At 38.5% G+C, this 60,948-nt stretch overlaps 2 protein-coding genes across 6 annotated transcripts in view; one reads left to right on the plus strand and one right to left on the minus strand.

Moving 5' to 3' along the window:
• Positions 1-15,417, plus strand: part of CHORDC1 (cysteine and histidine rich domain containing 1) — an 18,952-nt gene extending 3,535 nt beyond the window's left edge. The window contains exons 2-11 of the mRNA XM_049823479.1: positions 2,095-2,144; positions 4,201-4,257; positions 4,735-4,895; positions 5,488-5,588; positions 6,545-6,603; positions 7,676-7,746; positions 7,975-8,080; positions 9,801-9,920; positions 10,588-10,650; positions 11,172-15,417. Of these exons, the coding sequence (XP_049679436.1) occupies positions 2,095-2,144; positions 4,201-4,257; positions 4,735-4,895; positions 5,488-5,588; positions 6,545-6,603; positions 7,676-7,746; positions 7,975-8,080; positions 9,801-9,920; positions 10,588-10,650; positions 11,172-11,315 (932 nt within the window). The 3' untranslated portion in view covers positions 11,316-15,417. The remainder of the gene's footprint in view (positions 1-2,094; positions 2,145-4,200; positions 4,258-4,734; positions 4,896-5,487; positions 5,589-6,544; positions 6,604-7,675; positions 7,747-7,974; positions 8,081-9,800; positions 9,921-10,587; positions 10,651-11,171) is intronic.
• A 6,791-nt stretch (positions 15,418-22,208) lies between these two features.
• On the minus strand, positions 22,209-59,935 carry LOC126048433 (N-acetylated-alpha-linked acidic dipeptidase 2-like). Of its 5 annotated transcripts, XM_049823451.1 has the most exons (19): positions 59,679-59,935; positions 58,051-58,162; positions 54,914-55,100; positions 53,697-53,798; positions 52,761-52,886; positions 51,840-52,026; positions 50,625-50,718; positions 50,245-50,343; positions 47,952-48,037; positions 47,236-47,355; positions 46,713-46,795; positions 43,837-43,900; positions 41,087-41,154; positions 35,370-35,461; positions 33,842-33,932; positions 32,918-33,182; positions 27,703-27,784; positions 26,691-26,783; positions 22,209-25,002 (listed from the first exon to the last, which is right to left on the minus strand). In XM_049823451.1, exons 1-19 carry the CDS (start codon positions 59,758-59,760, stop codon positions 24,813-24,815), a joined length of 2,223 nt encoding a protein of 740 aa, XP_049679408.1. In that variant the 5' UTR covers positions 59,761-59,935; the 3' UTR covers positions 22,209-24,812. The 5 variants fall into 5 exon arrangements, with proteins under 5 accessions (XP_049679408.1, XP_049679409.1, XP_049679411.1 ...); XM_049823452.1 differs by lacking the exon at positions 58,051-58,162; XM_049823454.1 differs by lacking the exons at positions 43,837-43,900; positions 46,713-46,795.
• Positions 59,936-60,948: the final 1,013 nt, after the last annotated feature.

Below are 60,948 nucleotides of genomic sequence, written 5' to 3' on the forward strand. Positions count from 1 at the left end.
ATATTAACAGCAGTAGAGAGTTAACTTGATTTTTTTGCAGAGAAAAATGTAGAATAGCAACCAAAGGCTGGAATCTGAACTTGGACAAATCAGAAATAGAACATGCTTTTAACTGCTCAGGTGACTATCAATGTATCCTAAATTCCCATTTTTCCCCACCTAGTTTGAGATGGGATACTCTTATGGATGTACACTTTACTCAGATAAGTTGTTTGACTGTGTGAGTGAAAAGGGGTTGATGTCTTACTGTCCTCTCGTATGCAAAATAGTCAGACTGCTTAGTGGGCAAGTCCCACTTCCTCTGCTTGAGGCATTGCAGAGTTCCTTGCCTCAGCATCTTCTGTTGTGGAACATGCATGGCCCTCATGAGATAGCAGCAAAGTAGGCTGTCATTTGCTCCATGATATACCTCCTGCAGAGAGGGTTTCAGGGAGCAAGGAAAAAGGATTGGCCTTGGCCAGGTGGACAAATAGACGCTTGTCTGTGTCTGACTTGTGAGCTTGAGGATAGCCGCCCCTGAGTTAATTGATCATAAGATGGTTTTAGTCTCTAAAAATGTTACCCTGATTAACAGCAACTCATTTAACCCACGTGCTTGTGAGGGATTAGAAATATTCATTTAAGTCTTCTGATTCAGAAATAAGCTTTGCTGCAAACAGAGCTTAGTTTTACTACCATGATGCTTGTGATGACATAGTTTCATACTTTTGGAAGAGAATAACCCGTATTTTTATTTGATTTAGCAGTGAAGTCCTGGGTTCTTTATGTAAAATACCAACATTTTTTAATTTTCCTCTGAGGTTTACCAGCATCAACTTTTTATCCTGAACCTGCAGGAATTGGTAGAAGTTCATGAATATGGTTCTAAGTCCTGCTAAAGGACTGAATGTTCCAAAATATGTGCCTTTTGAGTTAAGGTGGGGACTGATGTCTTTCAGAGTGTATTAGTGCCTTAGACTTAGGCACTGAACATAAAATTAAAGAAAATTATACTAAGCAATATTTCTTAAAAATCTACATATTCATAAAAAATGAAATCAAAAAAGTTTGGGTTTTTTTTACCTATTTAATATCTGGAGGCAGATTACTAAAAGTTATTTATCGCTTTTCTCTTTTGCTTCCTATCATGTGTATTGTGATATTTTTCACTTCTGTTTTTTGGAGGCTTATTATAAAATTGTTACTGTCTGTGTCACTTAATTTTAGATGTTTCTAACAACAATAAAAATTTTGCTTTAAAGGCTAAAAGACAATTAGTGTTTCCCATTGCTTTTAGAGTCTGATCATTAAAATATTATCCATACAGTACATGTTAAAGAAAAGTTACATAATCAGAGCAATTAGAATACACATGGGAAAAATACATATGTTAAGTAAAAAAGGAACAGTTGCTACACAAAAAGCTGTAATGTTGATAAACATCTATGAATGTAAACAGTTCTGTTAACGGATGTTGTGTTTCAGTGTAGTGTTTGTCCAGAACCTATTAATAATTAATAGTATTGACATGTCTAAGTTGTGTATGTGGAAGACTAGCCTTTGGGTTCAAGTCCTTAAGTGACCTAGGATACTACAAAAATTGAAAAAAAGAACAAGCTAATTATCATGGATAAAATAATGAACTCAAGATTTGTGTTAAGAGAACTTCTTAACAGTGTTTCTAGATAGGTGGCCTTGATCAGATGCAAATAGGTGTATTTGATGCTGTAAACTAGTATTTTATATCTGTCGGGTGGCCACAGGGCCACCTTTTTACTTCTGCTGAATTACCAGTAAGGACTGATTTTTTTGATGAAAACAAGGGATGGTCCATAGAAAGTTTACTTGTGCCCTATGGAAGCAGAAGTTTCTCTTAGATGCCTGCTTTCTGGTTTGTGTTATATAATACAGAAGGAAAAAAAAAATCTTGATTATTTATGTTTAATATATGATCTCAGAAAGCTTGGAGTCTGTATTTTCCTTCATAATTATGTGCACTCAGGGAAGTGGGACAGCTCACGGCATACATTAATTGCAAGTGTGAAATGGTTTCGTGATCAGATGAATAAAGATTCTTGGTATGCTTGAATAGTAATAATAGTGATTTTCTTCTAGATTCATGCACGTATCATCCAGGTGTGCCAGTCTTTCATGATGCTCTCAAAGTAAGTATGCAACTATCCTTTTAAGTCTTATCTTTTTTTTCCATACATGTAAAACAGTATGCATTTTTTCATTTTTAATTCCAAATCTTTCAGTGTTGTGGAAACTGTTGTTCAGCCTATGGTGTTTGAGCAACACCATGAAATTAGAAAAGCACATGTACTCAAACCTGAAGAAGAAATTTAAAACTGTACTTCTATGGTCTAAGTGTTATACAAGTCTGTATGATACATGTTGCCTATTGATTGACTTTAGGTGTCTCAACAGTTTAATTAGGTCCTCTGAGTAGGTCTTTGGAGGCATTGAGAGGTGTTATACTCTTGCAGTTAATTAACCTGCTTGGAATTCAAACCAGCTGCTTGTGGTCTTACGTGGCTAGAGCGCTAATGTATATGTGACATTTGCCTACTGTAAAAAATAATTGTGTTCTGTTAATTGGCCAAATAAGAATGTTGGTTAGATTGGGACTGGTCACCCATGCCTCTGATGCAGCTGTCCAGGATTCTTGGGCTACATCTTCAGTAGTGAATTAAATATACCTGTGGCTGCTCTCCAGTGTTTAGGCCAACTGCATAGCCCATATTTGTTATATTAAACTGTCTTCCTACTTCAGGATCTGCTGGATGCATCCAAACTGGCTACAGGAATTATTTGAGGCACAACTGCCAAAACAGTACTGGAAATCATTCTAACCATTTAATTGTGTATGGTCAGAAATCTGGTGTCTAGAAATGGAGCCTGGCACTGTTTACTTTGTCAGTACAGTTGTAGCCTAAGTGACCTTTCTTAGGACACCAAACTGCTATTTAACTGAGCTTTGGGGCAAGCATTTTTTTCTTGGTATTTAGGAGCTGCTTCTACTGGCAGTGCATCTCATCCCTGTCCCATAATGTGGTATCTTTTGGGCTCATGGAGGCTTGTGCATATGTGCTGGGTAGCATGCTTTCTGTGAGCTACTGCTCATACTGTAGTACATGACTAGAAGCGGCCACCGTGTGCCACTAGCAAATTGGGACAGATGCTGTTAGATCAAATATGATACAGTTACTTAGACTATGGCAGGTTGTTTTGTACAAAATTATGGTTGTACTTGTAACACAGCACGTAAAACTTCTACCTAATTATAGAGACAGAAATTATACGGTTATCTCAAAAGCTTGTGTTTACTCCCTTTCTCTTATATACACACTGTTTTTAAAATGAGTACTACTTTCCCCTCTCTCCTTATCCTATCTCTTAGCCTAATTAAAAAAAATCATTACAATTTTGTACGAGCAGTTTTCTTCCTGCTATAGATTCTAGATAATTTAAGTGGGCAGGATGAACCTTTTGTCTCCTTCACTGTGGAAATGGTTAATATTTTGAGGATACTTTAGAACCACCTACCTAAAATCCATTGTGTCACACCACTTAAGCTCTCAAAGCTGTCGTGCATTTATTAGTCAAAGTGTTGCCTTTACTAAAGTTCTTCGACTTCTAAGATACATTATTCACAGTGGCAAGATAATTTTCTCTAAAATTGGATTTCTGGTTTATGTAATAAAAAGTGCTCTGGATTGATGTAGTTGGATAGATGGCTATGCAATGCAGATACCTGGCTTTGTGCTGGGAAATAAGCAGCTGAAAGACTTGACTAGTGCTCAAGGAAGCAAAAAACCCTCATTGTTTTAGGAAGGGGGCCTGTATATTCTGCCACAGGTGAGCCTAGTCTCAGGTGTAGTATTTGTTTTGCTTACATGTTACTTTATGAGATAAAGTAATATTTCTGTTTTCTGTTGTACAAAGTTGGCACCTAACTTGTCATGGAAATATTGCCTCAAGTTTACTGAGCTTTCTGATTAAGGCAGCATGAGTGAACTAGAAATGGCAGCTGTAACAGGTTTCTCTGGCTTTTAAAAATGCAAGTGATGATAATATTGTCCAAAGAAGGGAAGAAAATAATCTCTAATCATGATGTGCCACATCTTGTAAAGGAATATAATTAGACTTTTGCTTTTATAAGCTGTTGCCAAGTAAGGTAGTCATGCTTGTTTTGTTTTTATTCCAAAATGTTTATAGGGTTGGTCGTGTTGTAAGAGAAGAACAACAGACTTTTCTGACTTCTTAAGCATTGTGGTATGTACTCATGATTATTTACAGTTTTTACACTTGTCAAATGACAGTGATAAGAACATGTACCATTTAATATTTACATGTTTAAAATTGACGTACTTTTGTTACAACTGTCTTAAATCTTGCATGCACTATTTTTCTTGATAAAATTTTAAAGTTGGGTCTCATTTTCCAGCTTTAATGGTTATAATTAGTTCTATGAAAACCTATTTAGATGCTTGTTAACAGTGAAGGAAGGTCAATATTTTTTGTTACTTTGCTTGTTTACAGGTAGTATGCATTTTTCTTTAATATATGTGCAAATGAAGATATTCTCCACTGCAGTTGTAGGATTTCCTTTGCAGCCAATGTTTAGAGCGGGCTAAAGGAGAAGATGGCGCTGAAGAAATAAATCTAGAAAACTTGTTGCAGTTCTTGATATTTTTTAATTGTAGATACTAACTACACTGCATATGTGTAAACATACGCTTTCCACAATAGGGCTGTACAAAGGGTCTCCATAACAGTGAGAAACCTCCTGAGCCTGTTAAACCAGAAGTCAAGACTACCTCTGAACGAAAGGAGCTAGCTGAACTGAAACCCAAATTTCAAGAACACATAATTCAGGCACCAAAACCATTGGAAACAATTAAAAGGCCAAGGTACAGTATATGATACTAAGTTTTGCCAAATTTGTGATCGGTTGGCCAAGTTAAAGCTAGTTTGGTTATTCAGTGTTACAGATTTCATATAGTGTAAAAATTCCCAAATTAACTTTAAAAGATCTTGTGTTTGGTAGCAGTGATGATGTTATTGTAAGCTTCAAAATGAGATAAAAGAATTCTGGTTAGGACAAGGTAGTACTGGATTTCTCAACATTTAGCTTCACAGGAAACAAAAATTGCAGTCTCAAGCCTTGTAGCTTAGAATGCCACTAGCAGTTGTGTTTAGTGTTTTAAATATTCATCAAAAATAATTTTAGAGTGTTTGTATTTAGATTCCTTGATATCTTTGATTTTTATTGTTGTAGGGTATTTAGGATTTCCTGTTGAAAGCCAAGACTGCCTTCTAAATTTCTAGTCTCTTTTTTCATAAACAGTAAGAATTGGCATTTACAAATCTAGTTTTGTTTGTTTGTTGTTGTAAGGGAAGTTGGAAAGAAAGAGACTTGTAGCAAGATTAAAAGTTACTACTTTGTCATCTTTTGTAAATTATTTTTCATGAAGCTGATGTGAATACCTGGACATTTTTTAGCCCAGATGAGCCAATGACAAATTTGCAGCTGAAAGTGTCGGCTTCCTTGAAGCAAGCACTAGATAAACTGAAACTGTCATCAGAAAACGAAGAGAAAAAAGGTAAGGGTATAGGGGGGTTAACTAGGTATATGATGCTAATTGTCACACAAATAAATGAAATACTGTTGTTTCTGAAGTGATTATTTCATGTAATTATGTTCTTGTTGTTAATAATCTGGGAAATACCTTCCAGTGTAGGGAATGATAATCAAACTTTGAATGATGTGGAGCCTTGGGTGTTAAGAGCAATACTGTTGCCATTAAAATCTTGAACTGCCTGTTTTGTAAGATTTCCTGGTTAAAATGGACATGATGGGAACGTCCATTTCTGAATATATGACCAAAAGAGTTCCCAAGAAATGAACTCTACTCCTATGTTACTGCAAACACGATGTCATATAAAGCCTTTTGTAAACGGGTGAAATTCCTCTGAAGACTAGTTGGTGCTCCCTCATCTGTTTTTCCGGTTTTTTTTCTTCCCTCAGTTTATTTGGAATTTGGTTCCAGAACTACACTGCTCCTTAAGAAACACTTTCTAATTTCAACCTACATTTGTGGCTCTTTTATACATTTATTTTATACATTCTTGTGCAGGATCTGTCATTTAGCTCTTCTTTCTACTTGATATCCAAATTCTTCTCTTGTGTGTATTTATAGACAGCAGTTGGAGCTTTTACATTCTTAGTTTTACAAAACCAAACGAGTGATAGTTCTCTTCCCCTATCATTGTAATAATCTTCTTCATGATTTTTTTTTTTCGCCCCATTTAAAACAGTGTAAAGGTATAGAACCTAGAATCTGATGCATAGGTAATACAACTTTTGGAATGTTTGTGTAATTTCTGTTTCTTTGTACCTTTCTGGCAGACTTCAGTGCCAGGCAGAAAATAGACAGCTTGAGAATTTGGTTTTTTTTCTAATCTACTTCTTAGCTCGTTTTAATTCTTAATAAAAGCAAAATGTTTAGTACATTATACAATTCAGTTGCTATTTTCTATAATATGATTCTGTTTACAGAGGAAGACAGTGATGAAATCAAGATTGGGACAGCATGTAAAAATGCAGGCTGTTCAAAAGTAAGTGGTTCCGTTCCACTCTTAAACCCAGCTGCTAAACTATAAAGTGCACAGTTTTGTTTTCCTTTCTTGGGTGTTTCTTCGTGTGCTACAGATTGATTTGGAAATGGCTCAAAGTCCACCAGGCTTAATGAATGCACATGTGATAACACACTTTAGTATGGACAAATGTGGGCTGTTTTGTACTGTGCATGCAGTAAGCCTAAGATTACCTTTTTTTTTAACCCTGGCCTGAACTTCTAAGTAGTAAGCTTGCCAAACCCATGATACTGACATGTTTCAATGTAAAATGTTAAATATAAGGTTGCTGAGAGGTGGCTTAACTGATAACATTTGAATTGCTCTTGATAACCCGTGTATAGGTCAGAAACATCTACGTATCTTACGTTTTAATGCTTCCTGCCGGAAGAATCGACACAGAAAATGTTTTAACACTTCTAGCATCAAAAGTAGTCTTTACGTTACATAGTCATTTAAACTGAAAGTTTTCTACGCTGACACCCTTGTGTTGTCCAGAATGGGACAGTAGAATTTAAATAAGTATTTCACTGGACATCTGACACATTTTGCATTTTCTACTGAAACTCTGGGGTGAGGAGAACTTAGAGCAGTCAGTTTGTGTTAGGAAGAACTGATCTGATATTCAGTGGCAGAGTTATATATTGTTTAATTTATTTCCTTTTGAGAATGTGTTTTATGAATGATAAATTTAATTTTAATTTATTTTCCAGTTAAATACTTGTTTTCTCTGAATATTCAGAGTATTTTTAAAGATGGATGTCTCTGAATATCTGAAGTGACTTTTACGAGCATAGGTGATGTCACCATTGATGTATGCCATTGAACTAATACAAAGTATAGCTTGTTAGAAGGAGTGCCAGGGAACCATCTGTCAAGGAAGGCTGAATGGTTACTTTGAAAAGCTAGGGCAAGCCATTAGATCTAGATTATTTACTGAAAAGCTTTGTAGTGCTTTGTTCAACGTTTCTGTAGTGGGTTGGGTTTTGTTTTGGTTTTTCCTTTGGTCCACATCCTGCAATAGTAATACACTTTAAATGCTTTGTTTTACTAGACCTACGAAGGACCACACAGCACAGAAGAAGTATGTATATACCATTCTGGTGTACCTATATTCCATGAAGGGTTAGTATTCAGTTAACTTTAATATTTTTTTTAATTAGTCTATTATGTGTTCCTGCTGTCTTTGTAGATGTTGCCTTGTTTTCATTCTGTATTTCTTCAGTCAAAAATAGCAATGCTTGAAGAGGGTATACTAAATTAACAGTAATATTGCATAAAGGAAAGATCTTAAGTATTCACAGTAAATAGGGTCCTAAATATTGTTTGTTAATTGCTTTGCAAACTTTCAAGGATGAAGTATTGGAGCTGTTGTAAAAGAAAAACATCTGACTTCAATACATTTTTAGCTCAAGAAGGCTGCACGACAGGAACACACGTATGGACTAAAAAAGATGCGGTAAGTAGCATTAACATTGCATTCTGTAGCTGGCCATTCTGAACTTTGAACACTGAAATGTAGTTAGTAGCTTGTTTGAGTTATTACTGTAGTTGAGCTGTTACAGATCATTACCTCTGAAATAATATAGAGGCTATTATGCACAGTATACACAGAGAAACGGAGTTTGAAGTAATCTGTGGTAGAAGTATACTTGTAAGAGAGTACAACCTTTCTTTTTAGTGATATGTATAGTATCACTATTTTATAGCAAGAGTAGTTTTGGCAAATTAAGAAAAAGAAAATAGTAGTCTTTTCTGCTTTGTTAGATAAGAAAGTCTATAGTATTTCATATAGAATATATTCCATATGTAAGACTTTAAAATAAGATCATTAGAAGTCTTTCCTTTCCCAAAGACCCTGAAGAGAGCAGCCATACATGTTCTGTAGTAAAATAACTGTACTTCCAGTTTCATTCAGAACAGTTGAGTTGTTTAGGTGGGGGATGGCAGGTCAGTGAGGTTCCATGGGAGGGGAGCGGGGATGGAAGGGTCTCTTTCTGTCTAATTTGGGTTCTGTTTACACATCTGAATATTTTTCTGGTCTGAATCTGATTGAGTGTTTTGGTTTGGCTACCAGTATAACAAATACAGAGAGAGCATCTGTTTAGTTTGTAGGTGTTTCTTTGCAATGTTGGGAACAAACTGCAGAATTACAAGGTGAAGAATACTCCCATTCAAGGTTTAGAAAGAGTCTTAGAGAATGTTACAGAATGTAATAATGGAACTGAACACTTACTTCAAAAACATTAGCTGGTCACATGTTGGATGCAGGTGAACACAAAATTCTTGTTATGAATATATTGTCTATTGCTGAGGCAAAATGAGTTTGACACTGCAAACATCAGTAACATTTAACAGAAGAAAATAAGTGTGTATTATAGGAAGTGTAGTTCTGTTACCTCATTCTACAACAATTACTTCACACGTCCTTTACTCTAAGTCACGGAGTTGCTGCTTGTGTTGAAGATTTACGTTTGTGTTTAAGAATTATTTTCAAATACAGAAAGGAGGGATTAAAAAAAAAAAAAAGCTGAAGTTGTGAGCCTAAAGCGGGAGAGTGTTCTTGTAAAGAATTCACCCAGATGTTAAGAAACTGTGTGTATATTAAATAGGTGTATATTGAGTTAATGGGCTTCTAGCTAACAGGGGTTTTTTGACTTTACCTTTTTGTTGTTATTTTGGGGTTTTTTTCACCATTTATTTTTCCTGCATCAGGGAACAGAGGGTAATATTCAATAATTTTTTGCAGTAATATGTAAGTTTCTTGGAGTCGTGGCTTCTTTTTCTTTGTTCAGTTCCTTTCTACAACCTGCTGGACAACTGTAGTCTTGGAAAGGAAGTTAATCCAACATATAACCTTCTTCTTTTGTTGTTGGTTGGTTGGGGTTGCTTTTTAGGGTTTTTTTTCTATCACAATGTCCTGGTTTCTTACTGTAGTCTCTGTCATAAGCATTGGTTTTCTTGCTTCTAATGTTTGTCGGGGACCAGTAGCTGAAATACTGCGTAAAAAGAGATGTAAGTGGAGTCTTTCAGTCTCCTGTGAACATGAAATATAGTCCTTCATTAGTTATGCTTATTGGCTGTTAAAATAGCCCTGGGCTTTTATCCTGATTAGTCTTGTAAAAATACTCCTGAATGCAATTTTAAGTCTCTGTTTTTGTACTTTTTTCCTTATATAGGGTAAGAAAGTAGTCCCATGCAGGCATGATTGGCACCAGACTGGAGGAGAAGTGACTATTTCTGTGTATGCTAAAAACTCTGTTCCTGATCTGAGCTACGTAGAAGCAAATAGCACAATGGTGAGCATCTACCTTAAGATGTAATTATTTTTTTTAATTCTTACAGCAGCTTGAAGTTAGGAAAATCTGGCTTCTACTTTATTTACAAGGCAGAGGTAGCATAAGAATCTTTTTTGGGAAACAGCTTTTTCTTGGCATTTGTGTTTGTTCAAGTATGTATAGCTTCCCCACCCCACCCCCCTTCTGTTTGGACATCTGTACTTTAAGGTTGGGGTTTTTTAAAAGCTGCAATATGATATGTCTGAAAAAAATCTTTAATTTGACTTCTGCAATTAAAACCTGAGTGTGATGGATTTGCATCACCGTGTGTAAATAATTATGGATTCATAATTTAATTGTGTTTGACTTAATGTAGTTTAATATCATTCTTCACAGTATGCAGTTTCACAGCTATTAATATTAAACAAGTGTTAAAATGCTTCTCTGATTTCTTAATCATGCATTTAGAGAAAATGAAGCAGCTTCCAGGATGTATATATGGCCACTATTGACTATGCTACTGTATCAGAATCTGTTAGAATAGATTTTCAATTCTACGTCTGAGGGACAGTTTGATCATTTTGCTCAGTGATCTGACTCCTAATGTCAAGTACATTTAAGCAAAATATATCACGTGTCAAATGTTTTTATTAGCCTGACAAAGTTTTCTGTTGTTTTTCCTGTTAAGTTAAATATCCATATTGTATTTGAAGGAGAAAAGGAATTTCATCGCAGTGTGAAATTATGGGGAGTAAGTATAAGAATTTTTCTGTTAAAAAAAAAAAAACAAACACCAAAACACAAACCCTCAGCTTCCTTTTTCAAAACAGTTTGGTTTTCCTCATTACTCTGCTTATTAAGAGAAATTCAGTTGCATATCATTCAATAATTACATTTAAATCTGATGTAATGCCCCAAGTGATCAGGTATGACATCATAGTTGACCCTACTTTGAGCAGAAGGTGCCCTTCTGGGTTCCTTTCTGATCTCAACACCATGATAGTGGTGTTGCAGAACGGCCTTGACACTATGTAGTTGCGTGCTTATGGATGTGTTAGACCCAATGTATATGTTATATATGCATAGGCATATGCATAGGCATATGTTCATAGCTTGGCAATGGGAGAGGGGTGACTTTTCTAGATAACAGGGAACTCCATCTACCTAAACATCTGCTGAAATTTAATGATAAGTTACTCTTCCTAACTTAATTCCCAAATACCTTGCAGTCTGTTTCTTAAATTGAAGTGTGAAATATGTTTTCTGTTCTAGGTAATCGATGTAAAGAGGAGTTATGTGAACATGACGGCTACAAAGATAGAGCTTACTATGAGAAAAGCAGAGCCCCTATTATGGGCAAGTCTTGAATTACCGGTATCCAACACACAGCAAAAAAAAGAGAATTCAGATCAATAATGATTCCAAGAGACAAATTATCTCCTATTATGAAGTGGTGACTTGCTACTGTAATCAAATATTTAACTTTTATATAGATTCTTTTTTTTTATGCTAGATCATATGTTCCATTCTACAAAGAAATTTGACGCACAGTAAACGGGGGTGTAAACTTGAAGGGTAATAGCTATTTCTGCTCTTGCTCCCATGAGTATATTTATTCTAGTTGGAGTGTCTCCATGGGGATTTAGAGTAAAAGAGCTGTTGCCCTTTGCTTACAACCTTACCTGCCATGCACTGACTATCCAAATAGATATGTTCTCAGTCCGCTGTGTGTGTTAATTTTTCAAGTGTTTTGTTTAGACTGGATCTACTGGGTAGCACATGTTAAACTCAGCACTGTTCATTATAAAGCATACAGTAATACAAGTACAAAAATCTGAGGTCACAAAGTGGTTAGCATGCAATTCTACATCAAGAATAAAAAGGTGCATAAACATAAATAGGAAAGAACACTTGTAGACTTGCATTTTTGTCTTCTGAAACTGAGGTTTGTTTCAATACCTGTTGGCTGCGAAGGGATGGAATAAACGGTATTTTCCTAAGGATTTCAGTACTTGCTGACTCTTTTGCTGTCTTTCATGTATAAAAGCAGGAGATCAGATTAAAATAAAAGCAAAGCTGTCAAGAGGGGATTTTTTTTAGTCATGTACCTTTTGGTATTTGAATTGTTAAATATAAAAGTGAATGGACTGTGAAACAGCTGAATAACTTAGCATACAAACAGCAGTCTATTGTAAAATTACCAAGGTGCTGTATATATTTGACTGTCTTTAGAATGTATATTCTGTCCTATTCTACAACATTCAAAATTATAAATCTTTTTTTCAGAGTAGATGGATATGTGTAGTAGGAGAAGCCAGTACACACTGTACGTGTCTCAGGAAAATTATTTCTGTGTAGATATGCATAGCTTTTGTTTCTGAGGGTGGTAATCTAAGAACTAAATTTATCTACAGGACAAATCTTAGAGGAAACAAACAACAAGAAGCTTTAAAATGTCTGTCTCAAGTCATAATTGTACCTTTTGAATTAGAATATTTTAAAAATACTACTTTTGAACAACATAAGCAAAACACTGTAATTGAAATCAGGACCTTATTTTCGTTTTCCGTTCCCCATCAGCAAATATTTGTGGCTGAATACAGGATAGTTTTAAAGATGAGACTTTTACCCAAGCAGCAATACATGCAGTAATGTTGCTTTTTCTTTCTGCTTGAAATAGTTTCTTAATTTTGGGTTGCAGCTGAAAGAAAAACAATGTTTTTGTATACAAGTCATGTAAAATGTACACCATTACTTATTGTGCCAAAACTTGTATATGTAAATAGGCAGTCCTGTGGACTGTTGAAATATGTGGATGCTCATCTACCTACCTTGGCAGACCTGGAGTAATGCCAAGAAAACACAGAACGTAGTAAAGGCATTCTGAAGTTAAATATGGATTTCTAAGAATCATACTGTTTTCCAACTGGTATAATTTGACTTGAGCTCAGAGTTCTGTCTCTAGCAGTACTTGAAATCCTACTTCATGCTTAAAGTTGTAGGAAATACATTACCAAAGAAACCATCCCTAAACACCAAGAAAGTAACAGCAGTGCTGTATATATGAAACTTGTTTTGGTGCTTTTTTACCTTCATTTCAAGATCCTGTTTCCTCATTGACTTGGAGGGAGTGTGGTTGCTTACTCCCTTGGGCCCCTATTAAAAGTTCTAGCTCTAATTTCTGCTTTAAAGATTCTGTTAACCTCTAATAATACTGCTGTTTTTTTGTGTTGGTTTAGGGGGACTGTTTGGGTTTTTGTTTTGGGTGTTTGGGGTTTGTTTTTTTCTTTTTTAGAAATTTGAACATGCCAGGCTCTGTAAGGTTATAGGGTACAAAAATGTTTGCCTGCAAATGGTCCTTTAAAAGTTGAACAGATGTTTGATGTGTACTGAACCAACAAGTGGAGTTCTTATTAGCATAATACTGAGAACAATCACTTCTAGAATGAAAAATTCTAGAGAGCTGTAGCTAGTAGCATGCCATATGTGTTTTTGTATACAGAATTCTGAACTTGGACAGCAAAATGAGCAGTGTTTAAATCCCAGGATAGAGTTCTTATTTAACAAGAAGTTCAAACATGTGTCTATCCATATGGATACATATACCCTAAATATCTTGCATCTTCCACATTTTTTTAACGTATTTTCAATTTATTTGCATCCTTACATGCAGTAGGTTTACTTCATGTAAAATCCATTTTAAAGAACTACAGGGGAAATGGAATTTTTTGGGAAAACAATTTCTGTTTTTCAGTAAGTCGTATTTTCCCTTAGTGTACTAAATGCTACATGGAGAGAAATGTGGGTGAATGGCCTTTCTGCTGTTAATGCTTCAGGCTTTGGGACCCCATAACTATTTCTTGGACTCTTTCAAACTATGTTCTGCTGGTAGCTGAGTCAACTTGGCCATGAGTAGAAGAAGGCTCCTGTAAAAGTGGCCCTCAGTTTTGCTTCTTTTTATTCATTCTTCCTACTCTTTTCTTGTTCATACTTTCAGCACAAAATTAAAGATAATTCAGGAGTTCCATAATGACTTTCCCCATCAGTGGCAATGAAACTGCTTTTAAAATTCACTTGTTTAAAAAAGCAAGCAAACAAACAAAAAAAACCCAGCCAAACTGACCTGCGTTGATCAGGCAAGAAGGCATAGGTTTTACAAATAATAGCCTAGTTTTCTATGGCCTGTGATGTTTTTCAATAAAAGGATAAACTTTCAGAGGCTGCTAGAAGTCTCTTGTTTAACTGCATTAATTCCTAGCAGCTTTTGATAACTATATACCTGCATCATCAAGCTGCAAAAGCTGTATCACCTACTGAGTTTGCGTGTTTTGAGCAGTTGCTCAGAACAGGCTTTAACACATCAATGTTTGATCCTGGTATCTCATGAAATGACATCTTGACATAGGTAGTGGTACCTGACACTTCAGTGGAATATTGGGTTGGCTGTAACTTTTATTGGTAGATGTGGAGAGAAGGTGAAACCAACTGTAGTGTACCAAACCAATCAATACTTCCTCAAAAGCAAGATCTAAGTGATTTTTGATCACATAGGCTTTCACCTGTCTCGTAATGGTGAAACTAAATTGCAAACAAGTATGTACTGGAATACTTGCTGTCAAATTGACCCTTTTTTCATGTTTTCAGAAGTTGTGCTGTATTTAACAAGTTGGTTGATACAGTCTAGCTATATTTTTATAATTGGTGAGTCTTTAAAAGCTGCAGTGTGTTTCAGTATGAGTTTACACATTACACGTGTAGACAGCATATTACATGTCTCAGAACTGACTGTCCCGGTCCATATAAAACTTGTCCTCCGCAATCCCTTTTTAATATGAAAAATTGCATGGTTATACAAGTTTGTGACAGAAATCTTAATCTTTTCCCTCATGCATAAGCCCATTTTCCTACCTAGCATTACATATTATATCTGTAACAACATTTCTTGGAGGAGTTGGAATTTATTTTTAATGTTAATATACTGTTAAGCACTGGGCTGTTCAGCTGCTCTGACTCTTAACATTTTACATGGCACTGATGGAACTTGACAAAATATCTTCCATCATATGATCTTCTGGAACATCTACGTTATCAAGTCACCATTTCAGTAGTTTAGGGATTAGTTTTACTAGGAATTTTGCCTCAAAAAAAAAAAATCTACTTATTCTATATAATGATGCATTTTTTGCTTGCATTCTTTAAACATGGCATGAGTATTGGTTAAATACTGTACCTGTTAATCATTGGTCTTTCCCAATTGCTACTAAAATTTTTTTATCTCCGTTCAGGAACGAGATCCTTTTTAAAGTAATGAGTTATGTGTCTGGAACACTTTTTAAAGGTGGTAATAATTTTGCCATTATGAGTCTTGAATTACGGTTGAAGGGGGGAGATGTCTTCGTGCATGGTTGCTTGATTCTGCACATTCATAAAACTTATATGCAGAAATTAATCTCATGTCTTCATGCTCTAGTTTTTTTCTAAATGTATTCAATAAAATTCTTATTACATGCTGGTTGCATTTGGGGTTTTTTTGACTTCTTTTGTTATGGGAGAGAACTTCCCTTTGGATTTGCAACATGGTTGTTGAAATAAAATGTAAGCAGACATTGTACACAGGTCAAGTTATATATGAGGGAAACTGTGTGGCAAAGTGGTTTTTTCCCCCAGCCCTTGGTTTCTTTTGTTGCCTGTTGCTTTCTAACACAACAGCCCAGTCAAGATACATAAGTTTTGCAGTAATTTGAGTAAGTGTGGCTACTCAGATGGGAGCCTGTCTCATTGATGGTAATTGTTCTGTCCAAGAATTTTTAGCTTTCACAAACTTACTGGAACTGGAATAATTCAAAATACAATGCTTGGGCTGTTTCTAAGAATGCTGAAGATATTATAGCTCTGCTGCTTTTTACTAGTTTCTTGGAAAAAGGAAGATACCTGTCAAAACCTCTGGCATTCTCAAAATGGGAGAGAAAAAGGATTCATTTCTTGAGGCCTGAAATTTTCTGTGGTGATAAAAATTGGGTGTTTTCTCAAAGTTTGGGTAAGTGCTTTAACCAAAGATAACCCAAATACTGCCACAGACGTTATAAACTAATCCACAGTTACTGTGCCAAATGATTGTTAGTAAAGCAAATGCAGTTTCTCCCGAGTTTGTCTGCAGAATGAAGGGTAGGTGTTAGTCGTAAGGAGGGTGGGTGTGCACAGAGTACGGTCCTTAAGACTTCTCTGTAGGCAGCACAGATTTCAACCCACGTTCATAAAGTCAATATTTTTCTGTTCCAACTTCTGAACATTTTGTTTCCTACCACAATGTTGGCATGAACAGGAACGAACTACTGAACACGGCCGCTGTCAGCTACGTGTCTGTAGTCAGTCCTATGAGCCTAGAAGGAAAGGGGCTGTAGGAACAGGTACCTGTAATCTGGAGGTACGTGAAATGCATCAACGTGTTTTTCTTTAGCTTCATTAATCAACCTATGTGATGACTGATTCTGGCTATCCAGAAAGTGTGCAGATTTGTCTGCAGCCAGTGTGCTTCTGTGTGAGAAGGAAGCATCCAATTGAATAAAACATTTTTGTTACCTACTAGAAACAAGGATTTGAAAAATTAGTTCCTAGTAAAGTATTAATAAAAGCTGCATTGCAACAAAAGGCATTCAAAGCTAGCTGGAGGCAGAGCTGTTACCTTACAACCATCTATGAAATATTTTTAGTCCAGAAACCTTGTTCTCTGAAATGTGTTTTAAATTTATGATACTGATGCTGCCATATTACTGCTGAATTCAATGCTTGGGAGGAAAACTAACCTAATGTGCTTCTAGCCTAATATGCTTGACCTAATTTGTTCTTCCTTTATTGAAAATCAGACTCATGTACAAGAGGCAGAGTTGATACTGTGCGCTTCTAGACCCCAAGGGACTTAATTTTTTTTTTTAAAGGGATGCCTTGTAATTCAAGTTACATTGTTGTATACATAAACATTAACCCAAACTTCTAATGTCTGCCTTCATCTGCGAAAGCAGTTAACATTTGAAGTGTCTACTCATGAACAAAACCTACAACAGAAGCATTCCGTTCAGAATTATTCTTTATTTGTAGCTCTGCAAATTGGAAGGCTGTCGGCACTTCAGTTACAAAATTTTTACTTCAGTGGATTTATAATTTAAATGAGATGCTTATGCTTTCCAAGAACAGTTAACAGCTGTAAAGCAGGTAAAGCTGGTAAAACGAATGGAGAATATTAAAACGTAGTTGAAAAATATTTTTTTAAGATAAAAGTTTTCACATGTTTATGGAAAAAATGAAGTAGTTCATAGAAGGCGTGCTAAGACTGAAGGTTAATACAAAGCAACAACTCTGACTGTGAATGAGCCAAAGCACTGAAACTTTTCAAATCGGTGTTCTATAATTTTTTTCCGTATCGTTCTAAAGGTTCACGTTGTTGCTACGTGCTCTGTGAGCACAGTGGCATTGTTGTTCAGCACTTCTTCTTTCACTGTTATTTCTTCTCAACAATATTTTGCTTTAGAATGCAGACAGTTAAGTTTATTGCATTCATTATTGAACCATTTTATATCGATGCACATTGCCTGAAGACTGCAGTGTGGTTGGGACTTGTACAGGGAAAAGTGGCTAAAAACTTCAGCATGGTTGAGTGGCAGTACCAAAACCTTCAGCGCACAATTCTTAAGCTAAAGCATGTGTCATTTTAATGAGTTTTTGCATTTCAGTTTTATTACACAACACACAAATGTTTTATCTGAAACTGTCCCATAGGGGTACTTAAGTAAACATAACTTTTCAGGGGTGTATTGCAATCTGTAGTGTTGTACCTCCTCATTTTCCCTCCATACGTTGTAGGTATTCACTGAAATGGTAAGTACAGTTGTCTGCAGAATGAGCAGTAGCTGTGAGAGAGCTGATAGATTTTGCCAGAGCTTCTCCATGTTCTGGTAATTATGGTTTAGCACAAAACGGAGTATAACACTGCCGGAGAGGCACGTGCCGAGTGCTGCAGTTACACTCTGAATCCTATATAAATATCTAGTCCTCGGGCACGTTATCATTTATCAGACTGCAGATGACAAGAACGATATTTGCCAAACCGAAGTCCAATCGGCCCGAATTAGGTGAACTGGGGTGGTTTGAAAATATAGAAAGAAAAGCTAGGACCGTTTCATCCATTTCTCAGATTTGCCAGGACTAGGTACGAAGTACGGATATGACTGTATGTAAGTAGCTGTCCTTAATGGTGGTTCTTTCAAAAACTTGGGAACTCCCCCAGGTAGCCCCTGCGCGCCGATCTCTGCTGACAGCTGGATAAATACAGTACTGCCACGGCTAGCAGCAGGGCACAAGCTTTGTGCCAGCCCTGCGGCGTCTCGGGACTTGCCAGGCTTGCGTTGTCCGAACTTCTCTCCGCCTGCCTGCAGCTTTGTGGTGGCTTGTTTGGCTGTTGCAGGTTTTCTCGTGACCAGGTGCCTATTGCCTCACTTGTTCCACTGTTGTTTCTCCTTTTATAGTTATAACCCTAATTTTTATACAGATACTAGTGAGAAGCAGTTTTTCTGTGTAGAACAACATATTTATGATTCTAGCCTCACGTTGCAGGGGAATACAAGCCTGATAGAAGCGGGGGCCTTGACAGCTGAGGTATGGCATGTGGTGTAGAGGACCGTGGGCATGGGACAACTAGAGCAGGGGCACAGGATGATAGTGTATCCCCAGGAAGATAAACAGCTCATAATCATTTTAACTGCTTCGTTATTGAAAGGTTTGTCTGTAATAGTATGCTTTGTTTTCCCTTTTTCTGTAATAAATAGCGACTAAATATTCTTTGATCACACAGGCATGATTTCAAGTATACTAACAGTGAACTTGTCTTTACTTACAAAGTGTGTTTCTTTCTGCCCGTAATAAGACAGGCAGGATCCTCGTGTTTTACTCCTCTGCTGTGGCGGTGGGCGACGCTACGCAAGTGCCCGCAATTGTGCGAGGCCAAGTGCCGGGATAATTCCGTCTGAGCTGGCGGTTGCAGATGGAGCTTCAAGCGCAAGCAGGAGGTGCCAGGGCATGTCGGCTGGGGTGGGAAGAGTATGGAAACATGGCTTGGGAGGCGGAGAGAGCTGGGGAAGCAAAAGCCGTGCTTCAGGAGGGGGTGTTGGTTCCAGGAATATCTGAAGGGATGAGTGATCTCAGCGGGAGCTAAATCTTTCAGTGTTCGGTGTTCGCAGCTGACCGTGTTTCCCCAGCCTGACGTCCTGCTGCTTACAGGTTACCTAAGGGTGTGTTGTCACAACAGTCGCGGTGTCCAGCAACCACGGCTTGAGTTTCCTGCTAAAAATACAGCCAAGTTTGGAGGAAAGTGGATGGCAGCATCAGGAATGCGTCAGCAGCTTACTGTCAGCAAGCTAGCAAAGCACATCTGAGGAAGGTGGCATGTAAACACAGCAAGTCTATTCTTATCTGATACCCTCCTGTGAAATGCTTTTCCCATTATCGCCTCTCTTGTTCTTTCCCTTTATGGAAGGTTGTAACGTGTTTGCACTTTACTTGAACCAGGTCCAGCCCGTCCTGCGTGAGGCGCCTAACAAACCAGTTCTCCTCCTCCTCTTCCTCCTCCTTCTCCTCCTCCTCCATGCTTTGCGCTCCCCAAGCCCATCCAGAAAATGGATGTGTCTTACAGGTTGGGTTGAAGGAGAGCTCATAGTTTTTCTTGGATGAGGAAGATGATGTTTAAAGGTGTAGGATCCATCAGGACAAAAACTGTGTTGACACTGACAGGAGCTGCCTTGACTTCACAGATTATAACTGGCACAAGCAAGTACAGAAGCAATCCGTGGGACAGACAGCTCCTAAACCATTTAGGCTTTCCAAGTTCCTCTTGCTGACAGTGATTAACAGAAGGAACTGCTGAATTTGACTAAGAGCTCACCCCTAATACGCCACAGACTAGCAGCTGAACTACAGGGTAGAACGGTAGCCAGTCGTGCTTTAGTGGAGCTACTTGTAGTCTCAGTGGTGTCATGGAAACAGTCTTTTGCCTTAAAAAAGCCTGTTCACTAAATTCAGCTCCTACTGGTTCCTCTAGGGACAATTTCTGTGTAGCAGGTGTTGCTCCGTGAGGAATGCAGCACTTTGGTTTGACTTGGAAGAGAATGGATAGCAGAAGCAAGATTTCTGTATTTCATTTAATTAGTGTTGTCTTCTTTGCTTTGCCGTAGGGAAGTCTGTGATGTTCACCATCACTCAGCTCTCTTAATGGCTCTCTTAACTGTACGTTAAAAATCCCATGAATGAAAATAGAGGAATTTAGAGTAAAAGAAAAAACAGTCCATGCTGCGTATATCCTACTCCTACCAGCTGCAGGGAGGACGTCCCCAGCTGCTTTTGATGCTGTGGACATTCCAGCTCTGCCTCCTTGGGGGTTTCTACAGCATTGCTGGGAGGTGCACAAAGTCCTCAGCGACTTTCAGACCCACTCAGGATCTCCCAGAACCTCATCCTGCTGCTGTTTTCCTAAGGAATAATGTGGGGTCACTGCAGTAGCTCTTCTCTGCAGATGCTGCACAGCACCTCTTACCCTCTGAATGACACCACTGCAGGATAAACTATTTCTGCTCTCAAGCAATTTTGGTTATTTTAAAAGACCTGTGATTGACATATTTAATCATTAGCTTGGTTTAAAGCAGAGAACAAGCAACCTCTTAAAGATATATTTATTAATTTTCATGGGTTTCAATCAAGTGCACACAAAGAGAGGACCACCAGCAGCACTTCAGGGGCTGTCTCTTCAGCGGAAAGCACTACAATGAGAGAGTGCAAAGTGCCGTCTTTCCCAATAATCTCTCCATGGCAAATGCTTAAAGCAAAGAATGAAGCAGGTAGGTTTTAATCCCTTCATGCATACCTATGCTTTAATTCGCAAGTGCTTTAGGGCCTTCTGAATGAAAAGTTGCATCTGGATCATTAGGCATGAGCACTCCTTGCATGTGTCTGATCCTTTTTCAACCCATTTCACCTTTCACAAGCTCCTGTAGCAGTGAGCTTCACCAGATAATCCCATGTAGTGTGAGTAATCCCTGTGTTTTAAACCTGCTGCCTGGTATTTCATTAGGCAGCATGGACAGGAACAGCAATAGTTCCTCCACACAAGGAAAGCGTTTTGGGTCACTGAGGGCTGCTGGCCAGGTGTTCAGGTCATCTTCTCTTGCAAACTACTGTGCAGTCTGTAGAGTTCACATTTGCTTAGCCCTTATGAACATACAGAGATTATTTTATAGGTTATCTATAAAAGAAGGACAGAATAATAGAAATCGGGTCTCTGGAAAAGTCAGCATACAGCACCAGTACTGACTGTGATCATCTGCTTAATAGGCTGATTGACTGCTTTAGGACCTTTCTCTTGCAATGTCTTTTTTAGATCAGCTGAAGCAGTTTAAAAGTTTGACCTGGACTTGACAAATTACTTTGGCTTAACAAAAAAACTAGCCAAATCCAAATGTCTTGTTCTTACACCTGAACTGTACAGTTACTGAGAAGATTTATGAAACTTCTGCAGCTGGTGTACTTGTACTTCAGTCATCAGGATACCAGGATAGGGAAATTTTCATTTCATTGGTCCACAAAGGCAGTCCCCTGATGCGTGAGTCAGCTTTGGGAAGGGTTGCTAAATTACAGGGTGTTGAGAGAAACTCTTAATCCCAAGCTCTTAATCTTCAAAGGTTTTGAATTAGTTTGAGTTTTTATTAAGCTTAAGATCTGCAGAGCTTTTTTTGAGGTGGTTCTATTTATTGATTGAAAAACACAGCAGAAACACTATCTTAAATTACTACCAATTTTGGTGCAAATGAAAGTATGTTGTAACTGGATTGTGTTTATTGCTTACTGGAGAATGGAGCATGTAGGTTATCCCCACTTTCCAGCCATCGCTAAATTGACCAAGTGTTATGGCTTCCTTTCCAAAGGCAAGCCAAAGGTATTTCAGCCATAACAGAATCTGAAATAAACTTCCCGGCACTGTCCCTTTGAGACTGATTTTCTAAAGAGACAATTGGCAAACCGAATATCCAAGTGATATTTGGTTCATCCAAGTTTTAATTTCGCCAAATTGTTTTGCAGCCCCGGTCTAGGCTGAAGGGTCTGTTTCGTCCAGCTGTATGATTCACAGATTGCTTCAGCCAGGTTGAGTGAACAAATTGTGCACATGGAATTAGAGAAGGACAGAGCAGGCGATCCAGTGTTACCCGTTTGTAAGGAGAGCCTGAAAAATCCGCCCCACGCTTTGAAATTATGGGCAGGCAGAGCTGCACAAATACAGCAGCTTTGGGCTGGGAGACAGTGGCAGTGCCTTGGTTGCCCATCTATAGAAGAGGAGATACTACTGACTGAAGCAGGGAAGGCCATCTCAGCTCTGAGTCACTGATCCTCTCAATACCAAAAAGATGGGACTTTATGGAAATCAATTAGTATAAGCCATTTATAAGTGGTTTGGTTTCCTTATTTAGAAGGGTTTGGCTGTCACTCTCCCTCAGTAGAACTTTATAGAGAGGAATGGAAATGGATTTAAACTATTTTGTATACTTCTTAGGATGTAGCGGGTCATGATGAATCGTACATTCATACAGAGTTATCAATTAAGTTGAGAAGAGGAACAAAGCAATCGATGCTGGCTGTGCATGCAGCCTAATGTGAGCTGTAATTTATTCTTACAGCTTCAAACTGCACAGGGAAACAAGAAGAGATAAAATTCTTTTGCAGCAGCAAGGTAATGGCACAGAACTTCAAAGGCTAACTACCACTGAAACGGTTGTTCACTGGTTTATACTATTAAAGAGATTGCTGTAAATGAAGGAGGGAGCACACTTTGTCAGGTATTTCCTTTTTACGTGGAAATTCCTTGTTTGCCCTATTCTCTGATGATCCTACCGCAGCGACCACTGACAGATCCAAAGCTGGCTGCTGTTCACAAGGAAGAGGCACTGGTGGCTTTGTTCCACCCTCCAGATATCCTAACCCTCCCTCGGGGGCACATTCAGTTACTGCCCACTGCAGTTAACATAAAGCTATGATGGAGCAGGAAGAGTGGGCGATTCAGAAAAAGGGAAGAAAAACTAGTGCAATTACATACCGGTCACTGTTCACAGGGTATCACTTCCTTCAGCAACACCTTAAGCTACAGATGCAGAGATGAACAACTTAATAACTGTGAGTGGCCCCAGTTAAGCAGAAGTAAAGACGACAACAAAAATGTAGTCGCTGTTCTGGTGTCCTCAGCATTGACTACTCGTGTCTCTTAAGTGCATGCCGACAAGGTCAGTTAAGCACTACTTTTGCCACCAGAAGTGGTAAAGCATGGACTGTGGAAGTGTAATTTCCTCCTCATGTGCCTAAGGCTTGATTTGTGAAAAGCAATTTAGCAGTAAATTGTGAGCACATCATCCATAGGTACACAGTCCTTCATCTTTCAGAGAGGCTTATTGGAAGTGATGCCAGTGAAAGCCTCTTTTCTTGGTGGCATATATCCCCCAAAACAACTTCCCAAAGGACTGAACTATAGTAATTTCTGGTTCCCTTGTCTGAATTCAAGGCATTTGAGATGAGAAGAACTCCTGCTATAGCCTAGTAATTGTCCTGTTTCTCTAATTCTGTCTTTTTTAGTACCACATCTGTTCTATTCCCCATAAAACAAAAAGGATTGTATTCCTACAACCTGGTGCAATTTATGGTTGTGAGAAAAACTGTAGCATATTTTACATAAGAGAAGAAATTGGTTATTATCAGCTCCCACAAACTGGAATGTGATTTAATAAAATTCTAGCAATTTAATTAGTTGTAAAGCATGTAGATAAGAAGTACATTTAAAGGGCAAATGAAGAAAGAATCACATTTTTTACAAATTAAACAGTTTTGTACAATTACCCTTCTCATGCATTTCAGTTTGTCTTTGAATGTAAAAGCAGCTTCTGGTGGGAAACTTTCTTCAGGTCTTATATGAAGACAGAGTAACCTCAAGCCCCATGCCAACAGTAACAATGTCCTCCAGCTCCCTCAACTGGAAGAAGACATCTGCATGAAAGACATCTGGGAGAAAAACAGGAACAAAAGCTGGTTCCCCAAACAAAGGGTTTGGGACTAGTGAAAGTACCAAAACGAGCAGGGAGGTCAGCTTTTGGTTATTCCCCCAAATCTTTGTTTTCCAAAGTGCAAGTAAAGGAGGGAGGTGCACAGTGACTTTCGGAGAGATGGACACTTGCTCCCCAAGAAAATGCTTTTGGATTTCTGCATATAAGCAGCTGTTCTGTCTGATTATCAAGAATGGCTAGTGCTGCTTTGGCAATTGGCAAGAGGGTCAGTATGTTATTTTTTCAGGAAAAGCAAGCAAATCAGTATAATGAGGATTTTACCAGTCCTGCAGAATAGATTCTAAAATATAGAGATAGATGCCTTTCGTGTCTTGTATTATAAAAGTAACTATCAGAACAAGAAAAATGCACATACTGAGGAGCGTTATTTTTTTCTCTTCCAATGTGTGCCGTTGATCACTGCTACGGACAAGATTTACAGATAGCTTGGCAAATAACTGGTTTTGTAACTGTGCATCTAAAATAAAGGGTCCTCAAAATTGGCAGATCTTTCAGGGAACTGATTTTTCTTTCTCCCTACCCTCAAATTTGCTTCCATCTAGGCTTGTTGTTAAAGCTACAGTTTTATCAGTATCAGAGAAGAATTAATTTCTAGCTCAGGAGTTCTTTGATACACAGAGCACCCCCTCACCCTACCAGTACACTTGCATGCATTCAGAAGGTTGCAAACTCAGATACGGTGAGCAGTCACGAGAGACTGGGTCACTGTAGTAGCCTGACTACACTACGTTTCAGACTTGGCTGTTTGACCGAGGTTTTTGAAGCCGCCATCCTATGCTACTTCTTGCAGTGTCCCTGCTGCTGCCTGCACAGTGAAGGCTGCAATGGAAATCTGCCTCTTTACTTCTTCCCAGGCTTCGTGTTGATCAGCTTTGCTTTCGATATCAAACATGGCATCGTAGATCCCTGGGAAGGACTCTCCAGCATACTTGTTGTGACTGCTTGGAGCAAAGATGATGTGTCTGTGGGGACAGAAGAAAAAAATGTAGGTATACTAAATAAAAGTAACCATTAATGGGTGGTGGCGCGGTGGTGTTCATTTTAAGGAACTGTATGTGTCCTACATAAAGCAGCTGTGAATCCCATGAAGACCAGAACTTACTAAATACACAGGAAACTTAGCTGGACCTGTCTTTAAAAGCACAAGAGGAAGCAGCCCCCAGGGCAAAATCTATGGGAAAGGGCACAGATTTAGGACACGTAGCCTTCGTCTTGGGAAGAGATGACATGTTTGTCTAACTAGGAACAAAACAATGTTAAATTTTTTTGAAAATGAGAGCTCAACAAACCTGCTGAATTAATATGGCAGTCTGGAACAGGGAATAAAACTAATTATGGGTGTACTATGAGAAGTGGAACAGAAACTTCAAAAATAACTAAGCAGCTGAATGATGGTCAGCAGATCTGGGAAAGGAATGTAAAAAGAGGGAAACAAATCTATGGGAGACTTCTTGAGAAAACATGAATTTTTCAGAGAAAAAGTGATCATATTGGAATAGAACTGTGCAAAAGTATCAATTTTATTTGTTGGTGGTTTGGGGTTGTTTTTTTTTTTTTTTTTTAAATAATGAATAGTTGCAGATCTGCTTTTAAATTGATTTTGTTCATACGAAGTATAAAAGCACATTTGTAGCATGTGAGAGAGTCCTCCCAAATCAAAATAAACACTAAAGCTACATTAATAAATGCAGGCAAGTAAAAAAAAAAAAAAAAAAATTTTCAAAATCCAGACAGGTCTAAATGATACCTAACACCCAACAAGAACTGTAGAAAACAACCATTTCATTCTTCCAAAAGTGTGAACAACAGTTTATCCTAGGAGGGGGGACGTGTGATTCTCAATCCTACCTGGCTGAGGGACTTCTGGCTTGGTGTGAAAGCCATCAGTGAGTCAGATATATCCAGTCATTAGGAAAAAGTGGATACTGAGAGTAAAGTGACATAGACATGCCTGACACTGGAAGCTAGCTTTTTGTCAAGTGTTACTAATAAATGCACTGGGTTTCTATAAAGGGTATTGTGGTGCACCGAACATTGTCTTTCTCCAGGCCCACGTGCTTGTAGAGAGAAAACTTCAAGAATAACTAGTTAATGATTTAAGCTAATAGGAGCATCTATAGAAGCAGCCAAAGCTGAGACAGATGGGACTCTGCAGCACAGCTCATCTGTCCTGTGCTCAAAGGTCACTCTCTCCAAGCTCTCTCTTCTGGATGGCTCTCTTCACCTGACCCTCACTACACATCTGTTCTCATCCTCTTCTCTCTCTTACTCTACCCTTGTTTCTCCTCTCTTTCCAATACAGTTGATTCTCCACTCAGTCCTCACTTTGTACAGGCTTAAAAGAGCAAGTGGTAAGAGAAGTGGTACTGCACACTGGCAGGTAAAAGTCACAGGGTATGATGGCTAATAAAAACAGAGTGCCGGACCCAAGAAGAGGAATTAGGCATCACAAGACTGGTGCAGCCAAGGAGGTCTCCTCGGGGGTTATAAACAAATTCTGCTACTCACTGGGTTGCACCTAAAATGATCTGTTGAGCAGTAATTCCTATATAAGGCCTATACAGCAGTTCAACTGACCAGTCAGTTAGGGTGGGCTTCACCTGCAAAATTCAGTGCCTTAGACAGCTGGTCAAGAAACTTGTAACCTCACCTGTAAAACTTCCTTCCTGGTAAGCCAAGAGGATCAATGAAAGCTCTTTCTGTAAACATCAGCTGATCATTCATGATTCGCACTGCAACTGGACTGCAGAAAATGGAGACAGAGACATTTCACACAATGAGGAAACATGACTTCCCAGTTTCATTTGAACAGTTTTCCTCTTCTTTGGACAGAAAAAAAAGACGGACAAGATGGTCTACAGTTTGCAAAAAGATGAGGTTTTGCAAAAGGAGATATTAAATACATGCTATATTAATGCATTAGGTTTTCTGTGTTAGAAAACTCAACTACAAGATTTCACACTATGCAAAATAAAATGGGAGACTTCCTGAGTGTATCAGATACTTGCTTGGTATTAAACGGCACTGGAAAGATCTCACTTAACAAGGGGAGAGGAAGGCCAAGATTTAGTTCAAGATGAAGATAGCCAGATTTTGGTGTCCACCCATAAGCCAAATTCCTGCTCTAATCTATACAGTAACATAGTAAGGATGGGATTCAGTTGCCTAAACACGGCTATCTGGTACCATACTAGGTGTCTAGGAGCACCTGGCCTCCAGCCACTGCACTCAGAGGGCACAGGAGTCCCAAAGGGCCCTCAGGTTTGCAAGCATCACACAGATATTTTAGATACTCTGAAGCATTATCTGGTCTCCTTGAGGTGTGCTGAAAGTACCTTCTGGCATCACCTACAATGCTGAAGTGCAGGTGTCTAAATACAGAGCTTGGTCCAATTTTAACTTTGCTACCTGCCTTTCCATGCATTACAATAATTTTAATGACAAGCTGATACTAGTAATAAGCTCTACAGCTGATACTATTCATCACAGAAAGCAGAATTCATCTTAGCAGATATTTCCTGTCTCAGAGTTCAAGGGCTCTATTCTACACTAATTGGAGAGACTCCTTGTGTAGTCACTGGAAAGAAAGAACTGCCACCCTGGGTACCTAAGGCAGATATACGTATATATATATTAAAAATATAATTTTTTTCCAGACTTACTTTTTCTTGTCAACTTGTTCAAGTCTTCTGTGAAATTCAGCAGCAGCCTTTGAGAAGTTCACCACAGCAGAAAAAAGAGGATCTAGAAAGGGAAGGACTTTGTGAACAACTTCAGAGTATCTACTGAGGCCAATATACCTCTCAGTTGCCCAGTGGGAGAAAAACTACATTTGTTTTGCTGATATAATTGCATTAATTTTGTTGTCTTTCCATAATTCATTAGTTTCCCTAGTGCAGACTTGAAAGAGCTGCACTACTAGCAGTCATAAACAAAGACCTTGTGCAACGAGGCCAACAATAAAGCAGAATGCTTGATAAAGCTTTCACGAGTATACATCTTCCCTCTGCCTGGCAAGGAAAAACAGGCTGGTATTGCAAATGAAGAACTCTGCAGTTTCCTTTTTAACAAAGGGATGCACTGCAGTATTTTGGTGTAAAAAGCCTGACTGACATAAAAAATAGCAGCTCTTCCAGCAGGCTATGGAAGGACAGCAGGATTTCTCTCTTGGAACATTATGTCCTATTCATACCATAACAGAAGAGTGTGATATGTAGATTGGATAGTATTAGGTGAGGCATAAAAGACACAGCTGTCCTGGAACACAGTGACAGACAAAGCAGATTAAAGTAGCCAAGTCCTGTGCTTGCTCCACACCTGCACCAGAGCTGCAGCGCAGGAGGTGCCTGTGCTGTGACCCTGCGTGCCGTCCCACAGTGCTGCTACTCACACCCCAGGGTTTTTTTTGTTAAGCCTGACTATGTGCAGGCAGGCTGGCGGGTAAGTCAGTTGCTTTTTCCTCCTCTGTCCCTGGCAGTACGTCCAAGCCATGTGGAATAACTTAGCCAAAGAAGCAGGCAGGCCTTTCTTTTAATGACAATATCAGCTGCGATGATTTTCCTGTGGATTTAATACAGACCTGGGAAAAGTATCAATTTATACAGCTAATTTTTGTAGAATAAGTAACAGGTGGATGTTATGAGGAGAAGAACTTCTGGCCTTACCAAAACTCAACTCAATTACAAAGAAGAAAGGTTTATAACTTGTACATTTTGCCCACAAGTTGCAGAAAACTTTAGATAAACCAGAGTATCCTCTCTTTGATCGTACAGGAATATGGGGCATAAGATTAGGTCATCCAAATCCAGTCCTCCATCGGCAACTATGGCCCTTCACTGTTTATAAATTTATCACACTATTTTAGTGTGATAGGCTTTTCGTAGATAGATTTATCACTCTATTCAGTGTGATTGGCTTTCTGTTCCCAGAACTCCTATTGAAAGCTGTTCTGCAGTCTTGTTTGCTCTTCTATTTCTAGCAAACTTATTTATTCATCACCAGCCTACACTTGTTTTCTCTTGTATTAATATTTGTGGTTAGTTTACATAATTAGAGGTACAGATTTAATGTATGCAAGCTGTTTACAGGCTGCAGTACAGACAGACCTATGGCACCTTGTGAGGGTGAGAATTTAGACTTGTCCACAACCCCAGCAATAGTTACAAGTTTGCCAGAGGACGGAGTTCTACCCTGCTGCCGTCAGGGCTATATCGTGGCAACAGATTATATATTGCAGAAGCAGTAGGAGGGGATTTAAGAGCAAAAAAGAAAGATCATCTGAAAATATGCAAGAGAATTTGTGCTCATGTTCACTAGCTATTCAGTGTTGCCAGTGTCAGTTATTTTAGAAAATATTACAACATTTTTTTTCTTTCCCTGAGGAACTTAGATCCTGATAGTGCATGACTACAAGTACATCTTTTATGAAAAAAAGGTTTCCAGCCTTCATTGTTGCAGAGGAACAGCAGAAATGTGAATCCAAAGGCACATAAAAACCTTAATCTATTATTTTGAAGGACAATTACATAATTTATTCAGACTTAATTAACAATCTTCTGACATTCAGTGTTGTCAATAGGCAATTCTATGAAAATACTGAGTGAAATTAATTTTAATTTTCACAGTATTGTAAAAATTGCCTATATACTTTAATGTACTCTGGTGCAATAGTATAAACAAAAACTAAAGATTATGGTTTTATTCAAGAAATAATTTAAACTGATCAGGCATCACAGAAGAGCCATGAAAATAATGAAAAGACTGAAAAACATGCCTTGTAAAAACTGATCAAAAGGAAACATCTATAAAGTTATTAAGGAGAGGGTTAAGTGATATTTTGGGGAAAAAAAGCTTAAAAAAAGATTGCTTCTAGAATCTAGGAACAAAAATAGATGCATTAGTCAGAAGGTAGTTTGGGCAACTTCTAATCTGAAATGAGAAAGAAACTCAAACAATGAAAATTGTTTCCACCCTTCAGAGGGTGGCAGCAAGGGCAGGTAGCCTGGGAGGAATACAGAAATTGTCCGAGGAGCCAGGGATCAGGTTGGGAAAGCTAAAGCCCTGACAGAATTAACTCTGGCCAGGGGTGTCAAGAGCAACAAGAAAAGCTTCTATAGGTACGTTGGTGATAAAAGGAAGACTAGGGAAAATAGGGGCCCTTTCTGGAAGGAAACAGGAGACCTGGTTACCTGGGACGTGGAGAAGGCTGAGGTACTCAATGACTTTTTTGCCTCAGTCTTCACCGTCAAGTGCTCCAGCCACACTGCCCAAGTCCCAGAAGGCAAAGGCAGGGACTGGGAGAATGAAGAACCACCCACTGTAGGAGAAGATCAGGTTCAAGACCATCTAAGGCAACTGAAGGTGCACAAGTCCATGGGACCTGATGAGATGAATCCGCGGGTCCTGAGGGAACTGGCAGATGAAGTGACTAAGCCACTATCCATCATATTTGAGAAGTTCAGACAGTCCAGGGAAGTTCCCACAGACTGGAAAAGGGGAAACATAATCCCCATTTTTAAAAAGGGAAAAAAGGAAGATCTGGGGAACTACAGGCCAGCCAGTCTCACTTCTGTGCCCAGCAAGATCAAGGAGTGGATCCTCCTGGAAACTATGCTAAAGCACATGGAAAATAAGGAGGTGACAGCCAACATGGCTTCACCAAGGGAAAATCACACCTGACAAATTTGGTGGTCTTCTATAACGGGGTTACAGTGTTGGTGGATAAGGGAAAGCAACAGATGTCATCTACCTGGACTTGTGCAAAGCATTTGACACTGTCGCACACGACATCCTTGTCTCTAAATTGGAGAGACATGGATTTGATGGATGCACCGCTCAGTGGATGAGGATGGTTGCACTCAAAGAATTGCAGTCAACAGCATGATGTCCAAGTGGAGAGCAGTGATGAGCGGTGTTCCTCAGGGGTCAGTTTTGGGACCGGTGCTGTTTAACATCTTTGTCAGTGACATGGACAGTGGGACTGAGTGCACCCTCAGCAAGTTTGCTGATGACACCAAGCTGTGTGGTGCGGTTGACACACTGGAGGGAGGGGATGCCATCCAGAGGGACCTGGGCAGGCTTGAGAGGTGGGCCTGGGTGAACCTCATGAAGTTCAACAAGAAGGCCAAGTGCGAGGTACTGCACATGGGTTGGGGCAATCTAAAGCACAAATACAGGCTGGGTGATGAGTGGATTGAGAGCAGCCCTGAGGAGAAGGACTTGGAGGTATTGTTTGACAAGAAGCTCAACATGACCCGGCAATGTGCGCTTGCAGCTCAGAAAGCCAACCATATCCTGGGCTGTATCAAAAGAAGCGTTGCCAGCAGGCTGAGGGAGGTGATTCTCCCCCCTGCTCTGCTCTGGTGAGACCCCACCTGCAGTACTGCATCCAGTTCTGGGGCCCCCAACATATAAAGGACATGGACCTGTTGGAGTGAGTCCAGAGGAGGGCCACGAAGATCATCAGAGGGCTGGAGCACCTCTTCTGTGAGGGCAGGCTGAGACAGTTGGGGTTGTTCAGCCTGGAGAAGAGAAGGATCCAGGGAGACCTAATAGCAGCCTCCCAGTACCTAAAGGGGGCCTATAGGAAAGTCAGAGAGGGACTTTTTACAAGGGCATGTAGTGATAGGATGAGGGGTAATGGCTTTAAACTGAAAGAGGGTAGATTTAGATTAGATATTAGGAAGTTCTTCACTGTGAGGGTGGTGAGGCACTGGAACAGGATGCCCAGAGAAGTTGTGGCTGCCCCATCCCTGGCAGTGTTCAAGGCCAGGTTGGATGGGGCTTGGAGCAACCTGGTCTAGTGGAAGGTGTCCCTGCCCATGGCAGGGGGGTTGGAACCAGGTGATCTTTAAGGTCCCTTCCAACCCAAACCATTCTATGAGTCTAGGATTTTATGAAAATAAATGATTTAACAGAAATTTTGGTAGATGTTCTACTACTGCAAAAACAAACTCCAGATTTGATGTTTCCTTACAAGACATGATGCAGTAAACACAACAACATATTGATATAAATCCTTGTTTTATGCAAAATCTCAGATCCATCACACAAGGCTTCTGCTGTCTCGAGTGGCCTTTTTACAAAAAAAGAGGTGTCTTTTCAATGTTTCATACAACCCAAAAGAGTACTGCATCCCCAAAAAGCTAGTTTATGTCTCTAAACCATGGGCCCATCAGATAGCAAGTGAATTAGGACTGACTTAAAATCCTCCTTGGTGCAGAAACACAAGGGGTAAATGAGGCAGGAAGAAAAAAAAGATGAGGGAGAGAGAAGGAGAGAAACAAAATTGCTGTGGAAGTTATCCTAGCCTGGGATCCAGAGCACTCTGCTGCTTCAGACCTGTTTTATATGCTTCACTGCAATGTGTTGAAGTGCTCAGCAAATGGATATATTTATGCAGAAAAGTTAGAGAAGTGCTTCTGTGGCCTAAAAGTGGTAGCCAGGCACTTGGACAGGTGGTAAGCAAGTTTCCCAGGGTCAGATGAGGTCTTTGGCTGAGGATGAATGGGCACCTGTATCTCTCAAGTTCCAGACAGTTGCCATAAACATTTAACTTGTCTTCTTTTTTACGCAAGAAAGTGAGAAGCAGGCTGATATATCTCTTTGTTCTGCATTTGAGGTCCCTGACTGTCCATGAGCACTGTAATATTCCCATAATTAATAATATGCATGAAAATTGTTATAACCCTCTCATCTAGACATTAATATGTTAAACCTGTGTTATGTTTAGAAAAAAAAAATAGAGGCTCTTTTTTATGATGGCAGAATTGAAAGAGGAAAGTAAGGAATTAATTTTCAGTGCTATAACAGATGTAATATGTCCCTGCATGATTCTAATTAATGCACTTAAGAAATAGTCTTGTGGCTGTTACTCACCAAATGATACTTTGTAACGTTTCAGCTGTTCTTCATGTTTCTTGGCCAATTTATAAATTCTATTGCTATATCCTTTTAAGGCTTCTCCATAATCTCTACAGTCGAATGGAATGACCTGGGAATCTGCCAGTTCATAAACCAGTTTGCCTCGTAACTGTGCAATTGTTAGCTGTTTCTTGAAGGTGGGGTCATAAAATTTTTCCACTAACTCAAAGGTCTCATACACAGTGTGATAAACAGGATAATTGCTGAATTTGTCTGCTTTCTGAAAAAGAGCAAGCAAATTTGTCAGTGCCCTGTATTCTAACTGCAGTTAAGGGATGTATTGATCACTTAATGACTATGATGTTTTGCACAGTTTCAAAATCAAAAAAGCTATTTGCTACAAAACACAATGTACTATCTTTCCATTTTTGTGTGTTCATTTTAAGAAACTAAAATAACCTGAATCGATGGACTGTTGCACAAGATTAAGTGAGCAGGCTTCCTTCTTTGTCTACACAGACCTGCCTTCAGTTCTATTGTACACAGACTGCCTTCACTAAAAGTGAAAACACTTTGGGGTTTTGGATAGCAGAAGTCCCTGATTGTGGCCCCTTTTTATCTTGTATAGTTATTTCTGAACAGAATCAAGGAAAATTTGTATATTAAGGGACCTACTAATAGTATGGTGGAATGAAATATACACCTCCAGTCAGATTCTATAAATACCTTTCTGTGAAGTTGAAAGCCTATAGAATATATACATCACTGTAACATGTTGTATTCTCCAACCATTTAGGTTTCTTGCTGAACTATGAAATGGCACTGATACACAAATGAGTCAAAGTTTCTTTGAAGCTTTTTTATTAATCATGTATAAATGCTTTTAAAAGATGACTGCTCAGCACTACCAAACTTCTTCAAGCAATCTGGAAGACTTACCCTGTTCTTGGTATAACGGACTCTGCCTGATGCAATTCCCAGTCGCTGAAAGTAAGCTTCAAAATCACTGCCTGATCCCAGCTTGTTTATTCTACACGTAGAAAAGAGAACATCTTAGTGAGACCACTTACTGTATAGTATGGTAGTAATTAATGCAAAATGCAGATTTTTCAAAGAAATGGAGGTCAGTTATTCTGGAGGGCACATCAGGGACACTAGTAAGATCAGAGACGAGCTAAGTGGCAAGCTTAATTAACCAATTTTATTCCACCACACTAATTCAGAATCCGATATTTCTAGGAAGATCTTTTAAAGGTAGCAATGCTGATTGTGACACTGACTACATTTAAAAAGAATGTGCACGTTATGCACGAGACCCATAAAATTGTATCAGATGCATCTCTGCAATCTTAAAACATTGATCATCTATTTCCAAACTAATATGAATTGGGCAGCAATATATGTAAAGACAGATGTGTTTATATACTTAGCATATTCCACAGTAGAATCAAAGACTGATAAATAATTTCCACTGCAGGACACTATTAGCGTTGTTACTTACAAGTAAATATTGCCATCTGCTGGGTAGGTGTGGCAAGACAGAGGAAAAGAAAATTCTAATAAAGATGGATGTAATATTCTAAGTATTTTCAAAGATATATTTAAGGTTTATATTAAGTTTTAGGTCTATATGTCTAGCCTGGTGAATAATTGTTGTTTCTTGGCTAAAAAAGAAAAAAGTTTCTTCTGTTCCAGCTAAATTTCTTCTGTTAGTATAAAATTCTGCAAGGAATTCTTTGTATCAACTGAGAAAGATCAGACCTGGTAGCTTTTTCAAAAGGAAAACATTTCAGTGAGTCTAATGAATCTAGAAATGCATCTTACCTGGGCCTGAAAGATAGGGTAATACACGCAGAAATTTTGGTCAAATTGCACAAAGGGGCAGTTCTATTTATCTTGCATGAGTAATGCCACATTGTGAATATGATTTAGCCCTACAAGTCACAAGCTCAAACAGCGTTTTGGAGTTTTAATACCTTCAAATATGAAGTTTTAATACACTCAGATATAGATTTGTAATGTATTACATTTACATCCATTGTATAAACAAAGAATAAGTATCATGAAAGCTTTTTGATTACCACTCTAGGCAGTTTCTTTCAACTGAGCATTTGCTTATCCTAACAATTTTGATATTATCTCATCTAGTAGGGTGACTAAAATATATTTTGAACTCTTTCCCCACCCTACTCTTTTTTGATTGCTTTCCAAATTGCTTTTCTACTAATAAAAGGCCTTTAAAATGTGTGAGGTTTCATTTTACAGCAGGCATAGATGTCACCATCATTAAAAAAAAAGTCATAAAATTTTATTTTATATTGCTTTAAAAGATATTGCTAGAGAGTCACCTTGTACTAAAAGGTTTTGTAGTGCTGTCATCAACAGCACATCTTGAAAAATTCTGGAGAGTAGCCATGCTATGATATGATGAAAATATTGGAAAAGAAAAAACAGATTAACAACTTACCGGGGATAGCTATTATTTTCAGTTGCAGGATCTTTCTCAAGCCAACTCTCATAAAGAGACTTATTTTCATAACTCTCATCAGGGCTTAAAATCTGGAGAGGAAAATATTATAATCTCATTGGAAGTAGCTCTAACTAAATTCATTATCAAAAGAGACCTTTACAGCTATCATCTGCATCATTCTTAATCATCGGCATTGCTGCATGCAGGGAAGTACACATACTCTATTTACATTTGTCACATACATTTATGGATCCCAACCACGAAAAGCATCTCACAGGTAGTTGGAACCAACCACAGACAGTGGTAAGAGCAGGTTAAAAGCTCAAGGACACTACATGGAGCTCATCCGCTTCTGGGGGAAGTGGATTGTGGGCATTTCTAGGACTTCTTACCACCTTATAGCACTGTGTATGTACACACACAACAGCATAGGTAACACTATGGAGCTCCTCCAGCAGCCAGGATGCCCCAGCTGCTTTCCTTTCAGCAGGCAAGGGGAGATGACGGCCCTAACCCTGTGGAGGTTTGCCCCGCACAGCAGCAATTTTCTTTCAACAGGCTGAGCCTGAGGAAGGGTAGAAAAGAATTGTGCTAGAAGGAAGGGTCAAAACCAGTCATCAGTTTTATTACAGCAGTGCCAAGGGGACTCAACCAAGACTAGAGAACCATTGTGCAAGACACTGTATGTACAAATGTAGGTTCCACCACTACCTTAAAAAAATCGAAAAGCTATGAAACCAGGATAGAAAAGGTAAGTATTAGTACAGCCATCATACAGCCAGGAAAACTATGAAAGAGTATAAAATTAGTTGATCAAAGCTCTTAGAAAATCTGTGGCAGAGGTAAAAAAAAATCAAGACTCTGGCCCTGGTCTCCATCTACACTTAAACAATCTTTAGTAGATGTGGTCCTTTAAATGTAAGATTGGTTATGAAGTGCAGAGGATTGGGATTATTTTTTTTGTCCCCCAAAAATACAAAGTATAAACATTCATGGCTAGATGCATGGTCCCACAGTATTGTTGAGACTTAAATCCTGCACTGAAAAATATACAGACTCCAAATTGAAAATCCAGAGAGTTCTGACCTCTGAGAGTACATCACCAGCTAGCAGAAAAATAACAACTTTGTGAAGTAACCGCTTGGCTGCTGTCATTTTCAGGGCACTTTAGTCAAGTTCTAGGGCTAAATTGAAAATGGCACATTAATAAGTGCAAGCTGAACTCTGACATATGGTAGTAAAAGTACTCCATGCTCTGGCAGAGATGTTATTCTGACAGCTCTGGTCATGTAAAAACCATTGGCCAGTTTTTTTAATACAACACGAGAGCCTAATAAAACATACTATTTGGTCTGGCTTCGTTCCAAATCTAGAATTGGCATAAGCTTACTGCTACCTCAAGGGAAGATGCAGAGTTCTTTAGTATAAACACAAAGTAAGAAGTGACGATCAGAACAGGGGAATTGGAGTTCAACTATTGCAGATGCTGGCTGGTGGTGATCAATTGTCTAAAGCCTAGCAGTAAAGCAGAGCCAGAAAAGACTGTCAACAGCTCAATGTTCCATCTGTATGCTGAGGACCACACTTAAATGCAGAACTCCTTGAAAGATGACACTTCATGTGTATGCTACATTTTTTTGGTGAGAAGTGGCTCACCAAAAAACAAGAGCAAAGACATCTTGCAATGTCGGATAGCTGGATGTTGGACTCTTTTTAATATGAACAGAAACAGATTTATTTTGGACATGCATAATCACCTGCCCTAATGTTCTCTCACATACTGGGCTTCCTGAATGAAATTCAATCCCACGCAAAAGCCCAATGCAAAGCATAGGGAACATTTTGGTCCCATTTATGCTGTTTCCAAGAATTAACTAGGACTCCTTTGGAGAGACTGAAAGAGTTAATGTCTCAGACATTGTGGTGGGGCAAGTTCTGCTTAAAGACAAACCCTTCACAGCAAGGAACCAAGGTGAAAAGCCCACCAGCTCAGACATCAGCAACAGGAGGGGAGGGCATGCTGGAGGGTGCGCAGCTCGCTGTTCTGATACAAAGATCAAACCACGGCCACGTCTGCAGGGAAGGAGAAGTTACTCCACAGATGACCCCCAAACCCAAAGGCTCACAAACTGCTCATTAACCTGATGAGTTCGGGTGCCTGCCCGAAGGAGGGGCAAGGATGATAAAAGGACACAAACTGAAGCCCCACACATGCAAGCCCACCGGGACTGGACCCCTCGGCTGACTGAACCAATGTTGGGCCCAGGACCGGTGAAATCTCTCTTCCTTTCTCTCTCTCTGTCTTCTTCTCTCTTTCCTTTTCCTTTTCCACAATCTCTACACCTCATCCGTTTCAAGATATAAACCGTTGACCAAGTCTGAGACTAAGAGTGGATCCAGCCGCCCCTGGGCCCTTCTCTGAGGAGGAGTCTGGAAAGCAAGGGGTCTGCTCTGAACCTCCTGACTCAACGGGAGGGATCTCCTTATTCCCTGAATTGATGTATATTGTTACACAGTTTACAGAAGTAGTCTTATGCCAAGTCCTGTTGTGAGAAACTCTGCCTCCTACTACCACGCCTCCCCAGTTCAGTTTGCTTCTGTCATAAATAAAATCTTTAACTGATCATTTGGTGTCATTTCACCTTAATTTAGCCCGAGGGAATTTCGAATTAAACAGGACTCCCTGGTCTGTCCAGTCTGGGTTGTGACACTCCTGAAGTGCACAGGACTTCTCACTATTCCTGTTCAAGGAACTAACAACCAGGATATGCAAAGACTTAATGGGTTGAGGCTTTGATGTGTACATTTAGCTTCCCAATGTCATCCAAATCCAAATGCATTGCAGTTGAAATAGCAAAACAAAGAATATAATCACTCTGCCTTAACCTTTGAGCCCTTACAGAAATAAGGGTTTTTTTTCAGATTAGTGGAAAAGTCACTACTGATTAGCAAAGGTACGAATTGTAGTCTTTGTTTATCTTTATAAGAGGCTACCTAAATGCAAGTGAAGAGAATAAAAAAAAAAAAAAAAGAAAATTAAGCAGATCCCTCTGCAAAACAGAGCTTCCCTGTTCTAGCTGTTGCTTTAGTTTGTCTCCCTCTTTTCTTAATCCAAATCACTCGAATTTTTAGAGACCTCAAGAATAAAGATATTTCAACCCTTAAGTGAATTTCATTCTGTGATACTAGAAGCAGTAAGCCAAGTAAAAGATGTGCCACATTTCTACATGATCCATCAGTCATCTATACACATGTTTCTATACCAACAAAAATGGTGTCCTAGCTAGAAGTGGTCCTTCAGCAAACACCCTTTGGTATCCCTAACTTGTCTCCAGGAGTCCATCAAAACATCTTTTTCCTTGGGAAAATTCCAACAATTTCTATGAATGATCTTACAGAAAAGTTCAAAAGAGTGTAAGTGTTCTAGAGAAAGGTTTCAAAGCCTGTGATTTATGGATCACTGGAGGTCACTGGTGGCCCTTCAACATTGGGGGTTGAAAGATGGTTCAGAAATGAAAACTACAATGTTGAATCACTGTAAAAACTGAACCATGATTTTGTTTTTCAAAAAGATCATAGAATCATAGAACAGAATCATAGAATGGTTTGGGTTGGAAGGAACCTTAAAGATCACCTGGTTCCAACCCCCCTGCCATGGGCAGGGACACCTTCCACTAGACCAGGTTGCTCCAAGCCCCATCCAACCTGGCCTTGAACACTGCCAGGGATGAGAGGCCGTCCCAGGTTTAACAGCAAAAAAAGAGGAAAACACTCCTCTAGACAAATATGACAAGGAACATCTCAAATTTATTTAGTGAGACAGAGGAAAAAAAAAATGAGTAAAAAGAAAAAAAGGATTTCAGATTAGATTCTTTGGACAGAGACAAAATGATAAAACTGGGGAAAATGCTCTTTGACTGTGTACAGAAAGCAGAGAACAGCAGAGAGACAGAACGTTATTGCAGAATCCTGCTCTGTGGAACAACAGAAAAGAAAAAGTAGTTGTGGGTTTTGTCTATAACGAACTACCAAGAAAAAAAATAAATCTAAGATGTTCCAACAGTGGCTTTAAGGAGCTCAAGAAATAGTCAGACTTTTCACTAACAACTCTCTACCATAAAATAATCCCCTTTATAAATGGAGCTATGAAGAATATGGATGAATATAATGTACTTCTAGGAGCTTTTTAGCAGGGAGACAGCATGGAATTATGGAGTAGTTGTCAGATTTTCTATTGTTTACATTATGCTTCTAATGTTAAAAGCTTAAATAACACTGAATAGGAAAATTTTCAAAACAGCCAGTCTCAAGTACTTCATATGGTACTTTAATGGAAGTTTTCTACTCAAACCCAGCAACAGTTGAATAGTTGACTTAAGATCAAGAGCGAGGTACTATTTTTAGCCCAGAGCATTTTTTTACTTTGTTTATCTTTTGCAGAAAGATAAATCCCTCTGGCTTGCTGCAGACAGAATGTAAATTATTTTGTCCAGAGTCTTGCAGCACTAGGGACATGGAAATTTTTATACGCAAACCAGAGTGCCCTTCAGTGTGTGAAGTGTCACAGCTAATGTTTGAACAGGCATAGCTTCTTCCCCCACAAGGAAGAAAGAGTAAGATAGAAAAAGTTGATAACAAAATAAAATGTAGAGAAGAAACGAAAAACACGGGAATAGCACAGATAAACGACCCCACATTCAAACCATGGCATTTCCAGTGTTAAAACAAAGTGTACTGCATTTTAAAATAACTCAGGATGAATGTATCTAGTGGAATGGGAGACTAGGAGCTGGAGTCATCCTACCAAGTGCCATTACAGTGCAAGTTTTTAGACTGGACCGAGTCACCTGGGCCCTCTTAATATCAGGGGGGGAAAACAGTTTGTGAGTTCTGTCTGTACAAGAGTAGACAACCACTTTTGGTCAAATGAATCTCATCCTAAAGGTACCTATTTCTACCAATTGCCTTTAAAGGGAGCCTACATTGCTTAAGTCAGACAGAGATGTCTTCTGTTAATTGAGATGAATCCAGATCTGAGGATAGTGACAATGGCTCATGCTTAGGTGCCTAATCTGGTTAACTCCTCATACGGCCAACGAAGTTTCATGCTTTAATGGATCATAATCTCTCAGCCTTATGATAATTCATCCTGAGAGATGAAAGCAAAGGAGATATGATTAGACCACTTGTAATCATGCAAATCCATACATCCGGCCTGTTACAAAACCCACTCAATCCTTCAATATTTATCACAGTATTTCAGGGGCTCAGTGAGATATAAAGGAGATTCAGCAGGAACAGACAGAGAGAAAATGGTAGGTAGCCAATGTGAAAACGAATAGATTCTCTTTTGCACATGAAAAGGAAATGTAAAATGCAATTTATTTCCTTGAATACTTATCACTTTAGAGAATTGTTCTTGCTCAAGTGTTTTATTATCTTGTTTTTATTGTTATTATCTTTACTATATATTGCAAATAACATTCCCCTTATGTCAGTGTCACATTTCAACCTTTCTAAGAATACTAAGGAACTACGAGCCTGGACTGTGTACCACTGATGGGATATTTTGCTATTGATTTTGGTGGGATCAAGATTTTCCCAGCACAGCAATAAGATAAATCCAATATTATTCAATAATCCAATTTTATCCAATAAACTTGCAGTTTTACATTCTTAGAAAGTCACAAGCAGTAGATGCTCTGATTGTGTACCTCTTTTGTCAGATTATACACCAGTTTGTAGAGAAGAGGTGTGCAGTCAACTCTTAATGTGTAGTTACCTGAAAATGAAACAAAAAGACATGGAAATTTTCACTTCACGTACCAGTGGCATTATCTTTCTTAATGGATTAAGCCCTGCAGTCCTTTCTTAGACAAACTTCTTGACTCCAAGGCAAGAATCTAGATCTTGCCTCAGAATATGTACAGAAATAGAATACCTGGTCACATTGTATAAGCTGCTGCTACTACGTGACAATGATGCGTTGGTTATAGTACATACGCAGTAATGTAGTTAAGCCTTCCCATAGTTCTAAAACAGGCCTAACTACCCCTCATTAGTTACAAGCCCTTGTCACTCATATGCTCCCTGAAGCTTGTCTTAAACAGAAGGCAATGGTAACATCCTACTTTTTGTAGGATGTTAAAAATAAAGTTAGTGCATGCAGGAACTGTGCAGGAGGAAAGACATATTCCCTGCAAGATGTTTTAAGAAATCATTCAATGCAGCTTCTTCTCTTATCATAAAGAGTACTTTTTCCAATGTTTTTGCAGACTGTATCTGAAAGACAGGCCATCTTCTGAGTAAGAGACTTGCAAGACATTTGGCATTTTATATTTCAGAAGTCTTATCCAAATAGGAGGCAACAAAGATGCAGAGTAATGTTTTGACCTACTGTCTCCTAAAATTCCCCTTTTACCACCACGCTGTGGCTTCTTCACTTTACGCCCATGAGATTTCCACATTACCTGCTGGCTATGTTGAGCTAGGTAAGTATCTCATACCAAAGTTGTCAGTTACAGCAGCAAGAGCCCCATCCAAAAGAAACTATCACTGCTTTTGAGGCAGGTAGGAATGTAAAGCAGTCTTCTCTATAGACTACAGTCACCGGTCAGCAGCTGGGCAAACACCTCTGCCCTCAAATACAGACGACAACAACAAAGAGGGGAAGAGGGATGAGAAGGCTGGGACATAATAAAACATGAGCTGACAGATAACACAGCTATTAGGTTTTGATATGGCTTTAGACCTTTGGGTCATCCTTTGCACAATGTGTACTAACAAGAGGACTAGACTGACAATTACAGAAAACCCCATGACGATGGAAAAACCCACTAGATAATGTTAATGATGTTTCCAAGGAGAGTCTATATTTGAGAACTGGAAATTAAAGTCACAAAATTGCTCAAAAGGATGACCCACTATTCTTCTTTTCATTGCTAAAGGACAACGAATAGAAATAATTTGCTGTCCAAAACCTGGCATAAGAAGTGCTGTGGAGAGTATATGATGATAAACAAAATAATTGGCAGAGTACCTGGATGCTATGGCTCTACAGGGGATTTTAATGCTAAGTCAGGTGAAAGATGTCCAAGATACTTAAAACAGTACACTGAATATGGTGTTCTTTTCCTTATTATATATTTCTTTTCCAGTGGTTTTGCTTTCACATTTTTCTTTAATGCATAAAGCAAGAGACATGTTTGAATAATCAAGATTTAGAAGAAAATTGTTAAGGCAGCAGCACGTTGGCTGCAAACCAACTAAAAAAATATGTGTTACAATCCATGCTGAGAATATGAAGCAGTTGTAAAGCTATTATTTCATTCGTGAGATCTTCTAGGCGTGAAATTCTGCTCTACTTTTTACACAGCATGTAGGCTGCATAATTGAAGGAACAGCTCTAACCCTCCCTATACCCCAACTCCAACTGAGCATTTAGAAACTGGGTTTGGCTTTTCTTTCTTTCCAATCCTTTTGTGACAGACAAAATTTTCAGCTGACAGGAATAAAAAGAGTTCTTAAATATGCCTGTTGATATCCATTTTATTCACACACAGTAAGCCCAAATAAGTTGGGTTTAACATTGGAAGAGCAATGCCCTAAATAACTGAGGTTATGATGCAGGACAGCTTCACAGGACTCTACTGACCGTTATTTCAGCACAGACAACAGTAAATGAAGTCCTTCTGTAATAAAGTTCAGTATAATTTAAGAAGGATTTTTGTGATTTAGGTCATAGTATTGGGCCCAAAACTCAATGCCCAGTTTCTAAGCAGCATTCCTGTATGACAGACTCTTCTCATAATCTGAAGGGCATAGTAAATTGGATAATGGTGGATCAGGTTTTTTGTGAAACACTCTTCAGCGCTTGTTCTTCTAGAAGAGCCCTGCCATAACACATATGTAACTCCCTGCATATTCTCCCTGCTCATATCAATGAACAAAGGTGACCACACTGGCCCAAAGCACCAAAATGGGTCCCAGCCCCACAAAATGTAAGCCTAAGGCCTCGACACAAATTATCTTAAGATTGTAATAAATTAGTGTCCTAAAATATTATAATTCCACAGGGAAAGGAGATGGAGCCGCAGGCAGAACAAGGAGAAGTCTGTTATAAATTAAAAGTGTAATTGTAAATTAAAGCTAATGCAGTTAAGAGAGAGTTTCACATTCAGGCTGCTCAGTTCATTAGCACAGAATACTAAACTCCTCCAGAGGAGACATTCTGGACTCCAGGCACGTGGGCTGCATCTCATGGATGGCACTATTTGCAACAAGAAAGCAGCATGAGAATTTAAATTGTTCTCTCTCTCCACTTAATTCTGCATTTGCCACACTTATTTTGAACACCGCATTATCTATCTTATGTTTGCCAGCTCTGGATGCAATAAATAATACACAGTGAACTATTAAAATTGACATCTGTGAAGTAAAGTGAGTTTAAAAATAAAAGACACACCTTCTATAGAAGAATCTGTGTTGATGTAAGCAACTGCCCGTTCCTGGAGGACTCTGGCATTTTCCTGGGATTGTAAAAGTGTAATTAACACTTTCAATTAGTGTCATTTAGTCAAGAGCATATTAAGTGCACTATTTTTTACAGCATTACTTTTAAGAACCAAGTCAGGATAGTAGCATAGTAGTAAGTAATTATATTAATGTTTGAGGAAGGGTCAATAATCTGGGCACATGAAAAGCACTCCTGCTTTCTGGGACTTAATTTGTTGTGGAAAACATCCACAAAATGTAGGTGCTGCCTGCTGCACCACACAGGAGCAAGATGGAACAGGAAAATTACTGAACACCATTGTAACAGGGTAAATGAAGGTTATACATGTGTTTTAACTCTGCACTTGCAGTGCTTTTTGAACATGCAATACGTGACTGTGAGGTCAGCCAGAATTTCTCCACAATTTTCATCCTTAGTTATTCATGTTGCTGTCATTTCTACACTCTTCCATTTCAAAAAGGGATAAGTCAAAGCACAGACATTTCCTATTAAAATGAATTTGACTGACTGCTTTGAGTCAACCAAGCATTGCTTTCATGCTAAATATATACACACACACTTGTTTAATTTTTTGCAAACTGGTAATTATGTTTGAAATGGATATTCTGATCAGTAAGTGGTATTTTACTAAGTCTTGGGTTTGTGATAGATATTCTAATTAGGTTAGTAATTGTCACTTGATTCACTCATTTTATAACCCAACTAATCATTTGTAAGTCATGTGAACTAAAAATTGAATTGGTAATTGATAACTTCATGACAAAATTAATATCTTTAAAACAAACAGTAGAGGAGATTCTGCAAAAGAATATGAAGGGAGGGAGCAAGCCTGTATATGCATACATGAGGCCTTGCATATATGCAAAAGCATATTTGCAACATAAAGAAATTCCTTCATTTATGAGCAATGGAGATTGTCTATGTAACAAAAGGATGTTGCCACAGTTGCACAGTCTTTTTCTTACACAGAAGACAGTGAATATCATGGGTTAATTTTCCTCAAGATTTACTACATGACAGATCTGGCAGCTGCAGAAAACATGAATGTAAGCTGTGAGGAATGTCTCTAGAGAAACTGAATCTAATTTAGGTGTCAAAGAGTAGGAATGCACACCACCAAGATGAAGCAAGAAAAGAATAATATAAAAACATTGAGGTTTAAATATGAATTGTGCTCATGGCTTTCTAACCTAGTAGAGCTTCCATTTCATGAAAGAATGGATGATAGATTACAAAAAATTAAATTATTAAACAAAAAAATTACAGAACAGCAGTAGCAATATGTGAACAAATCAAACATAAAAAACCCTCCTAATTTATTCATGACTTGCTCAAGAGAAATTGATCTTTTAAGTGTCATTGTTTTCTATTCCTCATAGTTAAAACAATTGTTTTTTCTTGATAGCATCTAAATATGTGTACAGATACATAGACAAAGAAATCACAAATAAAGTTTTATATACTGTATACTTTTGTTACCAGTGGAGTTCAGGTAGGATGAAACTTTAATGTCAACTCTCTAAAATCTCTCAGTAAATTATTTTAAAGATAATTCAAATGATGCTTTCTTCACCTAATGTCCCATATACCAACAGTAAGATGCAGAGAATCTATTGCAGCTGGAAGCCAAACAGTTTACGGGAGAAAGAATTAGTGCAAATCCAAAGGAACAGAAATCTCAGCTTTGTTAACAGAAGAATGATGGAATCCCTCTGGTGTTTGGGAGCATATTTCTGGTTTGTTCCCTCCTCTGACGTGCCATTTTGCTAAGTAATTTTGTGGTTTACATGCCCATAAACTCAAATAAAAAGATTAAAATATTTTATTTTACAGATTTAGAAAGCTCTATCCACATATCTAAATATAACCTTGTAAATAAAATTCTAACAGAAGAACAAGACAACACATTTCTGTTAAGCCATTTAGTACTAATAAATTGACATAGTTCAGCAGAAATGTGTTTCATCAGACAATTTTCTGCCTGCTCTATTTCTAATTTGGATTTTACAGACAAAGCAATGAAAACTCTTGCAAGACCTATATTTCTTACCTGGGCTGAACAAATCCACTTACAGGGTTAAGAACTGAACATGCCCAACAGGGAAAGGAAGAGAAGAACATTCAGAACCTCACTTCTGAATTTTCCAACATCTTTCTATCAGGCAGGAATATAGTCGGGGAACGCACTACAGAATTGATCGATTGTCCTGCCTCTGAGACTCTACAATACTAGAAGTTTCACAGGAATTTGGAACTATTCACTCATAGATTACCTATCCTTTCACTTGCCCAAGAGGATTAATTTCCACACAAAGGGCTTGGTGTGCTTATGGATCACAGGTACATGTGGTCAGTTTTTGTGCCTCAGTTTTATGTCCTGTGCCTTATTTCATAGCCTTGAGGTATGACTACAGGTGTGACACAAATAATGAACATGCTGTGTTTACATGACCTGGACTTTAGTTTATAGAAACTAAGGAATTTCTCAAATAGAAAATTAGAAAAGAAACCAATTTAGGTTACATAAAATGCTATCATTCTGTTAAATGAAGGGATAGATTTCCACATAGAGACCACTGAGGGACATTAGCTTTGAATCAAAGTAGATTTTTAAATCTTAGAAGAGTTAGTGCACTTATGTTGTAAGAAGTTAGGTAGGTAATTTTTATAAACATATGAGGGCCTCACAGCACCTGAAGGAGCCTGTTGTGCTCCAGTTTTACCTTGAAGATATTGACTGCATCTAGGTATAGATGCCACTGGGTACTGCAGCTGCCTGCAACAGACTTTCAGGTTTTGCTTTCTTTACACTATTTTTTATTTACCTCAGCCCATTCTGTGGAACCCAATAATCCAAATTCTTCTGCATCCCAGCTAGCAAAAATAATAGTTCGCTTAGGTCTCCAACCTGCAATCACATAGTTAAACTTGAAAATTCAACTGAAAGTTAAAAAGTCTAGTGAAAGATCACCACAGTTAATTTAAATCACTTTAAAAAAATAGCACTTAATTGATATAGCAATAAAAAAAATCCTCTCTAAACTCCTTAGAGGAACATATTATTGCAGAGGCATTTCTTCCTAATGCAGTAATTTCATTCCACACAACTAAGAGGGTACTATTACACTGATGAGAGACGTGAGGGAATAAATTCAGCCAGCTAAGATGCAATGCTACATATGCATCTCTTCAATGAATTTGCATCTTTCATAATGAAAAATAGAACTTTCTGTAGAGGTGAAAAGTTAAATCAACAAAACTACTTATGGGAACATTCAACACAGTTCCTCAAAGCTGTTACATATCATCACCATATCCATCATTTTATGTCTATAATAAGTAAGTTACCTTCCATCTTCATTTTACCAAAACTCCGTACAATCTCTTGCAGAACAGCTGCACCCGTAGTTGGATCGATACCACCAAATACCCAAGAGTCTCTATGACCTCCTAAAATAATATATCTGTCTGGAAACAAACACACAATATCAATCCTTAATTAAAAATGCATTTAGCTTGCCTGTATTTCCTTTGATTGCATACCTACTTGTGTCAAACAAAATATGAAGTTTAATACTAGTGCTACAAATTTATTTTTTAAGTTTATCTGCAATCATTCACTTACTCTACTGAAGAATATATATGAAGACAAGAAATATTTTATACATATTTTTCCACTTAAAAGTATTTCATATATATGACCTGCTACTATCAACAATAGTATGTCAAAGTCCCAAATCATCACTTGTTTTCTGTACTTTGCATTGTGTTAATTTTTGCCAAGGCAAAATGTATGAATGATGTAAGGGGAAACCTACTGTAAAATGACAGGCGTTATAAAAAAATTCTCTGACATCTATCATTCTAGCATTCCCATTCAAATATATTCTTGGGAATTCCAATGAAAAACAGTGTGATGGGAGGGACAGGACAACTATTAAGGGTTTCTCAGATTCCATATTATCTTGCTACCTAAAAAACTTGAAGTTTCTTGCAACATGAGAACAATTTCACCAAACACAAAATAAAGAAGGAATTAAAATCATCAAGCACCTGATGCTCACCTGGTTCCAGAGCTCCTCTGAGGATGCCAATGACATTGTAAATTCGTGTTATTTTATTGTTTGTATGAACATGCATTCTGACTTTTCTGAAATGAAAAGCAGTATGGAGTAATGATTTCTGACTGAGAAGGCAATAAAAAGTCAATGTTAATAACTTGTAAGCCAGAAAGTTTGTGCTTCTGTTCTGTTTTGTGTGTTCAGCACTGGTCTAACCTGTCATGTTGTATCAGTGTCCATTTTTTATTTCAGGTTAACCTGCTGACAGAAAGATGCCTTAGAAACAACCCTATGAAGTGGGCCAATCTACAAACCTTCAAACATTTACAGAATGTATTGAATTGTTATTTATGGGAATCAATCGGATATAATTGTGTATTAAAGGAGTAAACTGAGAAGCATATACAGTAATTAAAAATACATTTACATTTTGACCAAAATGATAATATTGGATATACTTATTTTTATAAAGAACACACTTCAGGTTTTTAGCACAATTCCATGTAATAAGATAGAACTTGGAGAGAAGGTCATTATAAATAATCATCCAGGAATAAACTGAAATCTCTGTTTAGGACAGCAGATCTAAGTGATCAAGATTTGTCAATCCTCCTCCCCCCCGCCCCCACCCCCCAGTAAAATCTGCTGTGAAATTTTATAAAAAGGAAGGAAATTCAAGTATTAGGAGAGCTAAAAATAATGTAGTATTCAGGTCCTCTTAACCTGTAGAATAAACAAAGCATCAAACAATGCTTTTTTTGTGTCTGGCAAAACCCCAAGAGTTTCACATTTGAAGTTATCTTTTCAGCAGCAAATCTGCATAGCTGTCAAAATCAAAACCTACTTCAGGACAGCTCCTGGATCTTTGCCCAGAAAATTACTGATACCAGCACCTTCAGCTTGCATATACTTGCACACTTTCCATGTGCAAGTGACTTTCTACCTAGACTCAGAAGGTTCATTTTGATATGGAGCTACTCTGAGAAAGAAGTATATGTAGGATTAGCCATATTTACAAAAACTGTTAGCCTATCAAGTAGGAAGATGTTATAAAGTGCATTCAAAAATATGTCCCATGTATATGTTTTGTGGATGAATCATATTGTTTCTTTTCTCACTGTTGCTCTTCAAGACATTCCAAACTGCACCTTAATTATGTCAAATATGCTTTCTTATTTATTTATTCTTACTTTATTCATTTTCAGCTAGTGTTAAAGCAGAGCAGGAAAGAATAATATCAATGAAGTCTTTATAAAATTATACATTCAGACATACTCTTGTTTTGCCAGAGGTGGAGCAGTGATAGTGATACATGATTTTTACACACTGTTCATTGTGATACACTACCAGTCCTCACAGAATAATCTCTCACATAAACTGAAAGTATTTTTACATGAAAAAGTGAGAGAAAAGTGATCTTCAGCTTTATCTATTATAGCTTACCAGTTATAAACAAGGAAGAATGCTATGACAGTCCCTGACAGCCAGTCAAATCCCTGAGCACCAAACACAATTGTAACGTGACTTGGTCTGCTGGAGAGCGACTCTGAGTGCTGAAGACCTGGACAGTTGTATTTCTCTGTTAGAGCTGAAAAAATGTAAACCGCAAACATACTATTGCTAATCCAACTGGTCAAAGGCCAGTTCCTCCAAGACAAATTAGTAACATGTATGTGCTTAGGGCTCTTCCGTCCTGTTATTCTTTAGGGCCTTCAACCATGGGGCCTACCAGCTTTGGGGAACAGTTGGTAGACTCCCAAATCATTGCCACACTTTACAGCTCTAAGTTCACAGAAACCCTGGGAGGCTTCCAGTGGACAAGGGAAACATACATAGAGGAGAACTACTGAATTGTCAGGCCTTCCCTGTTGGACTGGTACAAGCTGGCTGTCCTATTGTCCCCTTGGTCATCAGAAACAGAAAAGAAAGACCAAACTTGAAGTGAGGAGGAAGTTTAGGGTTAATTCAACAGTATTAAAAAATGTCTACTGACTACAGCCATTTTGAAAAGGACCAGTGAAACAATGTCTGAACCTTAAAGTAAGGATTAAAGTTGGAATGACAGAGCTGGACCTATACCCTCTGAATCTACACATTGGCACTGGGGACACTGAACAAAACCATAGTTTTGATAATTTATTTTCAAATTCTAATAATTATCACCAAGTGTTGCCTATTAAGAAGGAAGTAAATTTCTACAGAATATCTCTAGATGTACTGTTTCACAGTGTTTTTCTTGCTGAGACTTTTTTTTTTTTTTTCAATATTTTATAAATAGGCAAGTGTTAAAACAGACCTTGTAGAAGAGTTGTCTGCAAATCCTGGCCCTATGTTGTAAGACACATTGAGACTTCCCTTCCAGCTGCTGTCTGGAGCTGCAGGTCCTCCCATTGCACTGTTCAGTGAAAACCAAGACAAATGTAGTTGACCAGTAGGCTAAAACCTTAAATTCCCTTAATGATTACTGCACCTAAAACAAGGTGGGTTTACAAAATTCTTAAAAAAATTATGCCAGAAACAGATTGCTTTGAATTTTCCACATTTTCTGAAGCACACACTACTACAAAAGTGTAATAAATACAAGTAATAGCATAGGTTTTACCAACATAGTATAAAAAGTTTTGCTGCACATTTGTGAATACTGACTTCTGGTGAGGAGGACTGATGTATACTCACCGTAATAATACTTCTGCATCATGATATCCAATGGGATGAACTGGGATTTTGGGAATCCCTACACCTTCATTAACTTTATACCTGAAAGTGTACTCTGAGAAACCAGAACAAAATGTTAAGTTTATAGTGTTCTTAGCAACTTTCACCAAACTGGAAATACTTTTGAACAGTGCAGCCACACAGTAGCCATGAGTATGCATGAATTTTTTAATTCTTACACCATTTCTTAGATACTGCTTCTAGGAACCCAAAATGTAATGACAGAACCACAAACCCAATAGTGCATCTGCACAGCTGTGTAAGAGAAATCCCCACATTTGATGCAAGGTTAAATTTGCTGTCCATCCATATTATCAGATCTCCTCAAAGGTGACTGTGGGAATAGCAAGCTGGTGTGTGAGGTGAAGATGGCCCCTGTGCAGCCTGTGGGCAAGCTGCAAAAGACATCCACAGATGCATTTACCTATGCTGAAGACAGTCAATTATCTCTGAATCTGGCGGGCCAGACACACACAATCTATCCTATTTTTTCAGTAGGTTGTTGTCTTATGTTGTCTTATGCCCCCCAGAATGGTCACACAATCCAGAAGCACCCCTGTATTCCCATGCCATCAGCAGACAGGACTGGTAGGCATCTTAGTTCAGACTGAGTTCAGGATGCCTACAAGGACAAGACAAGCTCATGGTGCCAAGTTTTGCAAGACTCCAGGCTACTGTTACTTTTACTACAGAAATTTTACTCCCTGTAAAGAGGATTTTAAACTGGTTTTGTGCTTGGAATTTAGGATCAGCCAGGAAACATACCTCCAAGCAAAGCTATTACTCTTCTTTGATGGTAGACTATAATCTAGTTTAAACGGGTCCTCTTGAGAAACACAGATATTTAAAAATGACTATAAATTCTCAGCCATTTTCTGCTGCTTCACAGTCTGTAAACTCACCCATCCTGCTTTTCTAAGAGTTACAAGGCTGAGATCATACAAAGAGATTTTCCTAAAAACTTACTTTCCCTGCATAACTCAAAAGCAACCAGTTGAAATGTCATACAGGTAGATCTTAGTCTGCAATAGGAAAATTAACTACTGCTAAAAATAATTTTAAGCAGCTTTTTTCTTTGCATCTGTACTGAAAATGGATGAATTTCTAGTGCCACAATAACTTTCAGCACCAGTTTATAAACTACTTGATGGCCCAGGGTACAGACCTTTCACTCACCTTTTGCAGGATAACCTGGTGTTAGAGGGTCCCCAGCGCCATTCAGGTTTAACACATTCCCACGCTGGACTCCTCCACCTGGAAGGTTCCAGCCATCTGGATAAGCATCTACTCCTGGGGCACAGTAGTCAGCAGGGTCTGAATAAAGTATGATCCCTCGGGCTCCTGCTAATATGGCATTTTTAACCTGTGAAATTATTTGCTTTTAGGAAATATGGCATTTTTAACCTGTGAAATTATTTGCTTTTAGGAAATGCTTTGGTGGTTTGTTGTTTGTTTTTTGTTTTTTGTTTTTTTTTTTTAAAAGCAGTAATAAATCTGAATGTTGCAATTTACTTCCATGGGGAAGTAGCTTTAGAAGTTGCATATATGGAAGAGTGAAAATGACCACAGACTCAGCAGAACAAACCACAGTGAAACACAGCACGTTCATTATTTGTGTCACACCTTTAGTCATACCTCAAGGCTATGAAATAAAGCACAGGACATAAAACTGAGGCACAAAACCTGACCGCTATCCCCACTGTCCCACTATCATCAGTTTTGTCAGAGTTGTTGTCTAAAGTCAGAAGAGTTAGTTATTCAATCTCTGTGCTCCTTGTCAAATACTTACTTCTTCAAAGTACTGCAGTTCTATGGATGAAAGGTACTAAAACCCCTGGGTCTACAAACTACTCAGTTCCCTAAACTAATCTCTTGCAAGAACTGTCTAAGGAGTTTGCCATCATCTCAGCCTCAGGAGATTAATACATTCTTCTGTTCTTATTGTTTTAAAGTTATTCTTAGAATGCAGTCACAATGGATACATTGCAGACTTCCTTACACTCTTTATGTTCCAATTTACAGCCCTCGTTATCTCCCACCGGCTCTATCATGAGCAGTGTCTGACCCACAGAGGAAAAAAGAAAACACAACCCTTACTTTGTTTCCTCTGAAGATTTTCCCATATCTGGCAATGACAATCTTTCCTGTACAGTTAATTCCCATTTCACGCTCCAGCTTAAAAAAATCTTCAGTACGACCATAATTCACATATAGCAGATCTGCCTGCACAGAAAAAGAAAAGCAGTTTCATGGCAACTGATCATTCAACAAACACAATATCTGATTTCAGAAATAAACAGTTTTATTCACTGTGTATGATACAGTTATTTTTTTGCATTTCTATAAGTGAGATCCAGTGCCCATAAAAATGATAGCAAAAGATATACATAATATTCTATAGGAAGCCTTGGCTCAAACTGCTGACCTTTCTATATTATCCTGCACTTAACAGCAGCCCTATAAACTGGGTTCAGAACTTAAATCAATGTACTTTGCTAAACTGACAAAATTCTGTGGCCATGAAAAAATAGTGGTATTCCTTGCATATGCAAACACTCGCTATTATATGATTTCATTTATTCAATGCAGTGATGTCCCTGACTTGTTCCTCCATGATGAATTATCAGATTGAAGGACTTTTGTAGCCTTTGAAGACATTCACTGAATCCAAAATGTCTTCCAATTTGATTTATATGTTGCTATTTCTACTTAAGACTTAAGCAAGTCCTCTCCGTATGGTTGAGTAATGTGGAGTAATCTGAGATGTATCCAACATTTTCCATAAAGATAAAAGCTTTTCACTTATTATGTGATTCAGAGTTCTAGCAATTTGAGAAAGCTTTTTTTTGTAATAGGAGACTTCTAACCTTCACACAATATGTGGCCTACCTGTCCTTAAGTGTTCTCTTATACTAATGGTTAATTAAAACTACTACAACAAATATTTTGAGAAGTTGGAGCAATCTATCCCAGCAAGTGTTTCACAAAATATGACTTCAGCTAATAATACTCTTACATAATCTTTTTTCTTACCTCTGGCACACCTTGTGCTGAAAAAGCATTATATGGTGGTAGTATATCAGTAACATTTTCGTACCCCTGAGGAGGTGGTTCAAACAATGATGTATTGAAAATCTATCAATAAATAAGAGAAGTCTTTGGTCAGACACTCTACCTCCAGGCACAAGTTTGTACACTAAGCTTGGTTATTGCAAATGATATGCTAGATTACATAAATTGTTAGCAAAAAATACAATTCTAACCAGCACGCATAAGTTTAAACAAAAAAAACAGCTAGGGATACATAGCTGAATTTGTGTAACAGAATGCAGATATTAATATAGAGAGGTAGATCATTTGTCAGAAGATGCTCATCAGTCACTGCCTGAACCTAAGCAAAGAAGTAGCTGAAAATTGCCAAGAGGTGGCGGCAATAAAAAGACATAGTTCATCCATGCCAGCCCAGGTATTTTTTGTGATTACTTCCACCTGTATTATTACTCTTCTCTTCATCTCTTTGCTAGTTATGCTCCAGTTAAATGTGCTGCCTTTTATCACTATCTATTGTAACACTCATGTTGCCTCAAGATTCATGTCCACTTTTTGTCACCTTGTGAGATTATAGCTGAGAGATTGTTATGGGGTTTCTGGAAGAATTTCTCCATTCTTTCACCTCTAAGCTCATGTCACCCCCGAGCACATATTCCTTAGTTTCTGCCAGGGCTCTTCACCCCTACCTATGTGCTATGATGCTTCTCTAGCAGTCCCATCTCCTCTAGTCGCTCAGGCTCCTTGTCAGATTCTACATCTACTTCTTTATTCCCCTGTGTGTAGAAAATGGAGAATGGACTACAGCTGTAATGGACCAAATGATCATTATTATTTAGGAGACACCATAGGAAGCCAGTAGGATCAGGTTCAGATCAAATAAAAGGAGGTAGTACTTCATACAGTGGACAGTATCTGTGTGGCGTTCCTTACCTCAGCATGTTGTGGAAGCAAAAATTGTACAGATGTTCAAGCAGAGATTGGATAGGTACTTGGAGGAGAGGTCTAACAAGGGTCACTAACTGGATAAATACTTGGAAATGAGGTCTAATAAGGATTCTTAAAGAGACTAATTGCACCATGCTGGATTTTTTATCATATTATAAAGCACACGCTGGGATGACTGGGTGGGAGAGCAGAGGAAGACACTGTTTCTTTAAAGAAGTCTTAAACAAATATAGTTTAATCATTAAAAAGATCACCTCATTCCCTTGATCATCAATTACTGAGATGTAGTTTGGCTGCGTTTCATTTGGGTATGAAAGAAGCACATCATAATGAACGAGTTCTACTGAATCCAGTCCAAATTCCTTCCACTGGCCTTGAATTTGTTTGGCAAGAAGAAGATTCTGTTCCGTTCCTGCGAGGTGAGGCAACTTGGTAAATGAGCTAGAATAAAACAGAAAATTGCTAGTAAGCAGCAAATGCAGAGAGGCACAATAGTGAACAAGGATCAGTGTCTATAAAGCTTATCGTCAAGCCACATGCATGGAAAGTAAGGTCTTATGGTTAAAGTCTGGGCTGTATAACATGTTTGTTTATCAGAGTCTGCAACAGGATAAGCACAAAATGTTGTCACAGCAGAGGATCTTCCCTGAGGCCTTAAGATAAGTCAGCTGAACCTTTCTCTTTGCATAACAGAAATAGCCACATCTACACATAAGCAATGAAAATCAGTGTCCAAGACATTCAGCAAAAGAGTATGAACACTATGCAAGGAGCAGAAGTAGATACAGAAAAGCTACACATTCAGAAAGAAGCCCTCCAAATAGTTCTGGTATCTGATGATGGGTTTGTACATTGTTGGCATATTGTACCAATAAGTTTAACTTGAAAATCATTACGTCAAATTACTTGCACAGATTCGTTCTTTTTTTCTTAATCAAAAGCCTGAATAATCAAAGCCTTCTTAACATTTACATCCAGATCAGATATAACACATAACGGTGATAAATAGTCAGAAACAATACCCAGCCCTTCTGGGCTACCCTGCACAAATCTGTCTACAATTTGTTTGGTCCACTGAACAAATGATTTCTGGAGAACGCTGATCAGTCAGCCAGGTACTAAGCACTGCCTTTGAATTCCCAACATGCTACTTGTTAATGGCTGCCCCATTATGTCAGATACCATTAATTACCATTAATTAGTGGTACCAAATACCATGATTAGTACCACTTCAACATGTCAGTTCAGACTATTTTCAACCCCTGTAACAGCTTGTTCTTCAGTATGCGCTTCCTCAGCTTCCAAATGAGAATGCCACAGGAGACGACATCCAAAGCCTTGTTAAAGTCAAGGATGTTACAGCCACCGTAATGTCTCCACTCATCCACGTAGCCAGTCACTTCCTCACAGAAGGCCATCATGCTGATCATATAAACAACTAGTAAAGAAATGCTGACTGTTCCTAACTATCTTTGTGTCCTTCATGCGTTTGGAAACAGATTCAGGAAGGATGTTTGGTCACCCTTCCAGGGACTTATGTGAAGCTGACCGGCCCACAGTCCCCCCATGTTGTCCTTCCCTTACTTAAAGATGGGCACGTCAGCCCTTTTCAGCCACCAGGGATGTCTTTCAATCACCAGAACTTCTCATAGAGAACAGCCTTGCAAACATAACATCCAGGTCTTTCCTGTGAATCCCACCTGGCCCCCTAGATTTGAATCCATCTCGATTCGCTAAGTAGACCACAACCTTCTGTTCTCTGCTGTTGTCTTTCCTTCTCTTTAAACTGTGCAGGTATGCACCGAGGTCTGGAAGCAACCTTTGCCAAAGCTTATGGCCTGTCTCTTCTTGCGCTTTAATTCTCTAGAGTATTTCAAGTACCTGTTAATTCCTTAAGTACTCTAGTTTAAATACTACAAATGCCCTAAGGGAAAATATACTGAACAACACATGATGCCTTTTTTCAATTTTTCACTTCCAGTTTCATCCTTGCCAGAGGAAATGCTAAGGTCAAAGTGTCTGCATTTTCTGAGACTCATAGTTTCTTTTTCCCCACTTCATAAAAGCAGATTTAGTAGTCTGAAAAACTAAGAATATGGTCAAAATTCTCAAGTTCACATTTTTATGCTTTTAAAAAACTTTCTGGATAGTGTATTAATGTAATTTTTCTGCAGTTCCTGATTTTTATTTGAATTTAGGAAAAAACCCCAAAACAGTGTGAAGCATTTGGCCTATCATCAAAGCAAGCAGATAAACCGGATACCATTAATACCCTATGGCGAAGAAACTTTAGCATAATTACAGAGCTATTTTATACTGTCATCAATCTCTGTGTTGCCTAGATTCTCACTCAAACATAATCTTCAGGAACTCTCCAATCTACTGAGAGCAACAAATACAAAATAAGATAAGGCCTAGAGACTTAAAAAGCTAATTGATGTTAGAAATGAAACCTTTTGGGTTTAGAATGAATGTAGAGAAATCAAATTTGTCAGTAATCCTTTGATGTTTGTGATGCAGCTGCTGACTTACATGCTAAATACCAACATGTTACTAAGCAGAGATATTTGTTTACTTTTTCTGCGAATATATTTGTTCCTCTGTTGAAGATATAAATACATATAATAATGTTGGGTTTTTTTTCATTTCCAGTGGAATACACAGCAAAACAAGAGAGTATTTCTATATCCCTAGCATTTTAGATGTTTTGAAAGAACCATGTGGATGCATTAGGATGCAAAAAAGAATATTTAATAACAATTACATCATGCAAGACTTAACCAAACCATACACATACACTGCACATGGATAGGGCTTTTCATCTTCTGAAACAGAAGACAGGGTATAATGGGATCTGGCCACACTAAAGGAATTAATGCTACATTTAATATATTAATTTTCTACTTAGACTAGCTGCTCAAACTCAAAGTTTAAGGAGACACTGGACAGATTATCAATCGAATGTAATTAATAGCAGTAAGTGTATCCCAAATAAAGTAAAATCGTCTCAGTCTGAGACAAAGCAAAGTTATCCAGTGTTAGAACTTCAGACACTTGTGAGGAAAAACCAGACACTTATACTGCATTAAATCAAGACTATGGAAAATCATAATAAAAAAGCATGATAAGCACTGGCAGTAATGCAGGTTGAGGGAAGTACACTTAACAGTACAACCACTCCAAAAAGGTAACTTCAAAAATGGGGACGGGGGGAATGAAAGGGTTGCGAGTCTGTCCCTTCTCCTTCCCCCAGACATTCTGTACAAACCAAATACTTCAAAACCATCTTAACAGCTCTGCTTTCAGAGGCTGTTCCTTGGAGCTGATATTACCACTTTCTGTCTTTTTTAAGTGATAAAATTATTCAAAACCCAAGATGCACAGGGCTTACCGAAGGAATTGCTTGATGTTTTCTGCTTTCATTTCAGCCACAAGTTTCTGTCGCACATTTTGATCGACATCTGAAGAGTTGGGGTTTTTTTCAGTCAGTTTCGTAAACCATCCTGGAACACATTTGAGAAGCTTCCTGCTTAGCGAGAACCCCAGTCCTCACCTGTTTGAGTCCACATGCAACCTAAAGTACTAAAGTCTCATTAAAACCACGAGAATGAACAGGGCTTAGAGCACCCTCTGTCAGTGTTTGCTGGCTCAAACATAGAAATCAAGCAGAAAAATAAAATACACTTAATTGACTGAATTGCCAAAAAAGTGACAGAATTAAAACAACACACCCTAAATCTCTGCTAAATATAGTCCCCTTTTAAGGCAGATTCATTTCTCATTAATGTTAGACTAAAGTTTAAATGCTCAATTAACTGTCTCCAGTGTGAGGATTGAAGTCCTGATACTCATGATGAAATTCCCATATTTAATTTATACATATATTTAAAAATATGTGTGTAAGCATAATTAAAGTGAAGGTCTAGGACTCAACAGCCACCCTGCCAGCATTATAGTAGTTACAGGTTTGGGGAAGGGTGGGGTTAGTCTATTTAATAATTAAAGGAATAAAGTTAACTGTGACCCAAGTCAGTTTTAAAAAGGTAAGGATTTTTCAGTAGCCATAAATCTGAAAGGAGAGACTATGTATCAACTACATGAATTTGTCTGAAAAAAAACCCCAAACAACAAATCCTTTTATTATTATTATAGCTAGAAAACCCCAAACTGGGAAAACTGTCATAATAAAGCCAAGTATATGTGCTGTCACATGCACAATCTATATGACCTGTTAGACTTAAATGCAATTGTAGTAACAGTCTGAACATAATGGTGATACTGGATCAGACCAAAGGTCCATCATGCCCAGCATCCTGTTTTGGAGCATGGCAAAAAGATGTTGTTCAGGGAAATGTATAAGAATAGCACAAGCATCAGAAATTTGCAGCTCAGGAATCTTCTAAATCAAACTCATGTTTTTTATATTTAATAGCCCTCATGGACTTTTCTGTCATGCTTCAGCCTTAGGTATGTGCTACAACACAAGTTTAAAAAGGACAGATGCAGACATGCAATTTTAGACTTAAAATCAAATGCTGCAAGTGACTGCAGAAAAGAATCTAATGTTCTAGTACAGTTCATCGTACATGATGAAAAATTCAGCAACTCCACTCTTGGCTGTCAGTCAAAACTCCTCCTCTACACTCTGCCCTTAATTTCTAAAATAGCAACTGAATAGGAGCATTTAAATAGCTCTTCAGTAAAAATCAGGAAATACAAATAAAAAAATAATCCTGGAGGTTTAATCTCTCCTCTTTGAATGTCTGACTGCCTGTTAAGGGAAGCTATCCATTCACCGGGACTCATCCTGGGCTGAAGCACGCAGCTGTTATAGTCCTTGCTCCCTAAAGACCAAAATTGCTAAACAACCTCTTAGAAAAACAACGGGACGAGTATTTCATAGCATCCCTAAAAAGCAGTAAAAGCTCCCTGATGGGGAGTTAATCACAACAGGGGTTGCACATAAGGATCTGCAGAGGGCAAGGGCTGTGGGCTGAGCCCCTGTGTCTCTGTACTCACCTGCAAGAAAGCCCAGCAAGAAACAGGCCAGCAGCCCGGGGCAGCTCAGCCATGTGCGGAGGGTGGCCTTGCTCCTGGCCATGGGGACACGGAGGCCGGCAGCTTTGCAGGCGGCGAGGAGGGCAGGCAAGCGGCCGCCTTCCTCCTCCTCCCTCTCCTCCTCCTCCTCTTCCCGCCCTCAGCCCCAGGGCTGCCCCTGGCTTCTGTGTTTTTCAGCTCTCTTTCTGCCTAACCAGCCTTAATCCCTGGATGACGATGACATGATTTTCTGAGTACAATAAAGCACTCCTCCATTTCTTAGTCTGACCCCACAAGACAGCTTGTGTGTAGCTGTGTGTGTATCTGTGCAACAAGTATGCACCTAGACTGTGCACCAACCAATGCATAAGTACTATCTTCAAAGCTATTTTCTATTAATTATCAGGACTTTCTAGTTTTGAAAGTTCCTGGTTTAGGCTTAACCACAATCAGTATTTGTTCCCGTGGAAGTGGCCAAGAGATAAAATGGAGGAACGGAAAACTTGTTTTCTCTTTACCAAGGAAGCACTGAATTGCTCCCCTTTGTAATCTGTGGTTACATTAATCCTTGGCAAGTGATGAATGCTTAGAGCAGCTAAGAATGCAATTTAGATTATCCAATGGGGACACTTCCAGACGTCATCCAATTTGCAACTGCGAAAAGTTACAAAATTATTTCCTATATTCTCTAGCTTTTTACAGTTTGGATTACAAGGTTCTTAGGATCCTAGTCTAATTCAGCCAAATCCATCTGTGTCTCATGGGAAAGGACACAACTTCAGCCCAGGGAATAATCAAGATATTACATAGAATCACCATATTTTGTATGAACTTACCCTGGCCTTGCACATCACTCCGTGCTGGTAAGCTCCTGCACAGCTACACGGAAGCCAAGACCGAAGTTTCTGGAACTGAGGACTTGCCCATCGGAGACCAGTTATCTGGCTGAAGATGAGAAAATTTTTCTGGGAGCCTGGACATGCTCTGGGTTCTTACCACTTGCTCCAAAAGAGTCCAAAGTAGGTACATTTTGTGAAAGAAATGGAAGTACTCCAAGTTTCAAAACTTCCTTAAATACACTAGGTTGCACTGAAAACATTCAGAAACAGCTGAAAAGACTAGTTAATGTCCTAATTACTTCATTAAGGCTTTTCAGAGATTAGAGGAGAACTACATCACTCGGGTGTTCTGCACCAGTCACAGCCACTGTCTTAGGCATACGGCTGGATGTGTTTGTTCAAATGATAAGCAC

Source organism: Accipiter gentilis, chromosome 19 (assembly GCF_929443795.1).
Source record: "Accipiter gentilis chromosome 19, bAccGen1.1, whole genome shotgun sequence".
NCBI lineage: Eukaryota > Metazoa > Chordata > Aves > Accipitriformes > Accipitridae > Astur > Astur gentilis.

Coding starts and splice junctions, on each gene's coding strand:
- LOC126048433 (XM_049823451.1), bottom strand. CDS start 59,760: ATGGCCAGGAGCAAGGCCACCCTCCGCACATGGCTGAGCTGCCCCGGG. Junction 50,719..51,839: donor ACCAGGTTATCCTGCAAAAG/GTGAGTGAAAGG, acceptor CTGGTTTCTCAG/AGTACACTTTCAGGTATAAA. Junction 25,003..26,690: donor CCAGGAAGGAAGTTTTACAG/GTGAGGTTACAA, acceptor CTGTCCCCACAG/ACACATCATCTTTGCTCCAA.